We start from the raw sequence: 60,948 nt of genomic DNA on the forward strand, positions 1-60,948 counted from the left end.
CACGAGTAAACGGTAACGAATTGGTAGGAACTTTTGAAGATTTAAAATAAATAATAATACAATCAAACATTTATTTATTTCCTTTTAAACATTGTGGTCCAAGGTTAATTGACGCAGGCCTGTTTCAGCCCTTTGGAATAACCTTCCTAGTACCACATATGCGTGTATACAATAAATAATAGAATAAATTAATATTGAATTTAAAATTAAAAAAGATAAAATTAAATATATTTTGAGAGTTTCCTAAACATATATTAAACTTTTTTTTTTTTTTTCCAAAAATTTTTACAAAATCTGTTTTTTTTTTTTTTTTTTTTTTTTTTTTTTTTTTTTCATTTTTAGAAAATAATTTTATTTTTTTTTTTTTTTTTTTTTTTTTTTTTTTTTTTTTTTTTTTTTTTTTTTTGTCAATAAAAGATGGTAGAGATACCTCGTTTTCCTTGTCAATGTCTCTAAGTGAGGGTTATATTCTGTTTCTCTAGAATTGAACATGTTACAAAAGTATAGACATTTCATTCTATGTTCATACTCTGTGAGAGTAGTACACTTTACCCCTTTAAAACAAATATCTATGGCTGCAATACTAAATTAAATAAATAAGGAGAAGGTTCACAAAGTTTTTATTAAGCCCCACTCACATCTCTGCCCTTCCTCGCCTTACTTCCTCGCGTTATTTCCTCGCGTTCCTTCGTCCCTTTGTTTCCTTCCTTCGCCTATTTGATGCTTGGAAATTAGTCAGTTATGCAACACACCACAAAAATATTTTTTAATATAGCAGCTACATGTTTAATACGAAATAAATTTAGTAACCTCTAAAATTTAAAAATCCGAAGGCGTAATTTTTATTTTATAAAACTGCAATCTTTGTCGTGTCAAAATAAAATTCAATTCTAATAATATATTTTTTTTAATAAATCCGAATATTTCAGTATCATGTACAAGGTTATGTATGTCCGGTATCATGTACAAGGTTATGTATGTACAAGGTATGAATGTACAAGGTGAGTCAACACAGAGTAAGTTTTATTTATGTAATTCCTATATCGAAACCATAAAATATGACATACTAATTAAACGTTAATCATGTCAATCCCCATTTCTTCAGATATTTCTTTTACTTTTAACTTATTTAAAATAATTTCATTTTTTATTTTGTCCTGACATATAAATATGGACATGCATTTTTTCACAAATACGAAGACACATTATTTTTTTCTTCCATTTTTAGACTATTGTGTGTGAATTATTTTATATCGACTGCCGATTGCTAGATGTGCTGGTGATGTCCCATTTGTGTGTGTTTTATGGGTTTCTCGTTTTGATAGAGATGTGCGGTTTTCACATCATTGTTCTAATTTATTATGAAACTAATATAGTTCAATATAGAGAAGAAATAATCTTGATCCAAGAAGGTTTGGATAAATATGTAGTTATCCTAGCCTTCTTAGACCAAATTTATTTCTTATTTAAAAAAAAAAAACTTTTATTTTTAATTAGTAGAAATTTTTGCATTTTCGATGTCCCCGTATCCTCGATTTCATTCATAAATCCTAAACAAAAATGTGAAAGGGTCAGTGATGGCGTGGTGTTCCACCTTGTAGATAAAATAAAAATCTGGTATATATGTATACACCTACCTGTAGATTGAGATGAACATCCTAATTTTAATAAAAGGAGTTTCCGACGAGGGCATAGTAAATACCCGGTAAAATGCCGGGAATAGAAATATACCAATATATAATATCTACAATATATAAGAAATACTGTAGATATACCTGTATTCCTGACCATTACTGGTATTATATCGTATTTACTATGTGGTTGTTGGAAATATTGTTTCATAAAATTAGACTGTTCATCTAAATGTACAGGTATATACTGGCTATCCTGGTTTTTGTTTGTTCACCTATTGAGTAATTTTACCCACCGCCCGTGTCTTGTTTTTCAGGTAGAATGGCAGTGACGAAAGTGGTTCTCCGTTGGGAGCCACCCATTTCGAAAAATGACTCAAACTTATGTTCTTTTTTAAACAGGACACCTATATATTATTTTTATTTTATTTGCTTTTTTTTTTTTTTTTTTTTTATTTTTCGAAAATTATAATATACTCTATATTTATTTATTTAGGTACTGCTAAACTGCTAAACGGCTCTTATTTTATTTAACTTAATTTTACCTAGATAATTTTTGTTTTCAATTCTCAGTGTGATATTTTGATAAACTACATGGAAACTGAACTTGTGCTACTTTAAATAATATGCCAATAACTAACATTTTACGTCGAATAAATTAGTTGATTGTTTTGATTACCTAATTTAAAACGGCCGACTATGTAATAAAGTTAAATAAATGCATTTTTACTCACCTGTTTATGAAAAAGGTATTTTAGAAAGCCCGCAACAAGGAAAATAAAATAATATACAAAATATCGTATTTAAAACATATGTTTTAATCAGTTTAAAAGACGTCAGAGTTATGTCACTGCATTCTACGTGAAAACTGTACGGGAGTATAGACCGTTTCAATTCCTTTTCGATAAGTTATGATACAAAGGGGATCGAAAAATGCAATAATTTCAGATTCGCTCTTTTAGGAAGTAAGAGAGCTAAGACATATCTGTATGTAGCACCTTTAGCTCTTACAAAAAAGTAACAGTAATGTGAAACCAGCATCTTTGTATTTCTTCTTGGCAAACGAGAAAACCCTGCAAAACAATAATGAAAATGGGCCACTCTGTACAGACGTACTGCCAAATCAAGAAAACAACTACGAATGAAATCCAAGATCGACTTAAATATTTTATATATATTTTAATATTTATTTTGTGTTCGTGATAATTCCTTAGCTACTTCCTCCAAAAACCGAAAGTACGTGGAAGGAGAGTTTCGAGGAAGTAAACGGACGAAGTAGCGTTTTGACGAAGGAAGGAAGGAACACACAGTCGCATAAAATCTATATTTTCCCATAGTAAATATATATGATTTTTGAACGAAGGGACGCGAGGAAGTAACGCGAGGAAGGAGCGAAGTGTGAGTATGGGGCTTTAGATGCAGCAAAAATCGTGGGTAAACAAAGCAGTAATGTTAACTGCGGATATGATCATTTACCTCAAGTTATCGTCATCAGAATATGTATTGTTGAAACTTTTGTTGACACTTTTTTACTAGTTATTTTGGCGTTTAGATGATTATTAAGCAAAGTCAGGCTTTCCCTATAAAATTTAAAAAGAGAAAGTCACAACTCTGATAAAATATATTACTGTTCTGTCGAATAACTCTAACAATTGAATTCAATGAATAATAGGTTTTGTTTATTATACCTCGAACTAGATTATATATTTTATTTCAAAATTTTATTGTTTAAAAATATTGACATTAGAGATTTACTTTTATGTGTTTTCAATATGCCACAAAACGTATTTGAAAAATTAAGAAAAAAGATAAAAAATCTTTTGTATCTCCAATAATTTATAAACTTTGTTGTACAATGCGTTCAATAGCATCATTCAAAAATTCTGGACATAGCATATAGAGCAGATAAGTAAATAAAAGTATCAATATAAAATGCCATATTTAAAGTTAGACTGCAGTGTTAAGGAAAAAACCCTGATCTGATGCTTTGAACAAGTTCGTAAAGTAAGGTCTAGTAACGGTCTCGCTTGAATATTTATAAATAGGCTAAATTAATATAATAACCACTTTTATACCGTAATAAAGGTTGATTCTCACATGCCTTCCGTATCATGCCAATTCTCCGTTTCCTCTCTCCGTTTACATAAAATGTTATATCATGCTAAATATGAATTTATATACGCAACATCATCCAGTCTTGCCTCCTCCTGTCCATATCCTTTCCCTCCATACATTCTTTTATGGACGGATCTGAAGGTATCGGAAACAGCGTTGTTCGTACATTTGTACCAGCTCTCCATAATATTTTGGTTGATATTTATTTATTCTTTCACACCTCTTAATTAAATCTATTACTTTTCTTCTACAAGATACAAATGTCAAAAGTTGAAAAAAAAAAAAAAAAAAAAAAAAAAAATAAAAAGTATGGAACTGATACGGAACGGAAGCTTTACGTATACCAACAAGACAATAAAAAATACGGAACAGATATGGAATGAAAACGAAGGTATAGCGAGAACCCAATCCTCATTTTTCCTCTATGAGATGCGAGACCTTGTTATTGGTGAGAAAGCTCCTAGTCAGGTGCTAGGGAGAATCCCTCTAGCACTTTAGCTGGGTTTAAGCATAGTTTAAGGAAAAGAATAGTCGCACTCTCCCAAATATTTTCGTTGGCCTTGTGCCGCCTGAACACGGCAGTTTGCAAAAGGTTTCTGTGCTTGACCTGTCCGTCGCCGTCGACCTGCGAGGTTCGGGTGTTGCGTCCCAGCACAGAATCGGATTGACAAAAATGAGTGCCTTACTATGCGCTGCTATTAATTGTAGTAATATTTCAAAAATTGTTCTTGAGTTTTTAGATTTTAATGTGGATGTAAATCGGCAAGTTGATAGGCAAATTGTCACCAAATACTTAATTATATTTGTTTATTTTAGAAACTGAGATATTATGTAATTAATTAAATGTTGGCTATTTTTTAGTATGTGGGCAGATCTTAGAAATAGTTTTTAGATAAACAGGTTGTAATCAACATGCGTACGAAAATGTCTCTTGGTCAGGGGATCGGCTATAAAATTTCTATCCAATAATAATTTACGAGATAATTTATATAGATTGGTTTCCTTTTAGAAACAATTTTATAAATATTCGTATACTAAAGTCTCCGCAAATTATTCATATTTTTAAAATGAAAGAATTTTATAATAGCCTAATCTATAATTATATATTTAGCGGACTGTATTTTTATGTTTTTTTTAATTTTTATTTATTTTTCTAATATAAGTGGTCGTAATATAAAGGTGCGTATTCATTATCCGTTCGAACGAACGAACGAACGTACGAATGTTCGCTAGTGGTATGGATGGGGACCGCACGATAGAACTGCACGAGAAGACCGCACGAATTTCTTCATTCGCGCGCTAGTTCAAATCGTCAAGATATTGTTATAAACCTGTTTTTGTTTGTTTATATACCGTCATTGAATTATCGCTAAGCAAGTTACTATGGAGCAGTGCATAAGGAGTCGGCTAGGAAGCGAGAGACCGAGTTCGAATCTCGGCCGGAACATCACCTTTTATTTTTAAATAATTGCTTGTATTCTATAGTTTATTTTTGTAGTATAAGAAAAGAACTATATTCCTGTTATTTTTTAAACTCCGTTATTAATATAAATTGATTGTTAGTACAATCCCTCATTTAATATAAAATAATATTCTACTTTTGAAATGTATCGGGCCCTAATTGTACCTAAAAGTAATATATTTTAGTGATATACCACATTGTAAACCATTTAATATTCTAGTCACTTAAAAGTTAATTTGCATTGAATAATTGCCCACCATTAAAGGAAATTTGAGCTATATAACCCTTGATGGGTATATATTCTGGTATGCAAATACTTCCTTTTAAATTTTGGGTGTGGTTCAAACTGATTTATTCTCAAAACCAGAAACATCTACATATAAAAGAAGCACAGGTCACTAATTATAATAAACTTCCACCCTTGGTATTACTTCCACTCATTATAATAAACTTCACCCTTGGAATTACTTATATCACAATTACAATACGTTCATCTGCATTGGTATTTTCTACTTTTTGATGGGAAACAATAAACTTCCCAACATTTTTTAAATGATGTAACAATTCCTCTTTGTGGTTACTTTTCCAGATATCCCTCATGTGGAATTCAGGGCACAAATGAAAAATTATTTACCATAAACATCGCAAACTAAAACCTAATAAACAATTTTATACCGAATATAGAAATAAATTTAGTATTTTTACCTATTATCGTCCAAAAAAAAATCCAAAAAAAAAAAAAAAATTTTAAATATACTTTGAACCGCTGGTTTTAGTAATTATTAAATTAAAACGAACTAAAAGTCTTAAAATAAAATACCCAACCACAACCTCAAAAATGCAGATCTCCGTCAACTTTCTTTATTTTATTTATTCATTATTTTCCTAGTGACGTCACAGGTGGTGGGCGCGAACTGAACGAAATTGGAGCCGCCATCGATCATACCTTGTATTCTTTGTACCCATGACGTCTAAACGCCTTTGATGTACCGACTAGAAGCGGATGGTCGAGCGCACGAACGAACGAAAGGCCGCATGCGTTCGGTCACCGTCTAAATATACCGCACTTCATTCGTTCGTTCGTTCGTTCGTTTGTTCGTTCGTTCGTTTGGATAATGAATACGCACCTTTAAATCTGAAAGCGCACGCAGGCGAACGCCTTTGATGTAACCGGACTCGAAGCGGATGGTCGAGTGCACGACCGAACGAACGGTCGCATGCGTTCGGTCCCCATCTAAATATACCGCACTTTCACCTGCCTGTCTGTTCGTTCGTCTGTCTGATAATGAATACTGCACCTACAATATTCAAAATATTATAGACAAAATATTGAGTTTATATTTGAGGGAAGAAAAGTGCTACACCTAGCTTTAAACCACCGTAAATATACAGAGTGGCCCATTATTGCGAGGAAGTCCAATATCGTCGTTCTTGTCGAAGATGTGAAAAGTTTTATTCATATGTTTCAAGGTTTATAAAGGGTCGTATCCTAAAACATTTTGTTATACAGGGTGTCATAAAAGCTATGGTAAAGTTAATTTTTTAATTATTTTACATCATTCTGTATACATTATTCTATATAGGGTATTTTTTATGGCGATGGCGTTACCAAAATCGGAATATTTAAAATGATATATCCCAATTTTTAAATGCAAATATCTGTATATTATTTTTTTTTAAAAAAAAAAAAAAAAAAAAAAAAATATCTTTTTATTTGTAAGTATTCTCTTAAATTTTAACGGTATTAGTAGTATTATATTACATATAGCTCTTTCAACAGTAAATTCCTTATCAAAGTCACCCAATATGATCTTTTGATTTATCGATATTTTATCGTTGAAAATCCCATATGTAATGAAATACAGAAAACATTTGCAAAACGCTCCAAAAATTTAAGAACACTTTAATACAAAATGTTCACTTTTAATTTACATAAAATTAATTAAAGTTAAAAAATGAGATACAACATTTTAAATATTATTGATTTTGCGACGCTATAAAAAATACCCTTCTGTATACGATAAAGTAAATTTTTCCACACGAATTATTCATTGTGGTATCCTTCATGTTTAAGAAAACATAGCTTTGGCATTAATAAAGTTATATTCACTCTAGTTTTTGCCACTTTTCATATATAATACCAAACCAAAGTTTAGTAAATAAGAAATAGAATGGCAACACCGCAGTGTGCTTTAAATAGAATCCAGTTATCTACAGAAAATTAAACTTTGTTTTAAATCAAAAAAAATTGTAGAAAATCCTTCTTGAAATAGGATAATAATATAAAAATATGTCATTATATATATATTTTCCTGCATTTCTTCCCATCAGAAGATTTTCAGATACAGAAGAATTGTTACCTACACGAAATGTGAAACATTCTGTTTTCAAGCAAGTTTTTACTCGAGGATCAATTTATTTTATTTTATTTTATTAGAACTCATATTTTTCTAACTACATATCTGTGAAACCATTTATGAGTGCTACGACTATACTTTGCCTAGTTAATAGACGACAACTATACAGCTACGTCAGTGGTCAAGGGAGGCGAGAACAAGGTCATATATAAAGTGGCAGAAAAGAACAGTTAATTTGACAAGGAGTAAATCTACTAGTTTTCTTATACTCTGATTTAAGGATCTCATTGAAACTTATCGTGTAAACCGCCAGGTAATGTGGGCTAGGGACGGCGGTTTTAGAAAAAAATATAAAAAAAAAAAAAATTGAAATAAATCATCTACAGTTACTGACTTGAAATATTGGTGATAGAAAAGAATAAGAAAAGGAAGTACATCGAGCATCGAGCTGATTGTCGAGGTACACATATAAAATGACAAAGCGATCTTATTTCATAGCCATCGCCGACGCCGTTTTTTTCTCGATTATATTGTATAATATATCCATGAGATCTAGACTTGGGTTGAAACTATATTTCATTATAATTCTGAAAATAAAACAAGAAATGTGTTTTACTTTTCATTTATTTGGAAAATACCATTATCATTTAAATGCCATATTTGTATCTCAATTGTAATTAAGGCTTTTTCCTTAACACGGCAGTATAATGCCCTTTGCTTTTTAAAATCTTTTTTCTACGACTGGCCTAGAAAATGCAGTTTGACACATGGCAATCTCGATCTGACATTCATCTGACATTGGCATTTTGCACTGAATCCTTAGTAAACTGTTGTGTGCTAAGGATTTAGTGCACGACATGTGTCATTTTGCACAAGACATGTGCCAATTCTTTTAACATTTTTAACCTCCAATGTTTAGCTGAAACGCCAAACGCAACGCAGCCGTCAGAAAAGGGTCATCATTACATCGCAAATACCTTACAAACTGGCAAAAACTGAGTGAGTCTGCCTCTAATTTAAGTAGTAGTCGTAGAAAAGCGTAAAAACTCTGTTCGAGGGTCTTTTCTACACTTTGTTCGACTTGGTGGTTTTGCTTGCGGCTCGAGCTAACAAACTGTCGAACTCGTGTGCAAAACTTCGTTTTCGAAACTCGTTGTTTAACATACCATTATATATAATATTCAAATTTCTCAAAAAATACAAAATGATTTATAGAATTTTAAAAGAGAGCAAATTAAAATTAGTTTATAATGGTGACTGATTGATGTTCTTTATAGGTTAAAATCCGTCAAAAATGCTCTCAGAATCGGTTCAGTTGTTCTAAAGAATGACTAGGACAAACAAACTGTCCTACAAAAAAACGCTTGAGATTTTAATTCTAATGACAAGTGGCTTTTAGAATTAGGATTTATATCTCTAGGAGATATATGTACCCGAAGATACCGCTCAAATTTGGTTGAAAACCTAATAATGTCTACACTGTTTTAATATAAAAATTGAACAATACTAAGTTTTATTGACAGACATTTTAAAAATACTAAATAAAAATTCCGTGTGGAAATCGATTCTAGTTAGTTTTAGTGAATTTAAATATAACAAATTATATTTTTTTTTTTTTTTTTTTTTTTTTTTTTTTTTTATTATTATTTTTAAAACTAAAGAAATAAAAAAAAACGTTTTTATAAATAAAAAGAAACAAATATGGGTTTATCAACACAAATATAAATTTAATTACTAATAATATTTAAAAAATGTGTGTGCACTACATGCGCATGTTTGAAGTGAAACTTGAAACTTCTTACTAACAACTATTAAATTGAAGGATGTTTGAATAAGTAAAGTTTGAAATGTCGATAAAGTATTAAAATTAAAAGTTAATAAATAATTTTTTTTTCAGTTTTTTTGAAGCAAAACTTCTTCTTATTTGTATCTGTCCGTCTGAGGACTCAATCTGGGTACCCTATCCGTCATGTTAGGAGGACACGTGTCAAAATAATGGTTAAAGGATGATTCACAGTACACCGGACTGTGCCTGAGCCGGGCACGTTCCGTGAAGTTGACACCGAGCCACGTCCGGACCTTCAATATATGCAACACTGAGTTGATAACGGGGTTCGTATTAGTTCTGAGTATATTAGAAAACACATATAAAAACCCATAGACACACGAAGATTTAATACGAACAATGCCAAAGTTCTCGCAATTGGAATTGGTACCAATTGCAGTTGATGAATAAAGAACAACACCTGCTCAAAGGAAAAGATGAAGGATATATCTTGTTCATTACATCCTTTCATTGTCCAGTTTTACGCCTGTCGTCAATTACTGCTGTAAGGTTCACTAATACTTACTACAGACATGATAAAAAGTGTACTTTGTTTATATCATGACTGCAGATTGCAGTCTGGGCACCAGGAAAAGTACATTCATGCTTTCCGCAATGTGACGGGAACGGAACGGATCCGAGAAAAAAATGTACGCCGACATTTCTGGGACGGGGCACGGACGAGTTCCGGTGAAGCTCGGATAGTGCTCGGCCTAGCATGAATCTATATGTGTAAAGAACACTTGACAATGTTTGGCCGTGTCTTCACCGACGCACGGCTCGGACCCGTTACGGTGTAGCGTGAAGCATCCTTAAAGTTGTCCTTACTAGTCCTTAGTCCAATCTATCGACGTACCAAATTTCATTTATATCGGACGATTTTTATGATCATTACTACTGTTCGTGACGCGTGTCGTGAAGTTAGTTCGTGTGTTACTGCCTTGAATTTTTACTCCCACTGCGCGTGAAGAAGTTTCACTGCAATAATGTAGTAGCATAGTATAAGAAAACTAGTAGCTTTACCCCTTGTCAAATCCTTTGTTCTTTTTCTGCCACTTTATATGACCTTGTTCTCGCGTCCCGTGATCACTGACGTAGCTGTATAGTCGCGGTCTATAACTAGGCAAAGTATTGTCGTGGCAATCGCCATAGTTCTTTTCATATTTCGTGTAAGTAAGATATCTGAAAATCTTCTGATAAGAAGAAATGCGGAAAAATATATAATGACATATTTTTATATTATTATCTATTTCAAATATTTTTTACAACTTTTTTTTAATTTAAAACAATTTTAATAAATGTGTTTGTTTTGTAGTAATATTGGTTAGGTGATTTTCATTGGATCACTAATACATTCACTAATACATTGAACAACATATCGTACTAAATAATAAAATAACTTATTTAAACGTCAATAATTGCTAATAAACATTACAGAAATTTCAAAAGAGAAAAGAAGCAAGAACAATGAAAATAGCATAACTACTTTATCACGTAATAAAAGAATAATTTTTTAGTTATTGTTACCGAGTCCCGAAGGTACCGAAAGAACCGGGAATTAATAATTTTGAGTCCCGGTTCTTTGATATTTCAAAAGAACCGGAAATTTTCGGTTCTGAAAACTAAAAAAATTTCCAAATTTAAAAAAAAAATAATGCGCAAAAAAATCCTCATATTTCTAGTGCCAAAATATACTACCCCTAAAAATATTTGCACTTATTTAAGACTCGCCCTGTATAGGGTGATTCACGGTTATTGTATGTTATAGCATTTCCGGAACTGGAGCTGTTTTCGAAACCGGTAATTTCGGTACCATGCCTCTAAGGAACTGGGATTTTCTATTCTCTAGCAAATTTTTGTTCAATGATGGTGCAGTTCGTTAAACATCAAGCAAGGGATGGTTGTCAAAAGTAAAATCCATAAAAAACAATGGGCTCTTTCACTATATTTTGGAATTAGCATAATTGAATAAAGCAATTAATTCTAGAATTTTCTGCTATCTCAATTTCGAAAAATTTGAAGTCGTTCTTAAGAAAATAAATAAACACAAAAAAGCCCAGAATAAAAATCCCCACTTTATTTTTAATACGTCACACCTGGCATGTTGAAAAGCGGCAACACGGCCGGGCCACCATGCTGACCCACCACCACCTCCACACAAAGCCATTCAACCTTTTCCAATATGGCGGAGATAGAAGTGTTTTTTATTTGCGCGTATTTTAAAACCTGTTTTATTTCCAAATAGACATTTTCACACAAATGCCGGGTTAGATTACGTAATATTTCACTAATTTTTTTAATATACAGGGAGTCTAAAGCTCTCCACATAAGTATGGAATTTTTGTATTATTACTTTTATAAAAAATAAGTTAGTTACTTTTTATAAAGGTCTGTTTTCTCCAGAAAATAATGAGGTAGCTAGTGTACTAGTGTGTAAATATTCAAACTTGAGGTAGCATATATAGGGTGTTCAAAATCATCGGAAAAAGAAATAACCAGAAATATATGACAGAAAATAGCAATATAAACTAAATATTCAATTGCAACACTTATTTAGTTATTTGTCTTAGTAAAAGCCTTGGTAAATGCTATTGGAATTATAAACTACACTGGCTTGGGTCAAAAAATATGGAATATTTTTCCTATGTTTAGCAGCATTACACAAATGGGAATAAATTTAAACTAGAATAGGTGAGGATAACTAAAAAATATAATATGTGTTTCAAGATTTTATATAGAAAAAAAACTAAATACCTTTTATAACGTCATTCCCTATTTTTTGCATAGTTCTTCGATAGAATATTGGATATTCTGAACAAGATGGATTTAATAATGAAAAATTCTGACGTATATGAGGGCAATTGTGACTTAAAGAAAAAAGACTTACATCCAGGCAGGCCATTTATATTTTCAAATGTGTGAATGTTGTCAATATCTTTCTGTGATCCTTTTGATGTAAAAAAGCTTGATTTATTCTTCAATATTTTACTTATAGTGAGGTAAGTGTAAGCAGTAGCCTTAACTACATATCCTCACCTTAGGGTAACAGAGGCTTTTGGCCTTTGGCCTCTTTGAGGCATATTTAATGCACTTCTTACGCGAGAACTACTAGTAGGAGTGAAATTATCTCTTTTAATAGCTGTCAACCATTTTTTACGAAGCTCGTCATTTTTGGGGAATATAAAAGCAGAAACCTTGGAACCCCCTCTATAATTCTCGCGACAATTTGGAACAGAGCATGTAAAAGGTATGCTACAATAAAATGTTAATACCTATCTTTTGATTATTGTAAGTAACTGTTATAAAGTACTATGCAGACTGGCGGTGAAGGCTTTTTACTCATTTAGGTGTAATATCTTGATAAATACTTCTAGTTCTTACCTTAAAATAATTAATAATAGAGGAGTACGACAAGCAATAACAAAAGTTTGAAGTTCCCTATGTGGAAATGTCTGGTTTGGATTTTTTATTACAACTGTTATTTTATCACAATTTTCTGATCACAATTCAATGCACTGAACACTAAGAACTAAACAAACTTGTTGCAGGAAGCACAACAAACTAGAGATAATTAATTATTTCTGGTATGCAATCGGAACGAAACCACTACCGGCTTTTTTCAGGTTAAAGGTAAACAATTTAATAATGCGCTGCCTTCGCCGCCATATTTGCCTTGCCCATATCATGTTGATTGGCCTTGAGTTGAGGTGGTGCTGGTCAAATCAAATCGCAATGTTGCCAGTTGTTGGCTGGCGCACGAGCATGGTTCTGCCATGTGATTGGGCGTATTTTTCATACGTCATCAATTGGCGCTTTAAATTTATTTCAAATTAAAGCAATTTTGAGGACCTATAAAAAATTATTCAATGTCATGGAACTATTTTTTTGGATAAATATACTGAAAATAGTCTTCTATTTCAGATTTTGTCCTTGAATTCGGTATTTTATTTTTTGTGAAAGAGCCCATTGAGGTTTAAATGAAAATAATATCAAATTATTAAGTAGTAATCAGTCATGAGAAAATTAACCTGAACACAAACATGATCACAAATGACTCTCAAAAAAAACTCAAAGCACAATTTTTTTGAATTATTACTACAACCAATAACAGCAGCATACTGTAAGGCACTCATTTTTTGCCAATCCGTCTCTGTGCTGAGACGCAACGCTCGAATCTCGTAGATCGACGGGCGGAACTCAACTGAAATGCTCTGCAATCTGCCGATATTCGACAGATTGTAAAAACTGGCAGAAAATATTTGGGAGAGTGCATCTACTTTTTTCCTTCAACTATGGTAGTAGTTTCCATTTTAAATATGAGTAGCAACATCTTTTTTAAATAAAAATAGTAATGAAATTTTACTTGCCACAAAAGCAAGATGGTTAGTAGCAAGTTTATTGTACGATTTACCAAGTTTTATCTATTTGACTTTAGCATATTGGTCGAGATGCTTAAAATTAAAGTTATTTTTGGTAAAATATTGAATATTATGTTGTATACATACAGAAGTAAAAAAATCATACTTTTTTTGGTGTTAGATACCTATTTGTATTACATTATATCTAACATGAGATTAAAAAATAGCTACATTTTTATTGGTATCATTAGAGTATAATAATTACCGAATTTTAGCTCTATGATAACATGATAACAATAAAATCAATTATAAAGATAAATAAAAGACATATTTTTACTCCTGTTTACAATAATTAGTCAAAATAGTTTAGATTACAATAGATATACCTACCAATTAAACAAATCAATGCAATGCTCAATTGTTTTTATATCATTCTTTTCTCTGTCGTATTAACATATACAGGGTGGTCCGAATTGTATTCGGGAAATTTCGGCAGCATATTCTACCGATAAAAATATGTAAAAATGTTCGCACAAATATATGTCTTAAATGTTTCGTTTCGGAGATACAGGGTGTAGAAATTTCATTTTTATTTCGATTTTTTCAAAATAATTTACGTCGATATTTGTATGAAAATTAGTGTCTGGGAGTTTTTTGACATGAGAAATTTGATTTCCATGTCAATATGACTCCTACTTGTAGAGGGCGACACCTACATATTTTTGAGTTGGTTCAAAGGCTAATAACTTATCGTCAGTACCTGTGTAAAACTACTAAGCGAAAAAATATACATTTCCTCCGTTTTTACGTAAAAAATGTCTCTTGGTAAAAATAGCTATTTCTAACCGTTCTTGAGATATTTACAGTGTAAATTATCAGTTCATGTCATTATTGACAAAAAAAAACAAATTATGTTTAATTTTTTTATGTACATATATAGAATTTAAACAATCAGTTTTGATCACGGTACTTGATCTTGATCACTGTACAGTTTAAAAGAAATATTACTTAGATACTTCAGATAAAGTACCTAATTGATTCAAAGTAATATTTTAAATTAAAAATAAATCATTTGAGAGATCATGATCCACATAGATGTTAAATCTTAATTCAACTTTAATTCAATATTGTTTTAGATGATTCTCTCACATTATATATTATATACCTGATGTAAACTTTCTTAAAAGGAGCTATCTAGATATAGATGTGCTTTTTATTCAGTCGACAACTGAGCTTTTTAAATTTTGGCAAAGCACCGGAATTTGAGTTCGAACAGTACGGAAACCGACGATAAACTAAAACGTTTTTTGCATTAATATTTTCAAACATATGAGATATAGCGATAAGTTTGTGCGTAAAGATAAGATATGTAATAATAATTTTGGTTATTGTATTAGGAATAAGTAATGTGGAGTTGTCAATTCATTGTTGGATTTAGGACCAATAAGGGATTTGTTGGTGTTTAAATATATTTAATGTATATGGATGATATGCCTATTTTTTTAGGATAACATTATATTTAACTAATACATAATAATCAGATTTGATTTAATGCTATAGTGTGCCTGGATATAATTGCAAAAGATAAAAAATATCTGATACTCTGCTATCTTCTATTATTATGTGTGTAAATAATATTAGAATTAACACAGACAACATACAACATGTTCTAGCAAGCTTACCTGTGGTATCAACGGGAATTTATGTACAGTCGGCTCTTGATAATTTGACACTCGTTAATTTGAATATCTCTGATATAGTCTGTAGAAACGAATAACTTTGAATTTGACAGTTCCGCGGGCTTTTTCTAAGTGTTAATTTTATTAGGTTAGCATCTTGCGGCTATGCTGACGCAATGCCGTCCCTAATAGAACAGCCAATATTTTGGTACTTGCAAAATATACATATAAATTTTGTGAATGCAAATAATAATACCATACATTAATTATATATATATTAATATTAGTAGATATTGAATGTTTTTTTGTTAAATTAGATCGATTTTTAAACCCCAAAATTTAAAATATATTTTACATTTTACCCATTATCTTATGTACCTATTCATTATTTGTATATTGTAAAACATTTGCTGCATTTGTATGGTTCATAGTTTATTTGCCAACGTATTTATTACAATAAATAGGTATATACATATATTGTATTTATTAGCTGTATATTATGTATATCTCATGCAAACTATATCTTTTTTAAAATACAAACCAAAAATACGAGGAATAATTATTTTTTCCATGCATTCTACAAACATATTTAATTTATTAATCCGTAGTATGTAACTAGCGTGACGTCATAAATCTCGCTCCGAGGCTGTTCTATTAGAGACGGCATTGGTCTGATATTTAGAAATGTCAAAAGCTGATGACATTTTACTTTTGACAATTATGACAGTGCTTGTTGATTTTTGCAAGAAGAGGAAGAACTGTCACTTGTTTTATGATTTTCCTTTTTTATTTCACGAAAGTAAAAAGAGTTGCCTATCTGATTCGTTTAGGTCATTCAATTTAAAGAATAACAGTCACTTTTTTGATAGAGGGATTTTATATTTGCCATGTTGGTAAAAAATAACGGTCAAAATTCAAAGTTATTCATTTTATAGACTATATATTGAAGTCCTTTAAGAAAATACTCGATAAATTGAAAAAAAAATAATATAATTTCCCCTTGATAATTTGAATGAATTTTTGCTCGCCGACATGAAGTAAGAAATCCCATATTTTGAAGTCCGTGATTATAGTATATTTGCCTATTTACCATTTGTTTAGTCAATAATGCAGTCATTGCGTCTTTTTTTAAATTGCATTGCATTGCATTTTTTTAACAAACTCTTATTTATTTGAATTTATCCCTATTTCCTCTTGATTATTTGAACTTCTATTATTTTGAACTCTCTTTATATTGAATTTTTTTCCTGGTCTCTTGAGTTCCAAATTATCGATAGTCGACTGTATATGTTACAGTAAATGTTGGAAATCAGTGATTGTTAACAATTACTAGTAAAAGCTCACCCCCGCCCCCATTCACTGATTTGCTTAGACTACGCCAGTAAAAGGGTTATTTTTGAAACCAACTTTTACTAGCGAATTCTAGCATTCCCTGGACGATAGCAGCATAATAGCAGTGAGTTTGAAAGATTCAGTTAGCGCAGTTAGTCAGCTGCCACATGTTGTAAAATTTAAAGATAAATTAGGAAGTTCAATAACAGGCAACAAAAGGATAACATCTCTAGATAACATTAAATTGGGCTAAACGTTGGCAACGTTGACAAACATCTGGCGTAAATTCGCTTTGTTTTTTGTGGTTAGGTATAATTGTTTTTTATTGTCAGAGTTATCGTTGTAAAAAGTGCTGTACGGTATTTTCCCTATTATGGAAGAAATTTTCTGTGAAAAATTAAGGTTTGGTTTGCATTCGCAAGAATGTAATAGTTCTTGTTTTTCATTTTTGCAATATAATGGAAGTCATACTAAAAGTTAAGCGTGCAAGAAAAATAGATATTTAATTTATTAAACGTTTTGATATGCTTGAAGTAGCGGGTTTAAAAAAAGACGAATAACACCCGTTGAAGAAAATTCGGGCATACTTTATTTTGTGCACGATGAAGAACTTTATTAAAAAAAATCTTGTACCAATAAGCAATCTTATGTTTATGAATGTTTTTTTTAATTGTTTTGTATGCTTCAAAATGCTTACTATGTTTTCCCTTGTAATATTTAAAAGTCGTTTATATTCTATAATTTTTAATAAATATACTAAAGAAGTAAATTTTAATTTTAAGATATGTGGATCAGCTTGAACATTGAGGTGATCCAATATTCTTAAAAGTCTTATTTGTTGTAACTTCCACCAACATTTTTCCTCACCACACTCCCGCTGTACAATAGAATAACTTTTACTGGCAACCTTTAGTAAATGTTACTTTCACTAGTGAATGTTAGAAATTACTAGGAAAAGTCGATAAATCTCTTTAAAATACCACATTCACTGGTCCAATCCTTAATTGCTAGTATTTCCTAGTGAATGTTAGTAATCACTTAATCACGGAATTTCCGACTTTCAATGTAACATATATAAAATATGGTACTTATTTCTATATTATAGAAAGTATCTTTAACCACATTATTTTGATTTTTTTATACTAGCAAAAATAGATTTGTATTCTTGGTCCATTAATTACGTTACGAGTTTTTGACCCTCCCTTCCCCATAGCCTTGTATATGGATTTTTAAAGTAGCTCAACCTAAGACGTTTATGGATGTAAAGCACCAGATGGCGGGGCGTATTTCACGGTCTTTTACTACGGAAATATATTTTTTGTTACTCTGAATTTTGAAGCGACCAATAAAAACAGAGAAAATAAAAATCGATAATTTTCGGACTGTGCCAATTGGTTAGTAATCGAGCAGATACTTTTTGTCTATTAGATATGCTATAAAAGCTGATAATTATACAATTCGACCATGTAAATACCCGACAAATTCCGCAAGGCCGACGAGGCCGATGCTTTTCACTGATAAGAAAAAAAAATGTTTGTTTAGATAATTTTCGAGATATTTTTTCTTTCTGAATGCACATTTTTAAAGTATTTTATATTCTTTGTCGGCTTGATCTATCATACTGATCGCACGTATCGAAGTTCTGTTTCTTCTAGTTTTTAAAAAATGTTTTTTATTTCTTTGTAGTGGTTCTAGTGTAAAATTAGATTAATTTTATTAAGTTTAATTATAATGTTTAGTGTAGAATACCACAAATTGTTTAGTAGTGTTTTATAGTTTATTATTTTGTAGTTAAGTAGTAGGTGAAGGGATAATTTTGTTATTTTTTCTTTTTGTTTGATTAATTAGTAAGTTTGATCATTTTTTCAATGTAGAATACAAGAAGTAGTTGTGTAGTGTTTTTTATAAGAGTTTATATTAGTTTATTTTGTAGATGAGTAGTAGGTGAAGGTATTTGGGTATTTTTCTTTTTGTTTTTCTTCTAATTGTAGTAATTCTATTAAGTATTGTGATAGATACACTATATCTTCCTTCAACTTCGTTGAAAAGTTCATTATCATATAATTTTGGTTTTCTGGTTTGAAAAAAATCTGATCAAAAAAAATCTGATCAAATTTATTTTAAATTAAATTAATCGAGTCTTATTAATCAAATTAATCTAGTCAAATAATAATAATAGTTAGTTTCTAAATACTACACAGGGTGAGTTTCCTACGATGTTCTCTATGGGTATCTCGGAAACTACTGGAGACTGGAGATAGAGAGTCGGTTAAATGGGAAAAGAATTGCAGTTTTGGGGGTCATAAATATGCGCCTTTCGGATTTTTCGGAGAAGTTCAAGGCTTACTAGATATTTCGAAAAAAAAAAATTTGGGCTACTTTAAAACTTTTGTCTCTAATTCCATTATAATCTACCGTAGGATCGAATAAAAACGGCGTCAACGATGTCTATGAAATTAAGATCGCTGTCATTTTATATGTAAAATTATATGGGAAATATCATCGATCGTCATTTCATAGCCATCGCTGACGCCGTTTTTATTCAATCATATTATTTTAGACAAAAGTTTTCACATAAAAGTTGTAGATAATCACATACCTAATGAGTTTGTTTTCTGTTTTTTTTTCTAAAGCCTGTCATTTTTGACATATATGACACAAACGTTATGTTTTTTTTAAATGGAAACCATAGTTGGCCATGACTTCATAAAAAGCGTCAATTTTTAAGCTTTTCAGCGATATAGGTAGGTATAATATGTTTTTTTCGAAAAATTACAAGTTATAGCCAATTCTTTTCTTTCTTGGCTAATTTCCATACCAATATTCATAAATTAATGAGCGAATTAATGATACGCCACTGTTTTATGACAAAATTGAAGAAACTAAACTAAAACTAGTTTTAGTGAACCCTAATCGACATTTGATTTCGGAAAATCGACTATACATAATATATCATAATTTACGCAAAATTGTAAAATTTCCAGGGATTTTGTGCCTATACGGTTGACTTTAGCGAAAATTTTTATAAAACCGTTTTTATAGGAAATTTTATTCTCTTTAATTTTGCTCTCCTCAAATTTTCGTCAAAAACGCATAGTTTTCGAGATATTCACAAAATACTGATTTTGGGCGCCATCTGGAAATGTGCATTTTATGGATTTTAGTTAGGGACCCCAAAACCTATAAACCTGCAAAGTTGCAAAACTTCCGGACTTTTTTCCAAGCAAAAATCCCCAATGACTTTAACTAACTAATAACACTAGGTTAAAAATAAAATTAAACCCAAACAAATTAGAAGTTAGAGGTGAGCAATGATTGAAGGTGTCGTTTATTTGAACGAGTATTAAAACTGAATCGTGAGAATTGAATCGGATCACAATGCGATCGTTCGTTTCTACGGCGCGGCGGTGATATGGCATAAATGCAGGCACCAATATTTAGACTTGAACAAAAGCCCTAAACAAACATCATAGGCATAAAATGCAAACGATGAGAAAGTTATTTACAAGAAAAAAACTTATTTATACTGTGCTTAGTACGGAAGTATCTGTAAGGTATTTAATTTTCACGTTAATATTTGTGTTAAAATACCTATTACCTACCGACTATTAAATGTCGGACTAAAAGACGAAATCGTGTTTTAAGCAACTCCGAATAAATATTGTTGGCCTCTGCTCAATGTGATGTCTCATTTTACATGTAAAATTATATGGAGAATGTCATCGATGTTCATTTCCAAAACTGGATGCCATTTTTTTTTCGATCATGCGGTATTATATACTATTTAGTATGATTATTAAATCGGAATTAAAGTATGGCTCTAAAAATATTAAATTGGTATTAAGTAAGTTGGTAAGTCTTTAGTAAATAGTAGGTATATATAAATTGGATTGACAATTTAATATTAAGTGTTGAAAAACAAATGAAAGAACTGTATATTTATTTTTCTGGAGTAATTATCGCCGATAGTGCCAGTTACGATTTTTGTTTTTATGAAACGTAAATTGTGCATGTGGTTCGTTCAAATGAAGGAATCGTAGGAGTCGATTCAATATGAGAAATTGAATCGTGTCTTCATTATTCACTAGAAAGAATCGTAATGCCCATGACTAGTCGGAAACTCGGGTTGTCCACATGGAACCTCATTGGAAAAAAGCCTAAATTTAAGCCGTTTTATAGTCTTTCTCGAGATGGTGATGGGAACGATCACTATTCGCCTATAAATAATTTTTAAACCAGCCCCTTACCAAAAAAAGTTAGTTTAGTTTACACCACCATTCAAAGAAACCTTACTCTCCCCCCTACCCTTTCTCTATATCTCTGATCTAATCCTAAAATATTATTAGACATTTATTTTATATTTTTTTCTATTATCCAAGTTTCTTTATCTGATAAAATTACCAAAGTCGATTTCTTAGAAAATAGCATAGTCATTTTATAGATTTATAACATTTATTATTATGATAATCATAAATTACTGCCAAGAAAAAAATATTCATTTTTTTTGGGTTGTGTACGTCTGATGTTTGATATGACGTGGTAAAGACATGCCCTGGTTTGGCTGTCAATTTTTGCTAGTAATGTAAGTTCAAAGAAACGAAGTAAATTAATACTGTCACGTAGAATCAGGATATATATACAGGATAATGTTTATATTCCATAATTAAGGTGAATTTAATATACAGGGTGAGTTTCCTTCGATGTTGTCTATGGGTATTTCGGAAACTACTGGAGATAGGGAGTCGGTTAAATGGGGAAAGAATTGCAGTTTTGTGGGGTCATTAATATTCGCCTTTCAGATTTTTGAAAAAGTTCATGGCTTATTAGATATTTCGAAAAAAAGAAATTTGGGCTATTTTAAAAATTGTCTCTAATTCCATTATAAGCTATTTTAGACAAAGAGTTTTCAGATAAAAGTTGTAGATAATCACACCCTTAATGAGACCGTGTCCTCCGTTTTTTTTCTAAAGCCTGTTATTTTTGATATATGACACAAACATATGTTTTTTTTAAATGGAAACCATAGTTGGTCATGACTTCATAAAAAGCGCCTTTTTTTACGCTTTTTAGTGATATAAGCTATAATATCTTTTCTTCGAAAAATTACTGAGTTATAGATAATTCTTATCATTTATAAACAATTTCACTTAGTTAGCCGTGGAAACAAGTTCAATCGCCGTTGCTCTCAGAAATGTTAAGCTGTCACATCCAAACTTTGTAAATTATAATAAACAAAAATTGTAAATATAAATTTTTCAAATGAAGAAAAGCGTGTAGATATTCTCGCATCAATAGAGTGGTTCCAACATGACTTTCAGTATGACACACCACCCCCCACCCTTCATAATGAAAGAAATTTTAAAAATTATTTATATCATAATTATACAAACGCAGGGATAGGAAGAGGTGGACTAATTGTATGGGCGTCTTCGATCACCTGACATATCCAATTTAGAATTTTTTATGCGGTATAGTCAGGGGTGGATGGGCCATATGGGAAAACGGGAAAATTCCCGGTGGGCCGGCCGGTCCCAATCAGAACTCAAAATAAATTAGATTAGCAAAATTTAAATGGTTAATCTTCTAACTAAAGTGACATTAAGATTCTTAGAGACTCCATAACTAACTAATCAATTTGCATCAGTATAATCGTCAGTTGCTTATAAACATAAACACCACTTTGTAAAATAACTATTGTAATAGGGTTCCCAACCGTCCCGGTTTGACCAGGATTAACCAGGAATCAGAAATTTTGTCCCGGCGAAAATTTTGTCTTGGCCGGGACCAAAAAATCACATTTACATATAATATATTTGAATTTCTAATATTTAATGTTTTGTTTCAATTATTTAAAAACTTAAAAATAATAGTCCCGGAATCGCCGCTGCTCAAGTTGGGAACCCTATATTGTAAGCTGTGTTTCTCTGAGACACTTATAATTTTAATAAACATCTATTGTTTGTTCGGTTTGAAAATGTTCATTATACAGGGTGACTTTATAAGTGCAAATATTTTCAGAGCTGGTAGATCTCAAAAAAGAAACATAATATATTCTCTTTACTGTGTTTCAAATAAGTCAAATCGAGTTATTAAAGTTTGAAAATTAAAAAAAATATTTATTTTTAAAAAAAATTGAGTCACCTCAATTTTTCAGTATTTGCATCTCTTTTCGTGCCGTAATATCAGAGATTAAGAAACTATTCCGTGGGAAAATTTGCGGTGAACAGGAAGTTCTAAAAAGTTTTCTAAAATATACAGGAAAATTTCAAAAAAAATGCACGATTTTTTACATTTTTTTTGCAAAAGAAACCTCATAGATTTGTTCTTGGGATCAAAATATACCACCCCTGAAAATATTTGCACTTATTTAAGACTCACCCTATATAGTTTCACCACTATTCTTTTATTAATAACTAATAAATATGACTGACTGGCAGCAGAGAAAAGAATGAATAGCATTAGGTAAATTTAAATAGTCTCGATCTAAGTGTATACTAAGAATACGGTAACGTAGATTGACAACTGGGGCCCGGTGCAATATTTTTTTGAAAAAGCTGCAACACGAGCTCCCCTTTGTAAAAAGATTGACGAATTTGACGCGAACTCTGCGGTTAACAGAGACAACTTGTGATGGATATCTCTTTGCTTGAGAACTAAAAGCCAAGTCTAAACTGTTGTTTAAAATGTTGCTTAAATTAATTTACTAAAAATTACTGAGACAGAAGAGAAGAGGTTTAAACTAGATTAGATAATAAAATATTAATATGTCTGGAAAATCCAAATATTCTTATTATGGACTGTAACATATCATTACCTCAGAACACATTTATATGCACTGCCTAGGTCTAGGTTTTTTTCGTTTGTCTTGGTATTACCCTTGATTAAAACAAGGGTATTACCATACAAGATGCCAAATATAGAAAAGTATACAGGAAAAGTGATAAGAACTAATTTTTAAGCCCTCCATAATAATAATAACCTAAAAAATGCAGCAGTTTTAATGGCGACCGCAAATAAATTGTTCATTCAGTTAAAAACACATATACACGACGAGGCTGCTGCTCTAACAGAAAAGAGAGAACTTCTTTCTACAATGTGTAAGAAAGTATTTACCTGAGAAACTAAAAATAATGTATTTCTCAGAGGATTGGGCCAGCTGAACTGAATGAATCAGAAAATCTTAAAGTTTCTCAAAATCGTGACTCAAAATCGTAATCTATTCAAGATCAAATTACCGTTATCGATAATGGAAATAAAGCAGTAGAACCCTGTATAACTAAGGCTGATAAATAAAGCAGTAGAACCCTGTAAAATTGATCTTTGTGAAAATTTGATCAAGACAATTTCAATTTTTTTAAAAACCAGAGGGAAAAGAGTTTTTTTCGCACGAGCGAAAAACACCCTTACTTGTATATTAATAAATAAAATATGTTTCTTCGTTATGGTCATTTTGTTTTTGTGGATTTGGGCCGGTTGCCTGTTATTCCCGGGCCGGTTTCCACTTCTCCATCCACCCTTGGGTATAGTTAACAATAAGGGTTTACAAAAGAACTTATGAATTAAGAGAGGCACTCGAAGTGGCGGTACGAGAAAAGTTTAATTCAGTCGGCCGGTCCTTCTGTAAGAATCAGTAGTAATTCAGTTTTAAAAAGATGCAACTCAAAACAATGGCGGATTTTTTGAACATTTTCTAAAATAACTTAAAGTGTATGTAGTGATATTATTTTTTTAAGTTTTAGTTTGTGTAATGTAAATTGTAAAGAACCGTTTAGTATTATATTCTGACTTTTAATAAGTTATAAATCATAACAGAATAAGAATACCATTCAATCTAAGTGAAATTAGTCAAGAAAGATAAGAATTGGCTATATCTAAATTTAACTTTTCTAACATGCCTTGAAAACCGTTCTCTAAAAAACATAACATTCACCGGTCAACGTATCCTCGAAAATGTATGGCCAAGAAAGGTTGAACCAATAATCCTACACGCTTTTCTTCATTTGAAAAATTCATATTTACAATTTTTGTTTATTTTAATTTATAAAGATTGGATGTGACAGCTTCACATTTATGAGAGCAAAGACTACACTAGATTAAACTTGTTTCCATGGCTAACTAAGTGAAATTGTTTAAAAATGATAAGAATTGGCTATAACTCAGTAATTTTTCGAAGAAAACATATTATAGTTTATATCGCTAAAAAACTTAAAAAATGGCGCTTTTTATGAAGTCATGGCCAACTATGGTTTCCATTTAAAAAAACATATGTTTGTGTCATATATTAAAAATAACAGGCTTTAGAAAAAAAACGGAGGACACGGTCTCATTAAGGATGTGATTATCTACAACTTTTATCTGAAAACTTTTTGTCTAAAATTGCTTATAATGGAATTAGAGACAATTTTTAAAATAGCCGAAATTTGTTTTTTTCGAAATATCTAGTAAGCCATCCAACTTTTTCAAAAATCTGAAAGGCGAATATTTATGACCCCACAAAACTGCAATTCTTTTTCCATTTAACCGACTCTCTATCTTCAGTAGTTTCCGAGATACCAATAGAGAACATCGTAGAAAACTCACCCTGTATAGTTGGTCCAACGAGTTAGGGAATATTTTGACAGACGACATCCAAAAAATGACAGGAAATTCCATTTAACTGTGAATTAAAATGACAGATAAAAATGTCATTGTCATCGAATCTCTTGTTGGATAGACTGTAACCTACATTGTACCTTGAAAATATTGTTTGATAATACCGTATGATCGAAAAAAAAACGGCTTCCAGCTTGGTTATGACGCGATCGATGATATTCCCCATATAATTTTACATATAAAATGACTGCGTTTTTCATTTCAAAGCCATCATTGATGCCGTTTTTTTCGATCATGTTGTACTTTTTTAATAAACGTTTAAATTATTTCCTACTGTTTTTCGAATTTTTAAATAGTGAATTATCTTGCATTCCTATTTAGATTTGAATTTTTTGATTATTGATAATACCTACAATAATATCATTAAATATAAATCATAATAGAGATTTCATATTAAATCAACCTTGATATGGCATTACTCATGCAAATAATAAGTAAATTTTCACAAATATTAATTATTTAAGAAAATTAAATATTAATATTGTATTATAAATGTGCAAAAAATAAGCTGTATTTCTTATAAACATTTTTACACATTTAAAAAAAATTATTATGTTAAATAAGTATATTTAGGGCGCAAACATAGTGAGGCATCTCGATGCGATGCTCGCCAAGATGCTGGCCGCGCTGCTCGCCAGGATGGTAGCCGCGATGCATCCTACGCGCACTGTTTTAAAACGGCCAATAGGTGCGCGTAGGCATACTGAAGAGAGCGTACTTATGGCGTTGTTGGGTGCAATTACATACATTCAATAACTCAAACTTTTCCGGAAATTCAACTCTCCCGAAACAAAATTTTATAGCTTCATAGATTGATCAAAAGCAAAAATGGATTCAAGCATTTCGACGAAATAAGTGAGTAAACAAAGTGCTCGTTACATCATCAAAAAATTAAAAAGACATATACTATGAGCATATATTGCCGATAAAATATAATTTGCAATATTAATGGTATACTTTTTTTTAATCAACTAGCGATTAAAGTACTTGCTATAAATAAATAGTACATAAACTAATTTCGATTTTGAAAATAGCTACTGTCACTAGAAACTTGCCATGACGACATCAGCCCTCTTTGTTGCCATTTTATTGAAAAATTGCCCTTTATTCAAAATCTGAGCTAGATATGTATAGGATACCCTAATAATAGTTTGAAAGAGCATTTGAATCTGTTTCGATTTATTTTAAAAAATACAGGTTGTCGTATTTGAAATAACAAAGTTTTTATGTAAAATAAATATTAAAAATAAATCATGAATTTTTGGTACCCCTGTATAAATTTAAGGGAGCAATACAATTTTTCAGTAAAGTTTATTTCTCTATCTTTAAACTCAGCACAATAATTTATTCTAAAAAGTAATTCACAGGGTGTTGATACCATTCCATTGTAGCATGCATATTTAAATATCTTTAAATATCTCAAAAACCAAAGCTTGTAAACATATTAATATATAATAACCGTTATAATAAAGGCCTTATGTTGTGCCCAGGGATCCGAATATGAAATAAAATACCGGGTGTTCCATAAGAAAAAATATAATTTTGGTGTAAATCTTAGTTCTGACATACCCTGTACAGGGTGGGTCAAATTCGACGCTTTTAAATAGAAACACCCTTTTCTATAGGAGATAAACAAAAACTAATATCGGTGTCTGGAACTCAATTTTTGTCAAAAACATAATGGCGAAAACCGCATATCGATATCTGTTACCGTTTCAAAGTTACGGGGCGTTTTTCAAAAATATGCATTTTTAACAAATCGCCGTAACTTTTTTGCTATGGAAAATTTTGTATTTTTATGAAAACATTTCCAACGCACCTTTTTACGTATAATTTAATGGTTTAAGTATACTTTTTTTTAAATTAATAATTTAAGAATTATCAACAGAAAATTTGATTTTTTATATGAGACACCCTATATATTTTTAATTTATTGAAAATAATTTAAAATTACCTTTCCAAAAATACAACACACTTGATATTTTCCTCGATTCCTCTTCGAGGTATAGAGTATATAAAAATTCGCCCGCTTTAAATAAGTAGGCTTTGAACGGCACCGGCCGTAATGCAAAAAAAAATTCTAGCTGTGAACATCAATTAAAACGAAAATAATATTTGCTATGAGAGATGCAGAATTTTATGACAATTTAAAATATATTTAACCAACATCAACACATTTAAACTATATCAAATAACAATAAAAATAAATAGCAAACCAAGACATGAGATTTTGCTACAATAGGTCGAAATATCAACCGTCTTCTGTTATGGACAGACGGGGCAGTTTTTGAACATTTCTCGCGGAATTCATTAACTCAGTGGGGTGAAAGATACCCTCTCATAACTGCTAAGTATTTCTAATTCTTGTGTAGATTATACGGAAGAATAAGGAACCTTTATTCTTCCGCAAATATATCCATAGGATAAGATCCACGGACACTAAGTCAGGCGGTCTCGACGGCCAACGGGTGGGATCTCGGTTAGCTATTCCATTATTCTTGAAATTAGCTGCAAAAATTTGCTGATAACTTCAGCGTTCTCAGGCGTTGCGTCGACTTGCTGGAAAATATGTTTTCCAGTTCCATTAAGGGCATATCATCAATAAGGGGTCCAAAGCCTACTAGTTAAAAGTGGTGAACTTTTAAAAATTCTGTATTTCGAAGGGGATTATAACAAAATATCAAGTGTGTTATATTTTTGGAAAGGTAATTTTAAATTCTTTTCAGTTAATTAAAAATAGAGAGGGTGTCCCAAATAAAAAATCAATTTTTCTGTTGATAACTCTTATATTATTAATTAAAAAAAAAATTATACTTAAACCATTAAATTCTACGTAAAAAGGTGCTTTGGAATTGTTTTCATAGAAATACAAAATTTTCCATAGCAACAAAGTTACAGTGATTTGTTAAAAATGCATATTTTTGAAAAACACCCCGTAATTCCGGTAACAGATATTGATTTGCGGTTTTCACCATCATGTTTTGATGAAAAATTGAGCTCCAGACACCGATATCAGTTTTTCGTCTATCTCCTATAGAAAAGGGAGACATTTGCCATTAAAAGCGTCGAATTTGAATCCACCCTGTACAATTCAAAATAATTTTAAATTATGCACATGGTCTGCCCACATGCCCATATAAAATATTTTTGTTTCTACATATTTCCGTTTTCGTATAATCAACCGAAGTAAAGAATGAGTTGCGTCACCCCGTATATAGGTGTTCCATTTAAAAAATATTCAAGTGATCCACTCACACTTTTTTGAGTCACTCTACAGAAGTTAAATTATTTTCCTCAAATATTTAGAGAAATAATATATATATATATATATATATATATATATATATATATATATATATATATATATATATATATATATACTATATATATATATATATATATATATATATAATAGTATTTCCTCAAATACATCTAATACATACCTCTTATGCCTGGACTACAAAATTCATAAGTTTTTTATTATTAGAACTGCAAATGACCGACGCACTATTGCCGGATATATGTAGAATAAAGGTTATTACATTGTTGTGATAAATTAAATACTTATTAATACTTTATGCCTGGACTACAAAATCTATAAAGTTTTATTATTAGAACTGTAAAATGACTGACGCACTCATTGCCGGACCCTGTAGGAATAAAGGTTATTACATTGTTATATAACAAACACTTATTATATTGTAGTCATTTTTATTCCACCCGATTCTAGTTCGGACATATGCTCAACGAATTGGTGATCCTAAACCGACCACTCAAATGTAAAGTTTCAGGCATCCGCGTCCGCTCGCAAAAAAACAAAAATTTGTTTCCTAGGAAGCATCGCGCTGAACATCTAGGTGCGTGGCGAGGTGCGAGGCTCCAGTATGTTTTGACGCATAAATTTGTACATGTTTGATTCAGCATCGCCTGAATGGCGCGCATCGCATCGAGATGAAATCAGGGCCAGTCAACTGAGATATACGACCTTGAACGATCTTTTTTTTTGGGGTAGTAATTTCCTGGGGCGCTAGATGGCGTATTTTTATTTTTATTTTTCTAGTTGCCTAATAATTGCGTACAAAATTGTTTTTATAGTTGCCTAAATAGGCCTATTAATTATGTTCTGTCATTGTTCTGTATGTCAAATCAGTTTTCCGGCTTCCTCCTTCCTCTTCAGTTGTGTTTTGCAGTTGAACGGAGATGTGCGTTTCGCTGTTTTCTGGTTGTTTGGCTGTGTTTTTTGCAATCTTCATTTTACAATGGTGATTTTGTATTTTTGAACTTTGTTTTGTGTTTGATTTTTAAGATCTTTATTAAAGGTAAGGTTTAAGTTAAAGGTTTTGATTTATCTAACAATTTAATAATCCGAGAAAGTTATCTTAACCTAAGATCTTAACATCTTTTATTATGATAAATACATTCATACCCCTACAAATCGAATAACAATAATTCAAATTATGACCATTTTAATAAAAATGTGTTACCAACTGGTAACCTAACTTTTCAAACTGTCATCTCTAGAAAAAAATGAACTTTACAATTTTATTCGATTTGTTCTTCATCGATCGATATTTGTTTGTTCTCGCAAGAAATACCATTATAGTTACCACACAAGCACGAACATGGCATATTGGATTTTAAACATGTACCATTGCGATTAAAAAAATATTACAACAAAATATGATTTAATCTGCTGGTCTATATTCTTGTGTCAGTGTCACGTAATTTTTAAAAAATGCCTGTAACTTCAGAGCAAAAATCGATTATATTTACGCGATTAAGGGATGGGGTTCCCATAAGGGACATTGCAGATGCATTAGGAATAAACAAAAAAACAGTGTTGGCTAAATCAAAAAAAAAAATCAATATAATTCAAATATCGTTATAGACCAGGAGTTCCATCTGGGACTACTAATTCTTGTACTACTTTTTTTTTATCGCAGTGGTACATAGTTTATTACATCCAGATTTGCAATTAATTAGTAAATCATTTTCAATACAAATTCTGGTGCCACTGCGTTTGACATTGTTTTTGGAACTAAGGTATCCGTTTTTCACTCCATCCACATACTGTTGCCTCTTCTCCGTTATTTAGCCAATACTGCATTTATAAATAGGTCCTATAATAATGATTTTCAGCTGCGTTCAAAATTTTTACATAAGTACCTGACGAGATGTAAGGGCTTTGTATTTAAAATACCTCAACTGATCTAAATCTTTTGCTAGCCTATGTCGACCATATAATGAAAATATGAATGTATTTCCAGCTTCGACTAGCTAAGATTTTTGTGCTGCAAGATCTAAAAAAAACGAATGTAATTTGTCGCAGATGAGGATCTTTTTGCAACGTTTTGAAAGTCGCCAGTTTACATTATATTTTATTTTTTTCTTCCAACATGTAGCCTAATTTTTCAAACTGTCGCTGTATTTTTAAAAACAAGTTGTTTACAAAATGGTAACAATAAGACCTTGGCGCAAATAGCACCGACCGGGACGGTGGAGACTGCTTTCGCACATTATTAGTACACATGTATTTAGTAAAGGATAGCTTTTACAATTTTTGTTAATTTTGAAATATTATTAACTCATCAATAAAAAATATTTCTTGAAAATGTCACAAGGATTGTATTTCAGTTGAATTGATGCTAAATATCCATGTTATTTGTTAATAAGCTTAAAAAATTAGTAATTTGCATTTCGGTGATTCCTTTTAAAAATTGCTCGATTTTCAAAATTTTTTTGTACGTCATTGCATTAGGATAATAAACTATTTTTTTATTGATTCTAATAGACTTTTTTATTCTCTTTAATTTTTACCTCTTGAAGTTTCTCGTTATAACGAACTGTTTTCGAGTTATTTACATTTTTTCCCAAAAAGTACCAACATTCAAGATGGCGGCCGATTTTTTTTGATGACGCACACATCGGAGAAATGGGGACTTTTAGTATGTTAATAAGGGTTACTAAGGCTAACTATTTTCAATGGTCGCAGCTTTCTAAAAATTTTTGCAATTTCAACATGGTGAATGTTATAACTGCACTGGGGTAGTAGACCCATGTTGATATGAAAAATCTTATTTTTACGAGAGGAACCTCGCCACTAGCGATGGCACATGTTTTTGAATCAACCCGTATAAATGTTATAATTCTAGAATTTTTTAAATTTAAATTTACTTTTCATAATCTTTTTGATATAGTAGTAAGAAGGGAGAAATACAACATAGTGTTAATTAATATTTTATAGGGTATGACGTGGTGAATACGTTATGGTTGAGCCTGCCATTATTTTTACTAAATTATAATATCAAAGGAACGTCTAAGTGAAGTCATGATAAGTTTATTTTTAAGGTTTACGTGTATATAACTTAAACTATCTTGAAAATAACTGTACGATAAAAATATTAACAAATAATCAAATTTTTTGTCTAATTAACTGTTATTGTATTTCAATTAAGATAAAAAATAAATATGATTTTTAGAGTTATTGAGACGTACAAAAATATATAAATCAAAATGAGATTAAAACAATATTGATAAGATATTATTAATAGAAAAAATGATAAGAAAATTCGAAAAATTCAATTTTAATTAGAATCAATAAAGATTAGACTTACCAGAAAAAAAGAATTTACCCATTGAAAAAAATAAACTGTAATTTTTTCTGCACTTTTTTACACATTTTCACACACACAATAAAAAATAAAAAAAAAACTTCAAATAAGCGTCGAAAGGTTAGAAAATCCAAACCTAAAACACGAAACCCTATATTTAGACTAGTAATGGGAAAATTTCCTGTTTCTACGCCGGTCTGGAAAATGTGGACTTGTGCCAGGCAATTTTTCATTCGCTTTTTTATGTCGATATATCGATACGATCTCATAAACACTTAGCAACTTATTTGGTGAAAATGTTTTCAATGTTATATCGATCTTGAATTATTGATGATTTAAATACGGAAGTTGATAAATTGGTTTGTAATTTGAGGATTTGTAAAACAAGCTATTAAGGGTATATTCACACGTGTCAGGCACGTCTCAGTTTCGTTGCCGTACCGTCTAGTCTAGTCTCAATATTAAGGGGCCGTCATATGCTAGAAACACTGCGACCTGTAAGGCCCATTGTGTTTCTAGTCTCGTCTAGTCTTCTAATAGCTCTAAATTGCGTTATAATATTTTTCCTAAGGTCTTCCATTATTTGATAATCTTGTTGTCAGTACACTCTATTTTTCAAGTGTCCGAGAGTAAGAGCTGTTGCACACACGCCGGAACCGGATAGACGGCACCGGCTACCCGGTTTCACTATGACCTTTCACACTAGTCCGATTTTACACCCGGTTTGAGCCAGTACAATTGCATTTTTGATCGCGACGCCGCACAGTGGAACGAGCTTATGGAAGCGGTTGGACATGAGGTTTTTTATTTGATACTTTCAATCTGGAAAACTTAAAATTATTTATATATACTGTAATAATATGTAAAGAGAGACGTCTTAAATTATAACAAAAAATTGATGTCTTACATAACTTAAACCATATATAGGGCGCCCCAAAAATATAGCCTGTTTTACCAAAACCAATTTAGCCCATAACTTTGCTTCATTGTTATCAATTTTTTTCATGTTGAGCTTTTTTGGAGAGGAGGAACTTTGAGTTTTATTAGAAAAAAAATATTTTTAATAGATTAATAATTTATTATATAGGGTGGTCAACAAAAATGCGCCTTTGGAAATTGCATAATTATTGTATTTTAATAAACGCGGTTTTATATAAAGTTAATGTTTTCAGGACAAAATATTGTTAAAAAATAATGGTTTATCATGTTTTTCGTTTCGTTTTTGAATATTTCAGCCAAGTGATAACCATATTAAATTACTGCATATTTGAAAATTATTTGAACGACTAGCATTATTTGTTAATGTCAGGGTAAATATCAAATAAGGCGTGCGTAGAGTATCACTTTACGCATTTGTTAGGAAAATAACTATAGTATAGTGATAGAACACTAATTTCTCATTATATAAGTCATATTTGAGAATAGACTTACCAGAAAAGAAGAATTTACCCATTGAAAAAATAAACTGTAATTTTTTCTGCACTTTTTACACATTTCACACACACAATAAAAAATAAAAAAAAAAACTTCAAATAAGCGTCGAAAGGTTAGAAAATCCAAACCTAAAACACGAAACCCTATATTTAGACTAGTAATGGGAAAATTTCCTGTTTCTACGCCGGTCTGGAAAATGTGGACTTGTGCCAGGCAATTTTTCATTCGCTTTTTTATGTCGATATATCGATACGATCTCATAAACACTTAGCAACTTATTTGGTGAAAATGTTTTCAATGTTATATCGATCTTGAATTATTGATGATTTAAATACGGAAGTTGATAAATTGGTTTGTAATTTGAGGATTTGTAAAACAAGCTATTAAGGGTATATTCACACGTGTCAGGCACGTCTCTCAGTTTCTGTTGCCGTACCGTCTAGTCTAGTCTCAATATTAAGGGGCCGTCATATGCTAGAAACACTGCGACCTGTAAGGCCCATTGTGTTTCTAGTCTCGTCTAGTCTTCTAATAGCTCTAAATTGCGTTATAATATTTTTTCCTAAGGTCTTCCATTGTTTGATAATCTTGTTGTCAGTACACTCTATTTTTCAAGTGTCCGAGAGTAAGAGCCGTTGCACACACGCCGGAACCGGATAGACGGCACCGGCTACCCGGTTTCACTATGACCTTTCACACTAGTCCGATTTTACACCCGGTTTGAGCCAGTACAATTGCATTTTTTGATCGCGACGCCGACGAGACGGTATAGAACGTGAACATATTATTGTTTTGTGGTTTTGAATCGTCGCTGTCGTTATTAGAAAAGAAAAGCAAGGAAAATCATCTTTCAGTTTGATGCAAATTTCTCTCCATACTTGTATTCGTACTCCGTACTTTTTCGTTTTTGTATTTTTATGAATACAAGGTTTTATGCCAGTGGACTGGTCTGGCTTCAAAAAGTGGTTAGGGACCCCAAAACCTATAAACCTGCAAAGTTGCAAAACTTCCGGACTTTTTTCCAAACAAAAATCCCCAATGACTGAACTATAGGTATTCTTTTGACCAACTTAAGAGTAGGCAGTAACTGCCTCCCCCCCTCCACACGTGCTGAAACCAGAACTTGTTAAAATGTAGTAAATTGTTAAGGTATTCTTCAAATTCGGTGGTCAAAAATTAAAAATATGCAATTCTTCAATTTTCGGTTTTCCTCGAATATCTCAGGAACTACTCTGAAATTTAAATGTTTTCTAAACGGCATATTATTAGATATACTAATGCACAACTTTTCCCTAATTTAACCATCCTCGTATCTGCTATAGCTTCCAATATCCCATTTGTGGGGTGTCAAATTTGAATTTCCCTGTATATATGGAACAAGATACCGATTGGAGGATATTGGAACAATAAACTTCTTAATGATTGTGTGAACAAATCAATTGAAATTAAAAGCAATAATACATTTCATATCGTACCTGAGACTCTTTGAACTGAGACGTGTGTGAATTAATCTTTATTTGGTGAACACATTATATCGATCTTAAATTATTGATGATATAAATACAGAAGTTTATAAATTGGTAATTTGAAGATTTGTATAACAAACAATTGAAGAGGTTTGTTTCGGAAATGTGATTGTCCTTCAAAACAGCTTTTTGATTTCTCATTTAACTCATTACATAGTTGACCTCGCAGTTGACCTTTACGTGTTTATTGTTCCTATACAATTTATTATTTTTTGGGGTATCTTTTTAACCCATCAGTTATTATATAGTCCTTTGCGCATCCCTATTTATAATTTACAATTTTCCCTGTTGTAATTTGTTTTTTAATTGGTTTTGCACCTTAATTTACCAAAATTCTAGTTCCCTAGAATACGCCATACATAGATAGGGTTTCCATACAAGTTTTTGGAAATTCAGAACAAGTGAGCTCTGAAACCCGGACAAAATCCGAACTTCATCGAAAAATATATTATGAATTTATTTATGTAAATTTTGTCTAACGATGGAATACATGACAGTGAAAGCTATTGTTTGTCATTTTAATTCACAGGTAAATGGTATTTTCTGTCATATTTCGGATGTCGTCTGACGATATTCTTCTTTGACTTTGACACAAATTACCTATAACAGATGCGAAAGAAAGCGACTGCATCGGAAACCGCTCGGCAAACCCGACACGCCTATTGAGTGGTGTAAATACACCAGTCGTTTAGTCCGGAAACCTATGCTGTGTCGTATTCGCTTGCTGGAATGACATAGTGCGTGGTTATATGTTTCTTTTTAAAAACGCGTGTAGGATTTTTGTTGAACTTTTAAACTGTTATTTCTAAGTTTTGGTAATTTGTATATCTTTTTTAAAATGGGATGTGTTTATTTATAAGGAAAAAAAAGATATTTATAGTATAAAAAATTAATTTATTTAACAAAATTTAATTAAAAATGTGACAAAATAGTTACCTTTCTATTGGTTCTATCGGACTTTTTTCGACTATATAAATCTTTATTTGTAAACTTTAATACATCAAATATTTTTAATTTAATAAATCATTTAATGATGTAAATAAGAGGAAATTTCTCACATGGGTGGTCAAATTTTATAGTTTTCATTATATCAAACAGCCTCTGAGAAATGTTTTCAATTCAAAATGCCTTTAATTATGTTTGACTACATCATTAAAAAGGGTCTTCAAATACATCAATGTGATATTTGTCTAAAATTTGCAAAAGAATCCGAATCTCTGGATAACTCGAAATTATTTACCCATTTAAAAGCCTTTGATCATGAAAGTGGAAAAATTTGTTCATTTTATTTACAGGCTGGAAAAATTATTTATATTAAATTTTGATGAGTTTTGCACTGAAGAAAACATTCAGAGGCTGTTTGATATAATGAAAACTATAGAATTTGACCACCCATGTGAGAAATTTCCTCTTATTTACATCATTAAATTATTTATTAGATTGAAAATATTATATGCATTAAAGTTTACAAAAAATAAAGATTTATATAGTCGAAAAAAGTCCGATAGAACCAATAGAAATGTAACTATTTTGTCACATCTTTAATAAAATTTTGTTAAATAAATTAATTTTTTATACTATAAATATCTTTTTTTTTCCTAATCTCCTACGAGCTGATATAATATGACGAGCAATCTATTAAATTACTGTGAGATTATACAGAAAAGTTCACAGACTTCGAGACATAAGAAAATCAAATCCATTTAGCGTGTGTCCAAATTTTGACAAGTTTTCAAAAATGACAGTTTTGTTTAGACTAACGTTTAATTTCACCTGACTTCTCGGTGAATGATTTCTTTTTATGGGGGTACATAAAATCTAAAATTTACGGCCATGAATAAATTCAAAACTTGGAGCAGTTAAGGCAGAAAATATTTAATGCCTTTGACACTGTCACCCCTGATATGTTATCCAATGTGAGGAGGGATTTTATGATCGTTTGGGTTATTGTTTAATGCAAGAGGGAGGCACTGTTGAACAATTTTTTGTAATTTTTAAATTTCATTATCCTGTTTTTACCGTTTACCCATTATCTACCTTGACGAACATGGAAGACGAAGGTCCCTTTCAGGACCACAAATATTTTGATTTGAGAAAATTGGTAACTTTTTTGGATTAAAAACAAAAGTTGTTAATATAATACCAATTTAAAAGTGTTTTAGTAGTTTTAATACACTATGATATAAAATTTATTATTATTATAATGTACATTACTAATACTATTGTTCATTCGAAATGGCATTAAGGCCCAATTGCAACAATGATTTAAATTTTTCTTAAAGATAAGTAGAGCTTAGAATGAGCTATATTTATATTTACTTTAATATGCACCTTAAATGAGGGAATTTGACTGATACAATTTTTGAATTTGAATTGCTTCTAATGATACTAACAATTTTAGTTCAATTTTTAATAAAATTTATTTAATATTAATAGAAATCCAAGAGATTTGAAATTTCTTTAGCGATTTATAACATTCTCAAATGAATTACAGGTGCCCTTATTTTCTATGAAAATCACACAGCTTTTTTCATAGTCGCTGCAGTTGCTACAGCTATATAAAAACTAATTTTTAAGGTGTGAAAATTGCGACACACGCTGAATGGACTTGATTTTTCGTATGTCTCGAAGTCTGCGGACCTTTTGTATGCCTCGATAACATATTGGTGCAGATTATTTTCACCCAAACAAATAATAACCCAAACTATACATTCATGCGGATTGTCTATGAACTCTTTCTGAAGGTCACATTCGGTGTTCTTTCGCATCTGTTATAGGTAATTTGTGACTTTGACTCGTTGGACAGACTTTACTTTAAAGGGGAAATTAAAAACAGTTGAAAAAGTGTTAAGTATACTCTTGTGCCTTTGTGAGGGTGTTAAGATTTGTACTGCGTACGTTAGAAATTACATCAGAACTGGATTATCTTTTTAATAGAAGAGAAAACTTCGAGAAACTTTATTACATTAGTTACGACAAACTTCTCGTTTTGCCATTATCAAGTCCTTAATTTTATTGGTAAAATTTAATAGTACTTACAAAGTCTGTTCAACGAGTCAGGGTAGATTTCGACGATGACATTCAAAAAATGGCAGAAAACACATTTTACTTGTGAATTAAAATGGCAGGCACAATCATCGCTGGATAGATTTATATTCATAAGGCGCACGTAATCATAAAGATAAGTTTAAAGATAAAGGTAAAAGATAAAACAATTTACAATTCACATCCACGAGTGCACCGAAAACGAAAAAAAATACTAGATGCGGTACTTTCGAACACTGTCGGTTAAGTAGATGTCTGTCCTAAGTTTGGGTTTTGGTGTATACCAAAAAAATTGCACTTAATTAGATTAGATTGACCTGGTGGTAGGTCGTTGTAAACGGAGCTAAAATTGTACCGAAATTTACTGATTCTTTTATTAAATAAAAATTACCTAAATTATTATTAAATGTTCTAGGATGTAGGTAATATCCAAATACAGCTAAATAAAGGGATTTATTTATAGATGTTTTTGGCAACATACCACAATGAAGATTGTTTCAATATAATATCGATCTGATTTATTAAATTCCAAAATTTATCCACTACCAATCAAACTATCGATATATTAACTATTAATATATCAATAAATAGCAACATATATTTAGAATCCGATGTTCCCGCTTAGTAGACAGTAGTCATGGCGGCACTTGAGACAGACAGACCTTTCTGGTCCAGATACTGAATTCCAGGAACCCCGGTGTCAATCTCGGCGTACTTCGGAACCTAAGAAAATAAAAAAGTTGTAGATTTTGCAGGAATCGAACCCAGTATCTTTCTATTGGAAAGTAGTCGCCGCACTAGCCGTGCTGTAGACCACAGGAACACCGCCGCAATGGTATTACATGTGAATATACCTATATGTACGATAGCAATACGATAACCCTACAAAATGGCGAATTGACTAAGATTCTCCATAGTTTGGAAAATACCTACAAATTGGCAACGCTGCTTTGATAAAATATGTGAAAATTAATACGAATAGTCAGCGCTCTAACGGTCGGGACGGACGAAACGTTCCATATGTAGGTTTGCGCGCATTTTTGAATAAGGCCTCTGCGCGAACCGACCAGAACTCGTTTTTTGGCTAAACCGTAAGAGAAAGCTATGCGCACATAGCGGAAAAAGTGGCTTTGCCACCGTTGCTGATAGCGATCTTCACATAAATTGGGGTGAAAGCACTTTGGCCCTTTTGGTACTTACCACCTGAAATGTATATTTCACCTACTAGACGATTGAAAATTATGGCAGCCGCGATCAATGAATACGCTATTTTATCGATGAAACTACTTTAGGAAAATTTGAAATTTATATAGAGCGTAAATGTAATCAATAAGTTGATCGTTAAAGCTGCTTTTTCCCTTATTTTTAATAAGTCTAAATTCGACTTAGTCTCCTTAAACATAAGGGGACCGGCAACTTTTTTGATTCTGTGTTTACGACAATCCATATATTTACCAGTTCTTACTTCAGTAAAGAACGAAGGATAATAAGTATAGGAACATTATTTTCTATCTACCAGACAAAGTAAAATATTCTCGACATGTTATTCATACATGGAAATTGGAAACTCCACATCGCCTGCTACGGTGTAGGAGCCTGACTGGTTACCGCTAAAATACAAATATGACATGAAACTTTAACAATTTAATAAAATATAAAAAAGGTGTAAATGCTGTATAAGGGAGACTATTATTATTATTAATGTATAATAGTATATATTTAATTATTTTGTATAATATAGTAGCAATACTTAATATAAACTATTAAAAAATTCTCACATAAAATATATCAATTTGAGTTGTTTTGTCAGCTAATAGAGTAATTTTAGCTGTTTTGTTATAATTGAAATAAAATTTCGATTTAGACAATATCATTTAAGAAGGTTTTAAAAGCCATAATTCAAACCAATATGGATCGTCTAAAAATTGGGCATATAAACGCTAGATCGTGGCCTAAACATAAAAGGGAAATATCTGAATATATACATAACGAAAATTTCGATGTTTTCTGTATTAGCGAAACCTTTTTAAACAAATCAGTTAAATCTGAACTGTTTCTAGGTGAACTGTTAGGATACGAAATACATAGATGCGATCGGTATAATGGTTCAAAACGAGGTGGTGTTGCCATTATATTAAAAAGAATTATACAACATGAAGTAGTGGCAACTTATAGCGACCAATTCTCTGAGCAATTATGGTTGAAAATTTCGAATGATGAAGACAGTTCGTCTATAATAATTGGAGTCGCTTATCGTACGCCAAAGTACAATAACATTCCTCATGTTCGATCGTTTTTAAATTCAACTGAAACAATTCTGCACAAGTTCCAATATGCAAAGATATTGTTTACGGGTGATATAAATATCGACTATAGTTCAAAGAAAGATAAAAGTAAAGTTGATGAGTTAAAGTCAGAATTTACGGATTATAACCTGAATCAAATAATTAAAGAATCGACAAAAAACGATTTGAAAAATGGGAAAAAGGGGAACTTTGCAATAATTGATCATATATATGTAAACTTTCCAACAGAAAAACCTCGAGTTTTAGACGCAAGAAATGTGGCAGATCATAAGCTGCTCTCCGTCGAATTTGATTGGCCAAAAGTTGAGTTTGCGGAACCTTAGTTGTATGAGATTTAGTTAAACAAAATATCTGTAAAAAATCTTTCTAAATAAAAATAAAATATTTTATTTTTATTTAGAAGGATATTTTTTACTTTTAAGAAGAATAGGCAAACCTCTTTGGCTCATACGAATTCTGCCGAAAGCAATTCATAATCTGTTACATTTTTTGTTTTTAAAATTAATGTTTGTACATGATCAAACTACTTTAGGATAGAACAGGAAAATTATATTTTGTCTACTGGACAGTCAAATATTCTCGATCTGTTATTTATGGATGGAAATTGGAAACTCTAGATCGCATGCTAAGGTTTTGGAGCTTGACTGGTAGCCGTTCAAATACAAATATGACCTGAAACTTTAACAATTTAATAAAATATAATATTTGTAAAAGGTACCCGCGTAAAAGGTGTAAATGCTCTATGCGAGAGACTATTATTATTAATGTGTAAATATACTCGTAGTATATATTAACTTATCTTATATAATAGTAGAAATACTATATCACAAAAGTCTCGCATAAAATGTGTCAATTTGAGTTGTTTTTTCAGCTGAAAGACCAATTTTAGCTGTTCTGTAATAAATTGCATTGAAATGAAATTTCGATTCCTTCTTACTGTGCCTTGTCAGGTCCCCCTGACGCTGGCAATCAACATAATGAGCTGATCCCTGTTTTCAGCCTTTTTAAAAATATAGAGAGTTCTACAGTTAGGGTGTCCCTAAAAAAGTTACATATCAAAGTTGCGTTTTTTGTAATGGAACACTCTATATATGCAAAGAGAGTTCTGCCGCAAAATGCCATGCCTTTTCTTATGGAGGTCCAAGAACCGCAATTTTGTACAATTCAAGGTCACAGTCGTTTGGAACTTTTACTAGTAGATACGCAAAGAGAGTTCTGCCGCAAAATCGCTTGCTTCTTATGGAGGCTCAAAAACCGTATCTTTGTATACTTAAAGAACACGCGGCTTCGAAGCTCTTAGCAATATAATCACATAAAAATTAGAAATGAAATTTCAAATTAAAAAAAAAAAATTATATATTAATAAGAGGGATCCAAAATGAAGTGTATAAAAGTTGGACACATCAACGCTAGATCGTTGCCTAAACACGAGAAACAAATTTCAGATATTATAGACGACAACAAGTTCGATATTTTCTGTATTTCCGAAACATTTTTAAAAGAAACCATTAAATCTCAATACCTCCTAAATAAACTAAAAGGGTATGAAATTAACAGATCAGATCGCATAGGACAGAACGGACAAACAGCAAAAAGCGTACAAAAAATGACAAAAAACAAAAAGGACGGACGAACAAAGACGATCGGTCCAGGTCGAGGTGGGGTAGCTATCATAGTGAAAAGGGTTATACAACTTGAGGTTATAGCGACCAGTAGTGACCAATTCTCTGAGCAATTATGGTTGAAAATTTCGAACGATGAAGACAGTTCGCCTATAATAATTGGGGTCGCTTATCGTACGCCAAAGTACAATAACATTCCTCATGTTCGATCATTTTTAAATTCAACTAAAACAATTCTGCACAAGTTCCAATACGCAAAGATATTGCTTACGGGTGATATAAATATCGACTATAATTCAAAGAAAAATAAAAGTAAAGTTGCTGAGTTAGAGTCAGAATTTACGCGTTATAACCTGAAGCAAATAATTAAAGAATCGACAAAAAACGATTTGAAAAATGGGAAAAAGAGGAACTATGCAATAATTGATCATATATATGTGAACTTTCGAACAGGACCACCTCGAGTTTTAGACGCAAGAAATGTGGCAGATCATAAGCTGCTCTCCGTCGAATTTGAATGGCCAAAAGTCGATTCTATGGATTCTTAAAAGTATGAAATATATTTTTTTATTTAAAAATATATTTATTATTTTTAATGACTCTTTCTTTGGCTCATACGAATTCTACCGAAAGCAATTCATAATCTGTTATATTTTTTGTTTTTAAAATTAATGTTTGTATATGAATTTTGTATGATCTGGTGTTTGGCTAATAGCAGAAAATTAATTTTCGTTACGACTTACTTGGTCGACTCAGCCTTACAATGAGTACTAGTGATTCACAATCCTGAGGCAATAATAGGTGGTTGAAGTTTAGTTCTAGCCGCATTACTTTTCTTGTATACCGAATGGGTCTAGTCTAGCAAGCAAAGGGTCGGACTGGGCCAGGGGAGCCCGGGTGGCATTGTCACTTTAAGAAATATTTTTTCGAAGGAGAAGAACTAATTCCACAAAACCTCAAATCAACTTTAAATTGTCCATAATTTGGGAAATACCTACTAAATGGCAACGCTGGTTTGATAAAATATGTAAAAATTAACACAGATAGTCAGCCTTGACGGTCTGGGTGGACGAACCGTTCCATACATAGGTTTGCGCGTATTATTGAATAAGGTCCCTGCGCGAATCGACCAGAACTCGTTTTTTGGCTAAACCGTAAGAGAAAACTATGCGCACATAGTGGAAAAAGTGGCTGTGCCACCGTTGCTGATAGCGATCTTCATATAAATTGGGGTGAAAGCACTTTGGCTCTTTTGGCACCTACCACCCGAAATGTATAGTTCACCTCGTAGGGTCGTACGCAATATTTTGGTGCGACAATCCTACAAGACGATTGAAAATTATGGCAGCCACGGTCAATGAATACGCTCTTTACCGATCAAACTACTTTAGTATAATCTGAAATTTATAAAGAGCGTAAATGTAATCAATAAGTTGATCGTCAAACAACAAGTCTAAATTCGACTTAGTCTCCTTAAACATAAGGGGAATGGCAACTTTTTTGATTCTATATTTCCGATAATCCATATATTTACCAGTTCTTACTTCAGTAAAAAAACAAAGGATAATAAGCATAGGAAATTTATTTTCTTATTAGAAATTATTATTTCTATACAAAGTAAAATATTCTCGACATGTTATTCATACATGGAAATTGGAAACTCCACATCGCCTGCTACGGTGTAGGAGCCTGACTGGTTACTGCTAAAATACAAATATGACACGAAACTTTAACAATTTAATAAAATATAAAAAAAAGTGCAAATGCTGTATAAGGGAGACTATTATTATTATTAATATATAATAGTATATATATTTATTTATTTTGTATAATATACTTAATATATACAATACTTAATATATATTATAAAATTCTCCCATAAAATATATCAATATGAGTTGTTTTGTCAGCTAATAGACTAATTTTAGCTGTTTTGTTATAATTGAAATAAAATGTTGATTTAGACAATATCATTTAAGAAGGTTTCAAAAGCCATAATTCAAACCAACATGAATCGTCTAAAAATTGGGCATATAAACGCTAGATCGTGGCCTAAACATAAAAAAGAAATATCTGAATATATACATAACGAAAATTTCGATCTTTTCTGTATTAGCGAAACCTTTTTAAACGAATCAGTTAAATCTGAACTGTTTCTAGGTGAACTGTTAGGATACGAAATACATAGATGCGATCGGTATAATGGTTCAAAACGAGGTGGTGTTGCCATTATATTAAAAAGAATTATACAACATGAAGTAGTGGCAACTTATAGCGACAAATTCTCTGACCAACTATGGTTGAAAATTTCGAACGATGAAGATAGTTCATCTATAATAATTGGGGTCGCTTATCGTACGTCAAGGTACAAAAACATTCCTCATGTTCGATCGTTTTTAAATTCAACTAAAACAATTCTGCACAAGTTCCAATATGCAAAGATATTGCTTACGGGTGATATAAATATCGACTATAGTTCAAAGAAATATAAAAGTAAAATTGCTGAGTTAGAGCTAAAATTTAGGCCTTATAAACTGAAGCAAATAATTAAAGAATCGACAAAAAACGATTTGAAAAATGGGAAAAAGAGGAACTATGCAATAATTGATCATATATATGTGAACTTTCGAACAGGACCACCTCGAGTTTTAGACGCAAGAAATGTGGCAGATCATAAGCTGCTCTCCGTCGAATTTGATTGGCCAAAAGTTGAGTCTACAGAACCTTAGAAGTATGAAATATTTTTTTAGAAAGATATTTTTGACTTTTAAGGAGAATAGCAAACATTTTTGGCTTATACGGAATTCTACGGAGAGCAATTCATAATCTGTTATATTTTTTGATTCTAATATTAATATTTGTAGAGGGTCTTCCAGTAAGAATAGTCCTGTGCTGTATCTCGAAAAGTATTAGGGTTGCGGAAAAAAATATTTATAACTAAAGAGACCATCAGAAATTTCTGGAAATTATTTTCAAGTTTGTAGAATGGCTGCTAGAGGGCGCAACTGCTATGGCAAATAACAAAATATATTTTTTCATAATCTTAATCAAATTGTGAATTTTTTGGTTGGTTCATGGGAGAAGTTAGATTTGTTTTTATTTAAATGTTAACAACTCCGGACTGGGTAATCCGAAATCAATGAACTAAGGCTCGTTTAAAAGAGCATTCCTGGCTATATATTAATATAATACCATATAGACAACAATAAAAAGCATTTAACAGTAGACGCTATCGAACGCTGTCTTACCATTTAACAAACATTGCACGTTTTTACTATGCTGGAAGTACACACTCGCCGAGGGGACCCGAGGCGTCACAAAAAATGGGAGGTCCAGCGAGGCGCCTTGAGATACATAGCGCAAAAACACACCAATAAAATTTTGCAGTACATAAATAAATACTATATTCTGAAGAATAATTTTGTAAAAATAAAAACAATCAGGCACTCAACGAGATAAATTTAGTAACACTTTTGGGAAAATTTAGTAACACTTTTGGGAAAAAAAAGTTTTTCTTAAATCCAATTTAAAGCCGACCTGAAAGTCGAGAAAATAAAGAAAACCAGTGAAATCCACAAGATCAAATTGCATATATTAGTTTCAAACAGAAAAAGATAAATCCGCCTGTGATTTTTGTTTTCATTGTTTTTTTGGTATTTTATAGAACTACTAGCGTGTACCAGCGACTTCGTTCGCATCGAATTACTCATTTGTAATGGTGATGATAAAGCTAAGCAAGAATTTCCATTAACATACAAACTGGATAAAATTTTCTCACATTTATGTCAGCATGAGAAAAAACAATATGGCGATATTATTATATAACTTGGTAATATTTGAAGGGTAGTTTCATCTCGTTGGAATTTGACTTTCGAAAAATCCCTTTACCAAAAATAAGCTTTTTACGTCAAGCAGTTTAAGCAGAATCGTGGTTAAGAAATTACCCAACTTTTTGGAATACCCTGTGTGATTTTTTAAAAAATTTCAAAATATGTAAAAAAACCAAATAAATTATGCTTGTCCAAGCGTTTTTCCGAAAGACTAATCGTTTTTTAAATAACAAATATAGTAATATTTGAGGGGCGTTTTTACCCTCTTGGAATTTGAGATTCGAGAAACCCCTCCTTATCGAACCTCTACACTCCGCAGTCAATCCGTTTGCCAAAAATCAGCTTTAAACGTCAAGCAGTTTAAGTTGAATCGTGATTACTCAATGGTCATATTTTATGAAACATCCTGCATAAATTTATAAAAAATCTTAAAATATGTAAAACAACAAAATAAAATACATGTGTTTAAGAGTTTTTCCGAAAAACTCACCGGTTTTTAAATAAAAAATATTTTAATATTTGAGGGATAGTTTCACCCCCTTAGAATTCGAATGTCGAAAAATCCCTTCTTATCGAACCTCTACACCCTAAAGTCAATTTGTTTTCCAAAAATCAGCTTTTTACGTCAAGCGCTTTAAGCAGGATCGTGATTAATCAATGACCAGATTTTTCGAAACACCCTGTATACATTTTTAAAAAATCTTAAAATATGTAAAAAACAAAATAAAATATACGTGTTTAAGCGTTTTTTTCGGAAACTTTACCGTTTTTTAAATAAAAAATATTGTAATATTTGAGGGGTGGTTTCACCCTCTTGGAACTGGAATTTCGAAAAATCCCTTCTTATCGAACCTCTACACCCTAGAATCAACCTGTATGCCAAAATTGAGCTTCTTACGTTGAGTGGTTTGAGCAGGATCGTGATTAATCAGTATGTCAGTCACAAGGATTGTATATATTAGTATAGACTACTCATATACCTACGTACTCATATACGTTTTTTTTTATCCTTGGCTTTTACGCCACAGATTAGCATTCTATTGTCCGTGTTTGTCCTGAAAAAAATCATGAAAACCGATATATCGTCGAAAATGATGACGTAACTGCCAAGGATCGAAACAAACTGTGTATTCGACTTTATGCTGCCGAGGTGAGGTGTATTAAACTTTAAAAAAAACATAATGCTGCATAAAAACGTAAAATATTTGCTATTTTACCTAATATTAAAACAAACTATTTTACATTAAAATTTTAACTGAGGATAAAAAAGTTTAATCAATAATTTTTAATTAGATTAATAATTCTTATGTTAATGATGACAAAAAAGCGAAAACAGTGTATAGAAAGTCTGTATCATAATATCTTTCACGTACATTATGAGTTTCTTTGTTTAAAGGACGCAATAACGACATGTTTATACCTATAAGGACACATTTTTTGTTAATATCTCAAAATGGATTTATTTCGTTTTGTTGTGATTCGTTTTGTTGTGATTCGTTTATTTCGTTTTGTTATGATTTATTTCGTTTTGTTGTTGAATTTGAGGACTTTCCATCAAACTGAATGAGAACTTCGTGCATAGCTTTTAATAGACGCGTTTTTCTTTCAACGGCCCGGAAAGTGACCATTAAAGAATTTTTTTTACAGTTCTCTTAACAGATTTTTCGGTACTTTGACTAAAGTCGTTTATCCACTGTATTAATTATATATTTACATTTTAATAATTTAAATACCGAAAATAGACTCAAAAGACTCAAAAGCAGTTGAGAAGACGAACTAAGGAATGCCGAGATCTCCCGAGAGACTTGTGTCTAGCCCTAGCAGGCAACTGTTAAGCCCGACCAATCACCTTAGAGTTTTTGACAAACACGAATGAATTAACACACTCCAAATAACCACGCTAACCAACCTGATTGGTCAAGCTTAATAGTTGACTGCTAGGACTAGACACTTCTTCCCGAGAGCATCTGTATATTATCGCGGGACTTCCTACTTAACCATACCTACTCGCCATAGAGAATTATAGAATCTATTGTGTTTCTCTCTTTTATTTAGTTTCTCTGTAGCTCTCGTCTCCTTTGACTCGTGCTGGAGACCGCCTCTAGACCGAGCGCTCCCAAGACGAGGCGAGAGGCACCGAGGCAAGACGAGAGCCCCAAGTACACACTCGCCTTGTCTCGCCTCGGGTTCTCTCTGCGAGCGTGTACTTGGTGCAAAACGTTCAGAATGCGAGGCAAGAGGACCCGAGACGACGCGAGAGCCCCAAGTACACACTCGCCTCGTCTCGGCCTCGGGTCACCTCGCCTCGTCTCGGCCTCGGGTCACCTCGCCGAGTGTTTACTTGCACCATTACATTTTATACTTCAACATTTGGTGTCAATTTGCAAAAAATATCACAGGAGCCGATGATATAGACAGACAAAAGAGAGATAGACCAGATGAAGTAAGAATGCTTTGTATAAAAGTTCGAGAACGCGTGACCTTGAAGTATACAATAATACCGTTTATTTTATAACAAAGGATATAATATATTTGTATTAATAGTTATGACGATGATGACGTCAAGATTTCTTTTATCTAGATATTAAGTAAGATTAATTAAAACAAAAAGTAGATCGATATAAATACAAAACATGATAGGAAAATTAACCAATAGCTTGAGGTCTGATAAGTTTAACAACCAATCAACAAGGGCGATTTCATCGATGCATTTTATCAAAACATGATAATATGAGTGATTAATATTATTGCACCACAAAAAATATTATTGTGTCTTTTCGTGTTCTATCGGTAAGTATTCATGTCTCTTGATTGTTTAAATGTTAGCAACAAATCGATTTTCTAATAGAAAAAAGAACATACGTTTAACCAGTGGTAGTTTATTCTATTCTTTGTTTATTCTATTCTAGTTGATTCTATTTTCTTTCTCCGTTATTAGTTTAAAAGATAAACCGTATACGGAATAAAAAGATAATCGTGCATAAAAGTATTTTAAAAGAGTTTCGGACTTCCATTGTCTATTTTTATATCACTGACCGAAACGTTGTGTAAGCAAAATAAATAAAGACAATGGAAGTCCGAAACTCTTTTAGTTTTAATACTGCATCATTGACTACCACATTCAAAGTAACGTTGATAAAAATAGTTATCTTAATAAATAAAACAACTAGGTACGAAAATACTTAAATTCACAAACTTGTTTTACTTCTGTGTTAAAATGCAATTAGTTTAAGGGTTTTAATAAATAACATAAAAATTAACTTAGACTCGATCATCTTTTTAACAAGTAAGTATTTACACAAATTATAAATTGTACAATAATAATAAAAAATACTATATTCAATAATCTATTAAACTTTAATTATCTCAATTTCTAATAACAACTAATTCATTTTAAAACATTTAATCAAACTTTTCATTTTCGAAAGACTTATTGGACCAGGCTATAGTTGAGTTAAATAACCTTTTAGCTTAAAAATATAAAATACATTTGTATTCTAGATAGTTTCATAGTTTCAGGATTTACTTTCGCGGGTGTATAACTTTTAAAATTCCTTTTGTATAATATGTCTGAAATGGTAGGTGTTTTTTAGCTTTGGTGATTGATGGTAGGGTACTTCTGTGGGGTACCTAAAGCCTCGAAACTAGTTGCATTTTAACAGCTAAAAATAGAATAAGATTGCGAATTTAAGGTCTATCGTAGTTGCTTTATTTAAGACGGATTTGGAATGATTTTACAATATTTTTTTTTGTTATCTTATTGATTTCATTCGTGTTTGTATCATTTCTGATTTAAGAGTTTTACCTTTAGTGAAGTGCCCAGAGACTTTTACCTCGGAATTCAATTACTGTGAACGTATTAATGTGAAACCTTCTGTATTGTGTTTTATAGATAAAATACTAAAATGTTTACCCATTTTTTTTGTTGCTTTTAATTTTTTATTTTAGTAATTTTAGTAAATTCTTAATTAATTTCCTTCTTAATGTTTTGATTTTTTTAATTCTTTTTCTAAGTAAATTTATTGAAATAAATAAATCTAATGCATAAGCTATACCTATTCTGCTTATATTCTAATCATTGAAATCGAATTATACAGGGTGGCGCGTCATATATGACGCGGTTTTTGCAAGGAGAACAAAAATTTATATTGAAGTGAAATTTTGTGAACTTATGTAAGTCAATTTAATGCATTTTCTAAAATTATGTAGAGTTCTACAGGGTGTCCCCAAAAAAAGTTACACATCAAAGTTATGTTTTTTGTAATGGAACACCCTATATATTAATTCATTTTTCGATTCTAGTAAAAAAATAAAGGTTTGTTTACATGGTTAGCCGAAAATAGTAAAAAAATAAAGGTTGTTACATGGTTAGCCGATGTAACCAGCATGTCCCTTACATCTTGATTTGATCTCTCTACGGACCCTTGACTCTGCGAGTGGCGAGGTTTTCCATGGACCAGCTTTAATCCGGGCCACATTTCAGCAAGATTTTTGATTATACGGTTTGCAAATTCTCTACCATTGTCGTTTTGTAGAATCATAGGTGCGCCTAATAAACAGAAAATATCTAATAAATGATAGGCAACTTCTTCAGCTGTCTTTGTTTTCAATGCTCGTAGTACGGTGAATTTTGTTAAATGATCCTGATAGTTTAGGATGAAACGAAATTCTTGGTCTGGTTCACTTTGCATGTCAATTAAATCTACTTGACAGCGAGAATTCATTTCATTTGTCAAAATTGGCTTAACCACTAGTCCTTTTCGTAGAACTTTCTGTTTTAATTGGCATTGCTTGCAAAGTAATAAATAAATTTCAACTATTTGCCGTGTTATATTACAATATTTTCTCTTGAGTTCAGAATTCATAACTAAAATAAATAAAAACACTTGTAGATCTTGAGTCCATTAAAAAAACTGAAAAAAAACATACCTCGTAGTCTCTTATGTCCTGCCTCCACATCAGCGGAATGAATAATGTCAAACAATTCGTGGGTCATGCAAAAATACCGTAGTTCGGCAGTTTCGTCTGTCTTCCTTTCAATTAGTTTTTCGGTTTCGCCAATTTTTAAAATATACCTTTTTAATCGCCGTCTTTGTTTCGAAGATATTGTATCACCGTTGCTTTTACAAGCTTTTGCCGCCTTCACCTCCGTAAGTATTTGGTCGTATCTTTCTCTTGTAAAAATATTGCTACGATCATTGCTATCACTTATGCCTTTTTGCAGTTCATCATTAAAACATAATTTAAGGTCCTCCATGATACTTTCTAGCGACTTTCTAACCCGCACAAAGATCAAATACTAAATGAATGCTCTAGGCTCTAGCTCCGGTGGTATCGTTTACAAGCTGAGACTCGCATAAAATCGGCGACGCATTATGGCAATCGCAGTAGAAAACAGAACGCGTTCTGGCAATTGCAGGTGGCCCAAAACGCATTCTGGGCTTCATTAAATAGCCAGAAAGCGATAATTCGGACATTGGCAAAATGGTAACAGCCAGAACGCGTTTTGACCATATTTTCCGTCCATTGGCCGAAATCGGTGTTTGCTCCTAACATATATATAAATCTGTAAGTCCTGATTCATTCATCACTGACTCATCAACGCCCAGACCAAACCCTTAACCCTAGAAAGCTGAAATTTTGCACAGGGGTTTCTTTTATGATGTATACGTGAGATAAGAAAGGATTTTTTAAAATTCATACCCTAAGGGGGTAAAAAGCCTATGACCCTATAACTTTTATATTTAATTTTTTACGGTACCTCTTATAATTTACCTAATAATCGACTGTTCCCATACATATCAGCCTACCCTGTATAGACTTCCCCAATTAATACTATGCCAGTACTATACAGGGTGTTTCAAAATACATGTACCATCTCTCGTGGGTAGATTCCTCACGTAAAAATAAGATTTATTTTTATATCAACATGGGTCCGATTCTGCTTTATTTCGTTTCTTCTTATTCTTCTTTCTTTTATTCTGCTTCTTCCTGTAGCTACGAAACAAAGCAGAAGCGGACCTATGCTAATATGAAAATTAAATCTTATTTATACAAGGGGAATCTCCTCACGAGCACCTGTTTTTTGAAACACCATGTATATCCTTAGTGCTGTTTCACATGGAGCGGATCGTCCACACTGATCGTCCCTGTTGAGCCGTTTCACATGAAGCGGATCGTCCGTACATTGAACAAGTGCCATGAGTTTATATGAATACTTTCACATGGGCGCAGATGATCCGTCCGAATGATTTTGTTCGACTCTGTTGGGCCCGTGCGTCTACGCAACGGACCATCCTCGCGCGAACAAGCTATATGATTAAATATGCTGTTTTACATGTGCAGATTGACAGCACAGCTGAAAGTACTCGTCAAATCTGAAAAATAAATATGACCAGCGCAGACGATGCAGGCGCCGGCGCTCCCTGTGAGATGCCCAAGTTAGCTTTTCAATTATTAGAAAATCGATTTGGATATGTATTAGTACGGAAGCATTATGGGTCCCGTGGGAAAGTTAATGAAGGGAAGGTACTAGTAGTATTAATCGATAGATAAAACCATGTAGTCCAATAATGGTCGATGGTGACACTTTCACAGATGTTGCGTGTGGCTATGATGACGTCATCCAAGATGGCTGTCGCTTCATTATGAACCAAGTGGCATATCTCGGTCCCTGTTGAACCGATTCCAATTTATCTTATTTTGATCGAAAGGTTGTAAAAAGTTGAAAGGAATTTGTACTAGCTGAAAAAAAATATTCCTAACATGCATTGCGAAAAAATGATAGATTCGATGATATTCCATCTTAAGCTAAAAACAGATTATTTTATGCCATCAGTGTCAGTTTTTGGAATATATTTTGAGTATGCAAGACTTTTCAATTTCTTTTTTTTTGTTGTCACATACTCGTACCAGGGATGAATTAACCACCTATCTTGCACATACAATTCTAAGTCATGCCAAGATATCAGCAAAAAAATATGTTGTTTTATGGCGCACTGAAGTTTCTGCGACGTACTGCTCTTTGGATTGTTTAAAGAGTACTCAAGAAGAAGCCGACACAAAAATTATACTTCATGCTATTAATGCGAAAGTTAAAGGTGCAGATACACTACTGGTTATGCAATGCTTCCCGAAAACACCTTTTTTGTACCATCGCATCGTCAGGCGAGGCAATATCAGTTAAAAACATATATGTTTCACTCGGACCATTAAAATCTTCAGCACAGCCCGGGTTTCATGCAATATCTGGTTGTGACACCACCGGAAGTTTGTTTGGAAAAGGAAAGTTGTCATGCTGAGAGGCATTTGTTTCAGCGAGTGAAGAAGAACTTACTGCCTTGCAGAAACTTGGTACCAGTGATTTAGTACCTGATGATGTTTTGCATCAGCTAGAAATATTTATTTGTCGAGTTTATGAAGCAAGCACTCTAACAAAATCACTTGCAGAATTACGATGGTCAATGTTTACTATCAAACAAGCCCTTGGAGATAAGTTACCCCCCATTAGAAGTTCCCTTGTACCCGCAATTAAGAGAGCTAACCTTCAAAACTTTGTGTGGTCAAAAGATGATGAACCAAATGTAGTCCAGTTGGATACGGCTGGTATTTGGAAGAAGGAGTGCTTACCCCTGTTAGGTGTGAAGAACCATGTGCTCCAGAGTCTCTTCTTCAACTGATTAGATGTTCGTGTCTTAAAAATCATGTTCACCACCATGTAAATGTTTAGCAAACAATATGCACAGAAATGTGTAGTTGTAATGCGGACCAATCATCTTGTCATAATTTGCATCCGCCTGATTTTGCCGACGAAGGTAGTGATGAAGTTGATAGTGATGCTGCCGATTTGTAATTTTATTAATATATATGTGCAAATGTATCACTTAATTTTTTTTAAATACATGAACTCATATAACGTAGACCATATTTTATTTTGGTAAAAATAATATTACACAATATTTTTCAATTTTTTTCATTTTAAATCCAAGCAGCAACCAAAATAGTATTTTTTCGCAATACTTTCAAGAATTAATTGTTTTCCTCTTTACATTACCTTTCTAACAAGCTAAAAAAAAATAAAATCGGATAAATAGCGGCGACGATAGGGCACATTGTCTATATTGCTATGGCGGCCATTTTGTTTAACGTACTCCAAACAAACGCAACATCTCTGACGGTGTCACCGTAAAAATTAATGGAATACATAATTTTTCTGATAAAACATCTTCAAGGGCACCTTTCCTTCATGAAGTTTCCCACGGGAAGCTAGTTTTATACGTTGTGCTCCCCAACTTAGGTATATATGATGATTAGTAAGCAATCACGTTTTTTTTTTCAGATATAGACCGATAAGAGATAGCAATAATTAGTGCTTGCGACCTGTTATATCAAAGTGATAAAATGTCTTTATTTACTGACATGATTGAACATATAAGACACCTTTTAAAGTTAGCCGCAAATAACAATAAAGAAGCCCTTCTGGAGGGTCTAACCGAATGCAGAAAAGCAGTGCGCAAAATTGGTATAAAAATGAAAAAAGCCAAAACCCAAGGTAAAAAGCAGCATTTAGAGACCTGTTTAAAAGACGTAAAAAGTTTACGTCGCCAGCTTAAGGCTTGCCAAAAGAAAGGACAAGGAATTAAATCTACGAAGGAAGCACCTAGTCGTCGAGTAAAGTGGGATGATGTTAATTCTGCGTTTAAGTCAAGGGTTCGAACCGGTGTTGTTACTAATATTAAACATATCGATCCTACGAAATTTTTAGAAGACTGTGCTCTTGTGTTTAAACGTAAAATCCAAAAGATTTTGAAACCGGAATTCTCTCTCAAAATTAATACAGTGTTTTGTGGTGAATTTCAAGTGGCTAAAGCCGATCAGATACAGAGTGAATTCAAGTACTTAAATACCAAAAATGCGCCAGTGTACCAGGATACAGATTTCGATATCTGGTTTAAGGAACATGTCACAGATCCTTTACTTGTAAAATTAAGCGACTTCCAAGAAAATGCGTCCGGTTGGGCTCTGAGTAGAGTAATTAATTTATCTGTAAACATAAACAAATATAATCCTCTACATGCCGGTAGCTATATCGATCTTCCTAAATCAATTAAAAGTAAAAAAGCTTGCGTAAATATTCAAAATAGTGATGATATGTGTTTTGCTTGGGCTGTTACTAGTGCCCTTTATCCCCCCTTATCCTCAAAAGTTGCTGATAGAACATCTTCATATCCTAATCCTAAGGACGTACTGAACCTTGAAGGAATCCAATTTCCAATGACCCAGAAACAAGTACCAAGATTTGAGAGACAAAATGACGTTTCCGTTAATATTTACAGGCTCAAACAACAAACTCAGAAAAAAAAACAGGCAACAGAAAAAACAACAGGCTCAATCAACAAAACGAAAAAAAATCTTAAAGTTAAAAGCTCTTCCGAAGAAATAAACTTTAAAGTTTATCCAGCGTTTTTGACGAAAAATAAGCTGGAAAAGCATGTTAACGTACTAGTGATACAGGACCATTACGTTGATGAAGATGATGAAGATGATTATATTGACAGATATATTTTACCTGTTAAAACCCACTTCGTATGGATTAAAAACTTATCACGTTTAATTTCAAAACAGATAAATAATCATAATGGAAAAAAGTGGCTCTGCGATAGGTGTTTGCACTATTTATACTCCGAAGAAAAGTTAAACGTACATTTGAAAGATTGTGTGAAATTAAATACTGGTGGAGGAGTTCCCACGACGCCTGAAAAAGAAGGTAAAAATAATCGTATTGGTTTTAAGAACGTTAAGTCTAAAGAAAAGTCACCATTCGTTATATATGCCGACACTGAATGTTTCTTACGGCCTGCTGAAAATAATCGAATATACCAGCACCATGAACCCTATAGCATTGGATATTATGTAAAATGCAGCTATGACGACACATTATCATTTTATAAATCTCATACAGGACAGGACTGTATGAAATGGTTTGTTAAAGAATTGGAGGACAATGCTAAAATCATTTCTACTGCTTTAAAAATATTTTTACCGATGGACTTAACTTCCGAGCAACGTAATAATTTTAATAAAGCTACCCATTGTCACGTGTGTGAAAAGCCTTTTGACGAAAAGAATATAAAGGTTCGTGATCATTGTCATCTTACTGGAAAATATCGCGGTCCTGCCCATAAAAAGTGTAATTTAAATTACAAGGACAGTCAAACAGTGCCTGTATTATTCCATAATCTCAGTTCTTATGACGGTCATATGGTGGTGAAAGCTTTGGCTGAAACTAAGGGAAATATCTCCGTTTTACCTGTAAACAAAGAAAAGTATATTTCGTTTACGAAAAAAATTCCCGGATATTTTATCGAGTTTCGTTTTATTGACAGTTTTAGATTCTTAGCCGCCGGCTTAAGTGATCTTGCTTCTTATCTGACTGAATACCCTATTCTACGATCTGAATATCGGAAAGTGTCTGGGGAGCAATTTTCTCTATTATGTCGCAAAGGAATATTTCCATACGACTTTATGGATGACTGGCCCAAACTTGATTATGCTAAATTGCCTGAAAAGCAAAGTTTTTATAATTCATTAACAGAATCATATATTAAAGATACAGATTACGCTCATGCACAAACTGTATGGAATTCGTTTGAATGCAAAACCATGCGGGACTATTCGGAATTGTACATGAAGACTGATATTTTGTTGTTGGCAGATGTTTTTGAGACATTTAGAACCACTGCCCATAAGGAATATGGTCTGTGTCCTGTACACTCATACACTTTACCTGGATACGCTTGGCAAGTCATGTTATTCCAAATGTCAAAAACTAACCTGCGTCCTCTCGAACTTCTTACTGATTTGGATATGGTGCTGTTTATTGAAAAAGGAATTCGTGGAGGTTTGAGTCAATGCTCTCAAAGATATGCTGAAGCTAACAATAAGTATATGGATAATTATGATTCGTCAAAAGAAGATTCATATCTTATGTACTTTGACATAAATAACCAATATGGTTGGGCTATGTCCCAATTCTTGCCATATGGAGGGTTTGAATGGCTGGATCAAAAAAAACTTCAAAAGTTGAAGACTTCAATCCTAGAAATTGCCGACGATGCCCGTACCGGATATATTCTAGAAGTCGACCTGGAAATTCCCAACGAATTACATGACAAATTCTCAGATTTACCACCCTGTCCAGAACATGATAAACCACCTGGATCTAAAAACGCTAAACTATTAGCAACGTTGCATAAAAAAGAACAATATGTAATTCACTACCGCAATTTAAAACAAGCGATTCACCTGGGAGTCAAAGTTACTAATATCCAGAGGGGAATTTCCTTTCATCAGTCTCCATGGCTAAAACGTTACATCGATCAAAACACAGTCCTGAGACAGAAAGCTAAAAATGACTTTGAAAAAAATTTATTTAAGTTAATGAATAACGCTGTCTTTGGCAAGACCATGGAGAATATAAGAAACCATTCCTCTCTTAAACTTGTAACTAAATGGGAAGGTCGATATGGGGCAGAGGCTCTTATTTCAAACCCAGAATTTAAAAACATTACCATAATTAACGAAAACTTTATAATCATCGAAATGGCCAAGTCTGTGATTTACTTTAATAAACCTATATATGTAGGAATGTCCATTTTAGACATTGCGAAAACAACAACGTATAAGTTCCATTATGATTACATGCTGAAAAATTTCTCCAATAATTGTACTGTTATTTACACCGATACAGATTCGCTTATCTATGAAATTAAAAACTTAGACGTTTATGATATGATAAAGCGAGATTGTTATCAGCACTTTGACACAAGTGACTATGCTACCGATAACATTTATGGCATTCCTAAAGTAAATAAAAAAGTCTTGGGAATGATGAAAGACGAAAACAACGGGCGTATTATGACTCACTTTGTTGGTTTAAGGTCCAAAATGTACGCAACAAAATTATTTTATACGAGTGAAGAACTAGAACAGCAAAAACTAAAACTAGAAGAGGATGGAATAGAACGGAAAGAAATTGAAATGCATTTAAAAAATAAGGGGATAACTAAAAAAATCAAGGGAGTTAAAAAATATGTCATAAAAAATAAAGTTACGTTTGAAGATTATGTGGAATGTCTCGAAAAGTTTGTGGAAAAATCTATATCACAAAACCTGATTCGGTCTAAAAATCACGAACTTTACACAATCAAACAAACAAAAATTGGTCTAAGCCCGCATGATGATAAGCGATCGATTTCTGAAACATCTATAAAAACATTACCTTGGGGACACTATTCTATTATAGATACATAATTTTTTATCATTTTTCATAATTCACTGCAAATGAAATATCATATATACATATATGCGTGTGAGTATGTATTGTGTGAGAATATGTGGCAATGAAAGGGTGTGTGAATGGTCTCCAACTATGTAGCTAGTACCTTGACGAGGTGTTGGAGCTTAAGATTGTTTTTATAATTTTAATGATGACTTAAGCTTCCTTTTATTTATTATCAACTCGAAAAAACCGACTATTTTATTATTATGATTATTATTATAAAAGCAATCAACTAATTAGCTACCTTCTACCTGCTGTAACCTGACCTATCCTCAGCGGATTGTCTAGTCCGCCTGGTTGGCCCAGGCCGGGTAGTACGAAATGGTAGCTTGTCGTCTTAACCCTTTGAACTGGTCCCTACATCGTGGGATTTAGGTTTTTAGTCAGGTTGTCTCCTCTTGGCTCGGGCGGTTAAGCCAAAAACCCCCACACCCTCTACCAGAGCTTTTGTCTTTTTTTGACTTAAATTATTTTAATGACTTAAATCATTTGATTTTAAGTCATATTTCGAAAGCTGGCTTAAGAGTTAAAATTTAAGTCATTTTCAAAATGACTTGTGATTTAAGCAAAGACATTATAAAGATAGATCGAACATCTCATACATAAATACTCGTTGGTAGTGTATCAAACATTCCAATGTGTCAAACAAAGACAGAAGAGACAGAGAAGTCTAAAATTTCCGACCCCGGCAACCGAGCCAGCAACTAGGCGCATTTGGATTGTTCTAATGGCCAGTGGCGTATCGTTTTTTGGAACGAATTTAATTAATAAAGTAAAAGTAAAGTAATTAGTAAAATTTTTACTCCATATTAATATACTACATTAACACTTTTTCGTTAGATGAGTTTTGTTATAAGGTCTAATATAATAATATAATTAATATCCCACATATACTTATGTTGAAACGTTAGTAGGTAGTTTTCGAAAAATCAACTCCAACGTCGATATTCAATTTAAACTTTCAGTTACTTCTATATAAACTTTCAGTTACTTTTGAATATTTACAGGGTGACTCAGGCTTCTAAAACAGTTCTATATTAGGTTTGTGGTTGGTGACTTTTTCTTTCAATTTTTTTTTTAGAATATGGAGGCAATGGTAAAAGCACATTTTAGACATTCTGTAATCATAGGTGGCAGGAACATATTTTCAAACTAAAGTTGTAGATTTGCCATTAAATTCCATTCAGAGATACCTAGGTTGCCACCTGTCCTTTTTGGAATAACTTGTCCTTTTGACTTTTGACTTAAAAAGTCATTTTTATTACATCTCCCTGGGAGAAGAAGAAACTTAGAACTTCCCGTTTAATCTCTGAAGTACCTACAGCAAACAGAAATATTCTTTCATCCAAATTTAATTAGAGGTGTTATAAAACTTATAAATAATTTTTCTTATTTAGAATAGGCAGCTTACAGTAATTAGAACTTCCGTTTAATCTCAAATGATAATTTAGGTTTAGTTTTACCTTTTTTTATCTTAAAAAGAACTTTTCAAATTAGTAATTAGTAACGATTTAGTTAGTTCGCAATGATAACTTCCTGTGAAGTACTATTAATAGTTGTTTAATCTTGTATTATTAATAACTTCCTATACCTAAAATCAATATTTATTTTAATGAGAAAAGAATGTGTTTTTTGAAAATATAAGACAAGATTTGACTTTCGGTCTTCTTCTCGTATTATGATGGCTCTGATACGAGGTAATTACGTTTTAGTCCCTCAATGAGGGCATTTATCATTAAAAGTAAATCTGTGTGCTACAGTATGGGATTTCTGTCGCATAATAATGAATATTACGTTTATTTACAAATCCATTACTTAGGTAGCTTAATCAGACAATCAAATTTAGTTAAACGTCCCAATCTTCATGAACTGCATTAAGCATATGTATTGTGGTTTGAATCACCCTATTATGTTGACAAAAATATTTTGAAAATGTGCGTTACAATGGCCCCGATCTTATGTAAAGATTGAAATAAAAATCACAAACCAAAAACGTAATAGGTAAAAAGCTTTTTTGGAGGCCTGGGTTACTCTGTATATAGTGTCGTGATCCTGGATTGGACCACCGTCGTCACCAATCTTGTAGTCGCTGCCACCAAATGTTGTAGTTCTCTATTTGACTCGTATCACCACTTGTTGGGAATGTTATTCTTTATTTTTTTTATAATTAAATTCTTACTAAGTTGTTATTAATTTTTATTTTTAAACTTTTAATACAAAATATAAATTTAGCAGTATTACGTCTATGAAAAATTTTATGAATGTCCCCAGTCCCTTCTGTGACCGTGCTTTTATGAGAATGCCCTCGAAAATCCACGGGCGTACCTACTATTTCTTAATAATATTTTCAGGTAGGTTTGCAAGGGACAAACATGACCATTTCTTAAGTAAATAGAAACCAGACATCGCGTCTGAAAGTAAACAACGAATTACAAAGGAAAACTAAAATGATGCAACTATTTATGACTATTTCTTCCAAATTTCATCTTAAGGTAATGGTTCTGTTTATTTGCATCACCCATCTTTCTGAGAAGAATAATAATGTTGATGGTATTTTTCGTACCTTAAATTCTTTAGGCATAGCCGTAGAATAAGGGTAAAAATAATATTTTATACAATTTGTCGAATATACATATACATATAACCATATTAAATGTATGTTCACAACACCTCCCCCCTTAATGAGAGATTTCATGAGGTGAAAGTGATATGAAATCTCAAAACAAATGTTTATATAATTAATTAGTATAACTCAGATGGAAATGAATAAAAGTACATATATAAAAGTATTATACAAGTCTTAACTACTAATTATAACTAACT

At 32.1% G+C, this 60,948-nt stretch overlaps 1 protein-coding gene across 1 annotated transcript; it reads left to right on the forward strand.

Moving 5' to 3' along the window:
* Window positions 1-48,551: 48,551 nt before the first annotated feature.
* Window positions 48,552-58,695, forward strand: LOC115874172. The gene is made up of 2 exons (XM_030889276.1): window positions 48,552-48,575; window positions 54,124-58,695. Exon 2 carries the CDS (start codon window positions 54,186-54,188, stop codon window positions 58,095-58,097), a length of 3,912 nt encoding a protein of 1,303 aa, XP_030745136.1. The 5' UTR covers window positions 48,552-48,575; window positions 54,124-54,185; the 3' UTR covers window positions 58,098-58,695.
* Window positions 58,696-60,948: the final 2,253 nt, after the last annotated feature.

This window comes from Sitophilus oryzae, unplaced genomic scaffold (assembly GCF_002938485.1).
Source record: "Sitophilus oryzae breed Bouriz unplaced genomic scaffold, Soryzae_2.0 scaffold_1234_pilon_pilon, whole genome shotgun sequence".
Lineage (NCBI taxonomy): Eukaryota > Metazoa > Arthropoda > Insecta > Coleoptera > Curculionidae > Sitophilus > Sitophilus oryzae.

What these genes read in the sequence shown, in the direction of transcription:
- LOC115874172 (XM_030889276.1), top strand. Translation starts at nt 54,186, where the DNA reads ATGTCTTTATTTACTGACATGATTGAACATATAAGACACCTTTTAAAG.